General features: G+C 36.7%; 3 protein-coding genes and 1 pseudogene across 3 annotated transcripts; 1 reads left to right on the top strand and 3 right to left on the bottom strand.

The window, feature by feature from the left end:
• Positions 1–22,855: 22,855 nt before the first annotated feature.
• LOC110701769 lies at positions 22,856–23,506 on the top strand. The gene is made up of 2 exons (XM_021879398.1): positions 22,856–23,143; positions 23,213–23,506. The coding sequence occupies exons 1-2, from the start codon at positions 22,856–22,858 to the stop codon at positions 23,504–23,506; spliced, it is 582 nt and encodes a 193-aa protein (XP_021735090.1).
• A 21,845-nt stretch (positions 23,507–45,351) lies between these two features.
• Positions 45,352–47,792, bottom strand: LOC110701770 (anthranilate N-benzoyltransferase protein 3-like). The gene is made up of 3 exons (XM_021879399.1): positions 47,760–47,792; positions 47,111–47,528; positions 45,352–46,222 (listed from the first exon to the last, which is right to left on the bottom strand). Exons 1-3 carry the CDS (start codon positions 47,790–47,792, stop codon positions 45,918–45,920), a joined length of 756 nt encoding a protein of 251 aa, XP_021735091.1. The 3' UTR covers positions 45,352–45,917.
• A 1,966-nt stretch (positions 47,793–49,758) lies between these two features.
• On the bottom strand, positions 49,759–51,985 carry LOC110701773 (oil body-associated protein 2A-like). Its single transcript, XM_021879400.1, has 3 exons — positions 51,258–51,985; positions 50,928–51,042; positions 49,759–50,308 (listed from the first exon to the last, which is right to left on the bottom strand). Exons 1-3 carry the CDS (start codon positions 51,597–51,599, stop codon positions 50,052–50,054), a joined length of 714 nt encoding a protein of 237 aa, XP_021735092.1. The 5' UTR covers positions 51,600–51,985; the 3' UTR covers positions 49,759–50,051.
• A 10,051-nt stretch (positions 51,986–62,036) lies between these two features.
• On the bottom strand, positions 62,037–72,050 carry LOC110701775 (annotated as a pseudogene).
• Positions 72,051–72,089: the final 39 nt, after the last annotated feature.

Genomic DNA, 72,089 nt, shown 5'->3' on the forward strand with positions numbered 1-72,089 from the left:
TCCCCCCTAACCTGCCCCAATATAGGGGTACTAACATAGGAGCTAACCGTGCAAGTATAAAAGAACCACTCGTAAATGGCGAATAATAAGGAATGTACAGCGTCCTGTACTCCCATTAGAAGTTATGGTTAAATATAAAACCCCATAACTCCCCCCATATGTTCATACTCAAGTATATACATTCCAAGAGTTTTGGTACGTAACCTCTTTCACTTTACGTTGTTTATAATTTTTTAGACTTGATGATGACTCTCAAACCATAACACAATCCATTATTATAAATCATTCAAGCAATCAAACATACCAATTTAATTCTTGAATAATTAGTGACCACATAAATTTAATGTTGAATCCTTTTTAAACTACCTCGATATTAGATAACACCTTAAACGCATAATGCGCCACAAATCCTATCCCTCGGTGTTTAAAACACCTTAAGTGCATTTAGGCACCAAAATATAATTTAATTCTCGTGTACATAGACACTTAAATAGCTCATTTCCCATGCTTATAACATCAATAAAAATAATATGAACCATAATAAATTCCCTTTTAATATTCCAAACTCAATTCAACATTTAGTTTAATTAAACATGCTCTCAATTATGCTAATAATAAAAGTGTGGTTCATATACAATATGCCAACATAATTAATTTCAATCATAATTCTCCACAAATAATCCATGCTTTGCAAATCAATCATCAACATCAATCCAATCAACAATTTCAACCAATACCTATCATGATACTACCTTGGAATTAATTAAACAAAGTCTAGCATGCTTCTATACACTTAATTAATTACCGAGTACGCGAACGTACCTCGAACATGATCTCAAAATCGTCACGACTAAATAAAGTCACTCACTTAATTGGAAGTCTCCTATGACCCAAAATTACAAAGAGACATTAATACCTATACAATATAAATTTCCAGCAATATATACACTCTTTAAATCAGTTATAAACCCTCTAAAATAAGCTGAAAATTAATTTAAAACCCCTACTTTTATTCCTAATTAATGGGTAATTAAAAATCCTTTCAAGAAACATAATTCTAACCTTTATATAAAAATTCCAGCTTTATAAAAACATGTAAAATTGCTGTAATTATGTTTAAAAACACCTATTTCAATAATTTCAACAATTAATTTTCATCAATATACATTAATTTAGAAACCAAGGATTTTCAATTTGGGCCTTATTAATTCAAAAACTAAATCTTAAAATTATATACATAATAATCACAATCATAATCAATCATCATGAAAATCATCACAAAACTAAAAAATAATAATTGATTCAAGGCAGAATAAAAATTAAAACAAGAAGAATTTTTTTTTAAAACACACACAACCGCACGACGGGAAGGGGCGGCTGCCGCCCTCCACGCCGGCGGCTGTTGCTGCTGGCAGTTGCTGGTGGCGGTGGCAAGCCGTTGGGAAGTGGTGGTGGTGGCCGGCCACCTTGTGTGTGCGTGTGGTGTGGAAAATAGAAGGGGAGGGGGAAGAATTAACGGAGAGAAAATAAGAGGAGAGAGAGAGTTTACCTTTGGGTATTCTCCACCGTGGGCAAGATGTAACTTGCTCATATGATGGGTATTAATACCCTTTCTCAAAACCCTTTTAGTGTAAATTTCCTCTTCTACCCTTAATGATTCCTTCTCCTAATCAAACTAGGCATTTGACTTTCTTTAAATACCATTGACTTAAAATTTCCTTTTATAAAATAATATGCCCCACAGTTATAATAAAAAGGAAAATTGAAAAGAATAATCCCACCTTTATCACTTCTGCTCAAAATAATCCCACCTTTGAATAATTTGGAAATAATCCCACCATTACCCCCCATCTGCTCAAAACAGTCCTTTGACCGGTTAGTTAACTTAGTTACCTGTTTTAGAAGGTGACTTACCACGTGTCACGTTCTGATTGGCCCTTTTTTAATTAATAAAAAATTTAAATCAAAAATAATTAAAAATAATAATTATAGATTAAAAAAAAAAAGTTCTCTTTCCCTTTCCTTCTTCCCCGGACCTGAACCAGCTCCCTCCCTCTACCGGAGCCTGTCCCACCCCTCTTCCGATCCCCACGACCCTCTTCATCCCCGCCCTCACGGCCCACTAACAACATAAATCAGCTCCTATTCCCACATTGTACCTTCAATCCGCTACCCCTTCGCACCTCACCTCACCGTAAAAACTAGGAGCCGCCAAATCACCACTAATATCGCTCTCCCAGCTCCAGCCGCATAGAACATCGCACTACATCTCCATCCTCTCACGACCAACAGCCCATAGAGTTGCTCCCGCATCGCCAAATTTGTACACCTGTTCGCCAGCCATCAATCATAGCCACCTCATCTCCACCGCACACCAACAGACTATAGAAATTATAATTTTTATTGATGATATTCACAAGGCAAGAAGCCATATATATAATATACAAACAGCAGCATAGAAGGAAACTATAGCAAATACTAAGCCTAAGATTATGCCTAGAATAAAGGAGCTAACTTAGGAGAATATTGCCTGGGAAAATAAAAAACAGAAAACAAAGATAAATAAGGAAAAGATAATCACAAGATTATCTCTTAATATGCCCCCTCAAGATGGACGACCGTGAGACAAGGCCAATCTTGGAATACAAAGTACAGAATCGTGCTAGAGCAAGAGGCTTTGTAGGAGCATTAGCAAGCTATTCATTTCCACTTATGCGCTGGATACTAAGGGTACCGAGCTGAACTTGTTCACGGACAAAGTGAAAGGCAAGGGCTAAGTGCTTCATTCTTGAGTGGAAAACAAGATTTCTAGAGTAGCTTACAGCACTCAAGTTATCACAGTAAATGACTGGTGGAGTATGAAGGTTAACTCGCAATTCAAAGAGCAAGGACATTAGCCAGAGCACTTCTGCCGTAGTAGATGCAACAGCATGAAATTTAGCTTCGGTAGAAGAGTAGACAATACCTTGTTGCTTCTTTGAGCTCCAGGAAAGAGGATTTTCGCTCAAGTATACAATGTACCCAGTAGTTGACATGAATATATCTCTATCTCCATCCCAATCTACATTAGTGAAGGCATGAAGAATGAGAGGAGAGTCACGGTGAAGAGTCAAGCTGTGATCAATAGTGCCATTGAGGTAGCAAAAAAGACGTTTAAGAGCAGCCCAATGTTGATCGGTTGGACAGTGCATGAATTGAGACAGACGGTTCACAACAAATGCAACGTCTATTTGAGTTAGGGACAGATACTGAAGAGCCCCAACCAAGGCACGATACTCAGAAGCTGTTGATAGAGGAGACCTAGCATCTACAGATAAAGGGAGTGAGCTACCATTGGAGTAGAGACTGGCTTTGCATGGGACATATTGGCACGTGCAAGAATATCCCTAATGTATTTCTGTTGACTTAAAAATAGGCCATGTACATGTGGAATAACTTCAACACCAAGAAAATAGGACAAGGGTCCAAATCCTTTAGAGAGAACCGTGAGGTTAGTGTGTTGATTAACTGTTGAAGAGCATTTGGAGATGGGCCTATAACAATAATGTCGTCAACATAGACAAGATAATAAATAATTTTATTGCTATAGTATAGAAACAGTGAAGAATCTGCAATAGAATTGTTGAACCCAACCGAGAGAAGATATGTACGAAGATCAGTATACCAAGCACGAGGTGCTTGCTTAAGTCCGTAAATTTCTTTGCGAAGCTTGCACGCATGATCAGGTTTGTCCTTATCAAGGAAACCTGGAGGTTGATCCATGTAGACATCCTCATGGAGAGAGCCTTGAAGGAAGGTATTATTAATGTCAAGTTGCCGAATAGACCATCCACTTGAAATAGCTAATGAAAGCAACAACCTCACTGTTGTGGGTTTAATCACAGGATTAAGGTCTCGGAAAAATCAATCCCAGGACGTTGAAGAAATCCCTTGGCAACTAGGCAAGCTTTGTAACGCTCAACCTCTCCACTAGGCTTGTATGATGGTACACCCATTTACAACCCACTAAATTGGGTGTATCATGAGGAGGAACGAGCTCCCATGTATTATTGTGTTTGAGGGCGTCAAATTCACCGTGCATTGTTGCCCTCGGGTATTTGAGAGCTTGGGTGATGTTTGTAGGTTCAGCATGGTGGATGGTTGTGGTTGTGGGATGAGCATATTTTTTGTTGGGCTTGACAATGTTATTTTGAAGGCGTGTAACAATGATACGTTGAGGAGGAGGATGAGTAGTGGGTTCAGTTAAATGAGAAGAGAAGGTTTGGGATGTTAAGCTTGGAGTGGGGAGGAGTCCAAGGTATCCGAAGGGATGAATGTGGGAGAGGTAAGAGCAGTAGATTGTAGAACTGGGGCAGGTTGCAGTGGGTTTGGAGGATTTGCGTTTGGGTTGGGATGAGGAGTTGTTGCTGGTACTGCTGAATGTGGAGGCAGAGAGGTAGAATAGTGGAAGATTTATGTCTACCCATTCCTCAATAGTAGCCGTGGAAGCACAAGAAGGTCACCTGCAAAGGTTAGGATAAGGAAATACTTCTTCAACAAATTTCACATGTCTTGATGTGTAAATTCGATTAGATGGAGGATGAAAATAATAATAAGCACTTTGAGTGTGGGAGTAACCGAAGAAGACACAAGGCAAAGATTTTGGGTCTAGTTTGTGGGATGTATACGGTTTGAGCCATGGATAACAAAGGCAACTGAAGGCGCGAACTTTATGATAGTTAGGTAGGTCACCAAAAAGTTTGTGGTCGGGAGAGATGTTATCTAGCGTTTTTGTGGGTAACCTATTAATAAGATAGGTAGCCAAACTCAAAGAATTTGGCCAGAAAGTGATGAGTAAAGAGGCATGAGTGAGAAGAGCTAAACCAGTTTCGACAATATGTCGGTGCCGGTGTTCGGCATAGCCGTTATGCTCTGGAGTGTGTGAGGGGGGGGGGGGAAGTGAGGTGAGAAATCCCATTGGAAGATAGATATGGTATAAGTTTTTCAAATTCAACACCATTATCGGAAGAAAATTGTATTATCTTACGTTTGAAGAAGTTTTCAACTAATGCTCTAAAACGTAAGAAAACATTATATGTGTCCGATTTCTTTGTCAGTGACCAAATGTATTTTGTGAAATGATCAACAAAGATAACATAGTATTTGAAATTATCATGTGATAACATAGGAGAGGTCCAAAGATTCGAAAAAATTAAGTCCAAAGGTGCATGAGATGTAAGAGTAGATGAATGAAAAGGAAGTTTGTGGCTTTTATTAATATTGCAAGCATTACAACCATCAACAGAAAAATCAAGAATTGGTAAACTAAAATTAGATTTTAATAGTCGAAGAACATAATGAGATGGATGCCATAGACGATGATGCCGGAGTGCTTAGGAAAGATGGTTGATGCAAAAAAACGAGGAACAATAGGAAGCCACTTATAGACACTGGCTTTCGTTGGACCTTGGATTAGGGTTTTCCCTCTCTAAATCTCCTTCACACGAAAAAAAGAAGGTAAGAATTTAATAGAAGTGTTGTTTTCTCTACAAAACTGTGAAATGGAAATAATATTACGGGATATAGAAGGAACATGTAAGACATTTGAAAAATGAAAAATAGTAGAAGTAGGGATAGAAAATGAACTAGTGTTTTGAATAGGAAGAGTAGAGCCATCACCAATGACTAATTTTTCCGTAATGTCATACTGTGCATGAAGGGAAAGATTGGCCAAATCATTTGTGACATGGTGAGAGGCACCGCTATCAAGGAGCCAATCATTGGAGGAGGGTGAGGCAGCAGTTGCAACGTGAGCCTGAGGTGCCTAAAATGGAGGAATATAACCCTTTTGAATGGCACGGGCATGAGTAGGGGTAAGAACAGTGATGGAGGGATACAATCTTTTGAATGTGGGACAGTAAGTGAGGGAGTGTCCCTGAACTCGGCACCACTAACATTTGCCGAGAAAGGGACGGTGAGGTGGAGGAGGGGTGGTGGTGGAAGAGGCAGTGGTGTGAGACTCATTAGGGGTAGATGGTGGAGTGGGCGTACAAGGAAAGTTTGGTGATGTAGGGTAGGTATACTTGCGGTGGTGCATAGCATTCACTGTTGCAGGGAAAGAAGGTGGAGATGAGACTACGGTAGTGGTGAGCTCTTTTGTGATCAATTTTCATGAAGTTCCTCAAAGGTATGTAATGGGTGTATCGCGGGCATTTACCGCATCAATCACAGACCGAAATTGCTCATAATCAAGACCGTTGAGAACCTTGTCGATGATATCCTCGTGATCCATGGGTCTCCCCATGGCAGCCAACCTATCGGAGCACTACTTGATAGATTGCATTTACTCCGTGAGAGACTAAGTAGTGTGTGTAATTTTAGTAAGGTGGGCTTTAATTTGCTTGAAATGCCCACGAGACGGATTTGCATAGGTAGAGGCTAGAATCTTCCAAGCTTCATCAGCAGAAGCAGACTGAGTAATCAAAGGGACTAAACCTTGAGAGAAGGTTCCGACAATAGCACTGAAAACCAACCGGTCTTGGCGATACTAGGCTGAGGCAGCAGGGTTAGGCGCGGAAGAACCGTTAATGGTGATTGTTTGAGGAGGAGAAGGAAAGCTACCATCAACAAATTTCCATGCATCATACCCAAGAAGGATGGCCTGAAGATGAGTTTTCCAGGAAACATAGTTCGGGGGGGTGAGCTTGATGCAGTGTTGGACATTGATGATGGTGAATGGTTTGTTCGGGTCATCGCAATTGGAAATGGCAGCTTTGGTCATCATGGTGAGAATAGCGTAGAGGCAGAAGCAGTGTTTTGTGAATTAGGATCAAAACAAATCTAATACCATATAGAAATTATAATTTGTATTGATGATATTCACAAGGCAAGAAGCCATATATATAATATACAAACAGCAATATAGAATGAAACCGAGCAAATACTAAGCCTAAGATTAAGCCTAGAATAAAGGAGCTAACTTAGGAGAATATTGATTGGGAAAATAAAAAATAGAAAACAAAGATAAATAAGGAAAAGATAATCACCAGATTATCTCTTAATATAGACTTCCGCCGCTCAACCGCCTCTTGCACTCACAATACGCAACATCAGAGTAAATTGCAGCCTCAAGTTACACTTAAAATCCCCAAAATTAGATTAATTACGTAGTGGGCGCTTTGTATAATCAATTTTTTTTTTTATTTTTCTTTTAAATTTGATTTTTGTTCATTTTTTATGAAATTATTTTGCTCGATGATGATTCATTCAATGCTTAATCACACCGAAGGAATGAAGGGTAGTATTTGTTTGGTGATTTCTGATCTTGAAATTTTGACTTATAAAATATGCTTGATTTTCCGAGTGGGGTGGAGTATTTGGGCTAGTTGGGGAGTTTGAAGTGGTTGGCCGGATAGGTTGGAGTGTTCGTGGTAGCTTGTCGGACTGGCTGGGGTCAAGTGAGGGGATCATGGTGGGGTATCTAGGTTAGGTGAGAGACGGTGGGGGGATCGTGGTGGTGGTTATGGAGGAGCGATGGTGGTGAATATAGTGGTTATGAAAGCTTGAAAGGGGTATGAAAAAAAAAAATTGCTAAACAAGTTGAAGGTTAAAAGGACCATTTTGAGCAGATAAGAGGTAAAGGTGGGATTATTTCCAGATTACTCAAAGGTAGGATTGTTTTGAGCAGAAGTGACAAAGGTGGGACTATTCTTTTCAATTTTTCCTAATAATAAAATAAAATATTTCCAAAATAATTAAATAAATAAAAATAGACCTTTAATTAAAATAAACCATTATATAATTCATTTCGAATTATTTAAATACTTTATGAAATAATGATTTAAATTAAAATACGTATAAAAATACGGGTATCACAGTCTACCCCCCTTAAAAGAAGTTTTGTCCCGAAACTTGGGTAATGAAAATCCAACTTTTTCCTCACTTTGTATAATATTGTTGTGCTCTTTTGACATACTTTTACCTTTAATGTCTCCTTGAAATCAAAAGTACTCAAAATAATTGTTAAAAATGTGCAAAAAGCACAAAAATAACTGAAAATATAGACAAAAAGCGCGAAATTCTACCGCATTCTACCCCCCTTAAAGAAAACGAGTTACATCCTCGTAACTCAACATACCTTAAACAACTCAAGGTTTTTCTTTTTCATCTCATCCTCAGCTTCCCAAGTTGCTTCTTCATACACTTGGTTAGACCATAGCACTTTAACAATCTTAACTTTCTTGTTATGTGTACTACGCACTTTACTGTCAAGGATCTTGATAGGTCTCTCCTCATAAGTTAAGCTTTGATCTAACTCAATTGTTTCAAGTTGGAGCACATGTGACTTATCAGATGTATACATTCTTAACTGAGGCACATGAAATACATCTTGCACTTTACTTAGCTTTATAAGTAAGGCCAACCTATAAGCTACTTTGCCTATTCTCTGTAATATTTCATATGGGCCAATGTACTGTGGCTAAGCTTTCCTTTCTTCCCAAATCTCATGACAATTTTCATTGGTGACACTTTTAACAACACTTTTTCACTAACTTCAAACTCTTCCTCCCTACGCTTCAAATCTACATAACTCTTTTGACGATCTTGAGCTACTTGAATCTTAGCTTGAATCTCTTTTACCTACTTAACTGTATCCTCAATCATTTGAGTCCCTAAGATCATTGTTTCACTTATGTCGTTCCAACAGACAAGGCTGCGACACTTCCTTCCATATAATGCCTCAAATGGAGCCATGCCGATGTTTGCATGGTAAATATTGTTATAAGAAAATTCAATTAAGTCTAAGCTATCTTCCCATCCCCCTTGAAATCCTATTACACAAGCTCTCAACATATCTTCCAAGGTTTGAATGGTCCTCTCAATTTTCCCATCCATGGCAGGGTGAAATGTTGTACTCATCTTTAGTGTTGTACTAAAGTTTTCCTGGTTATGTTCAAGGCTTAGTGATAGTTGCGGTTATTGTATGGCTTTGTTGATTGCTGGTGGTGGGTTGGTGGCTTGTTGTTGTGAGAGGAAGGAGGTTGCGTAGTGATGGGCGGCTACTAGAAGTGGTGGTCGATGTGGGGCTGCTGGTTGTGGTCAAGGCTCGGTGGTTGTGCAGCTTTGTTGATTGCTGGTGATGGGTCGGTCGGTGGGAAAGGGGGTAGCTATGGGGGTGGTGGGGGCTGAATCAGGAGGAAGGAGCTGGTTTTATTTTTAAGTTTTTTTTTTTTTTTTTTTTGAAATTATTCAAAATAATTACTGATTAGAAGGTGACACGTGGCAAGTCACCTTCTAAAACCGGTTAACAAATTATAAAATCCGTTAAAGGCTTGTTTTGAGAAAATAGGGGGCAAAAGTTGGTCTGTTTCCATAATACACAAAGGTTGGCTTGTTTTGAGCAGGTCGAGCAAAGATGGGATTATTTTTTTCAATTTTTCCTTTTAATTTTTCAAATTTTGGATATTGATCCAATAGAGAAACTTTAGAGTTAGGAGAGGCACCATTCAATTTCAATAGCGCCAATTCCACACTCAATAAAATATTATCATGTTTTAATCTTTTAACATTTTCTTTATTTTAGATTTAAGGTTTTTCTTTTTGAATCATTATTTTAGATTTAAGTTGTCATAAAACAAATCAAAGAATTTGGTTTTAATCAGTTTTCATGTTGTCTACCCGTTCACTATGTTCCTTGTGTATTTTAAGAGCTTTATCTATTTGAGTTTTCGCAACATGTAAAACCATTAATTCACCTTGAATCTCTATCACAGTATCAATCAAGTTTTCTATAGTGAAATAATGTCTCAGTTGTTCATAACGAAACCATACCTCAGCTTCTAGTTTCTTCAACTTAGCCTTTTCATCAGTCTTGGCCATCAAACACAAGTTGGTTGTTTCTTCTAAAGGCTGCTCTTCCTCATCTTCAGTCTCTAAGTATCCCAAGACAGCTATCATTGCTTTCTTTACATCCGTCTTTGAGAAAGATGGTTTGTAAGTCTTGTTTTCTCTTCCTTGATCCTTTCCTTTGAATCTTGATCTATCATTTTTCTTAAGAGGACAATCTCTTATAAAGTGTTCTTTTGATCCACATTTGAAGCACGTTGTCTCTTTGGAGCTTGACATTTTTTTGTTCGAGTTGAACTTCCTATTTCCAAACATTTTCTTGAATCTCCTCACCAGCATAGTAATCTCATCTTCATCAACTGCTAAATCATTCGAATCTTGGGCTTTTAGCGCTAAGCTTTTGTTTTTGGAACTTTCAACATTAGTTCCTTAATGAAGCTCATGAGTCATTAGATCTAGCTAGTTGTTCCATGTTGAACTTGATAAAGTCCTTGGTTTCTTAAAGTGCAGTCACCTTGGATCTCCACCGTTCATCTTAAGGAAGGCTTCTCAACACTTTTCTAGCCTATATTCTTCTATAGGAATATGTCTACCAAGAGAACCTAACTCATTGATTATATCATTATATGTAGTAAACATTTCTTCAATGGTTTCCTTGGGTAACATTTCAAACCTTCATATTTAGACATTAGTAAATAAATTTTTGAACGTTTAACTTCGTTTGTAACTTCATGAGTAACTTCAAGTAACACTCAGCTTCGCACTAGAAGCTTACACGGCCTCACACTCGAAGCTCACTCACTTTGTAATCAATATAATCACTCACTCAAATCCCAAAATAACAAAAACAGTTAAACTCTAATATGTGATTGGAAAGCTACACATGAAACCCAAAACTAATATGATAAAGCTCTAAACTTTGGCAAACTTACACTTAAGTGCTAGAGGTTTTCACGTATAAAACTCACACTTTACTCATAATATGAACTCTTCTATTAATCAGAAGCGTTCATAAACTAAGTAGGGTTTTTTTATGAAAAGATAAACATTAAAGCTGCAGTAGCACTAACCTAATCAAAATTGAATCATTTTATGAAATCCTTTATCAAAATCGAATAAAGATTATGTTTAGCAAAAGATAAATATTTTGTAAAACAAATTTTATAAGATACAATCATTAGAAGATTTTTTTCAGAAACATTAAGCTATCTTTTATAAAACTTCCGGTTTTATTAGCTTGCCAAGCTTTATCACGTTTCTAATAAGTTTCATGCATATTAATCTATCACTTATTTACAACAATCCTATTAAAAATAAACTTATCATAAAACTCAATGAAAGTTTTCAAGTTTATCATAAGATTGTATCATCGAACTCTGTGTTGATTATAAGAACTTGGGTTCTTTGCAGACCAGGATTGGAATCCTGCTGTCTTCTCTTCTTTAGCACCTTGCTGGAACTCGCAGTCCAAATTCCTCTGGAACTTGTTGTCTTCAACGTAGGTCAAGCTTAATCACTTAGCTTGATGTCCTGCTCCTGTTAGGAAGCTTATCTCTATATTCTTGTTAGGGATCACTGGTCTAGTTTCAATGTGGAACTCTTCTTCTATTCTTTCTATCTTTCATTCTCTTATTTCTCTTTGTACTCTTCCTAGCCAGATTACTCTTCCACTCCCCGAGTCTACTTCACCTGCAATAGTTCAACAGTTAGAGAAAACTCATTAGTTGAAGTTTGCTTATCCCGTCATCATCAACACACTTTTAGGGTCAACAAAGATTGAATTGGAGAATAGAGAAAGAGAACATTAGCATGTGAAATAATTTTGTTTATAATCATGTCTAACTTTGAGAGCCAAAGACATTCTTTTGGGGTCTCCTCAGCTGGGCGTACCATAGTTGATTTCTTCACTTTGATGCTGCTCATCATTTATCATAGTTTTGATGATTTTTTTTTTTTTTTTTTTTTTTTTGACTCAAACAAAGTAGGGGGGAAAAAAGAACTAACGAGACTATATTTTTTATGGCTTCACAAGGTGCGGCGAATCTTGGAGGGTACACAAAGGCACCAGTCTCTTAGATCAATTTAAATTTAAAAATGCATTGGCAAGTAAGAGCATCTCCTATGGTATACAAAAAGGACCTACTTGCAAGTGGTATACACATCATTGTATAAGTGGGATGAAAGAACTCATACTTTAGTCTGCAAAAATTGATAATGTACTCCATGTATTAATTCGGTTTTTTTTTTTTTTTTTTCTTCTGTTAGAGCCTAACATCGCACCCCCTATCTTTCAATTCCTGGATTTGCTACTTCATGTACGACCAAGTTGATCATCATTTACTTTATACTTCCTCCATGTATTTTTATTAACCCCTTACGTTAAGAATATTTGTTACATACAAGTACTTTTGAAATGGAGGGATTTATTGCAAAATTTGGAATTTCAAATTTACTAATTTACAACTTATATTACAGCCTAGCTATCTTTATGGTTTCATAAGGTGTGGTTTTTATAAGAATACAGCCTAGCTTATCAGTTACTTCCTCGTCAACTTGTATATATACGTTGTGGTTCTTATGCGATATAGTGACTTCTGACGACAACTTCTCATTATGTTATTAACATTGTCAATGGTCCAAGCAATTCTAGCTGTAATCTGCTGAACATCCATTTAATGTGTTGATAGTGTCTTTAAATTTCATGGCATGGGTTTTTTTTATCATACAATGGGCGTGCGTTACATAAATCTTTATTTCATATAATGGGCGTACGCATGTATCTACTCTACTTAAAGACCTACTCTTTCTAATACTATAGTTCCGGAGTTAAGCCAACAAAGAGAAGACTTATTATTGGTCGATCCATTCATATAATAGCTTTTAATTGAAAATAGGATAGTACATTTGGGTGCACCATGCTCGAAAGGCATAAAGGACATACTGTTGTTTGATAAAGAACATATCGTGTTTGACAAAGAACATACGACCTATATATGTTTGATAATATGTGCTTTTATAACTATGTTCTTTAACATATATATTACATGTTTTTTGGGTTCAATTATACAAAGTATAATCTTTGAATTAGGGTCGTATGTTCTTTGAGGTAATGAGTTAAATTCTATATTTATTTATTTTATTATCATATATCATATTTTATTTTATTTTTATTATCGTATGTTCATTGAGTTTGCTTAGTGTGTTCTTTGAGTATAAATTATATGTTCTTTACATTATAACTTATGTTCTTTCAATATATGTTATTTTGTTCCCACAAAAAAAAAAAAAAAAAAAAAAAAAAAAAAAAAAGAACATTTTGTTATGAAATATCTAAATGTGGATGACTATTATCCCATGTACAATCTAGAACATTCTAGAGTTGGGTAATTGATCTTATTCGATGATGGAACCCCAGATAATATACATGTATATATATTCCGTATTAGATGGAATAATATACAGAACGTAACAAAATTTCTCTCATATCTCTCTTTATTTCTCTTCCATATTTAACACGTTATCAACACCATAGCTCTACCCAATTGAATCAAGTTATCCTACTCTAAAACCAGGTACGTTTAATATAATTATTATACAATTACCACAAATTTTCGTATTAGTCGTGGCCGAAATATTATGTTGTATCTCGTATTCTGCTTTGCACATAATCCTTCATATGATTCTGTTTTTGAACTGTTCATTAATTATTTTCTTTCTTAATTACCACCAAACAAGTATGTGCGGCTATCCCTTATAATTTATTTAATAATATCTATTATGGTTATGGATTTAATTTGGCATCAGGATTGAAAACTATTAAGATGAAAATTGTCATGTAAAGGTTATTGTAAAATCTTTTTGTATTGTTTGATTACATAGTAATTGGCTTTTATTTTATTTGTTGGCACTTATCTTATGATAAATTTTGGATTGTTAGACGATGACATTGGCTTGCAAAATATATAATCCCATAGCTTCGTTGACTTGTGTGCACTGCTAATTATATTATTCAGCGTATGATTATTGTAGTTAATCGTATTCTATTAATAAGTTTTAAAACTTATAATTGCATCATTAAGGGGTATGCGATTAAGCGTTTTCTCCGTTTTATTTTATACGGAATACTGATCTACTGTGATAAAACATGGCTGACAACTTTAATTATGGTACTCAGATTAGGTTTTTTTTCAGCGGGCTGCAAATACTTATTGACTATAGTTTGACATATTATAATTAAATCTATGATGAGTAACCTATTATACCTTGAATTATCATGAATATTGTTTGACACAATATTAATATGGAGTAAGTTTGGTATTAGTGTCAGTGTCAAAGACTTTAACAATAGCTAAAGTTAGGCAAAGTATAATTAGTGCCGAATTTTAGTGTCGAATTCCAGAGTCATAGTTTAGCAATACTTTCCATGTTTTGTTATGATAAGTTAGGCAATTAAATATTACGTATAAATTTATTTATTAAGGTTTATGTTTTGTTATGATAATTGATTAGTAGACATAATTGTGGTCTCATGAACAATAACCTTCTCAAGGTTCAATACACAAATCTTGTTATAATTAATTACTTGAAATTAGTTGTCTCATTTGAAACTTTGAATATATATATATATATACATATTATACCATCTTAGTTCCTAATTAATAATATTGTTTTATATATCAGTGAATCATGTCAAACCTTGCAAAACTCAAATTTGTTGCTCTTGATATTACTGGAAACAACTATCTATCTTGGGTTTTAGATGCTGAAATACAGTTAGATGCAAAGGGACTTGTTAATACTATTAAAAAAACAACACTGCAACAAGCCAAGATAAGGCTAAGGCTATGATATTCCTTCGCCATCACCTTCATGATGGCCTTAAGACTGAGTAATTGATTGTTAAAGACCCACAAGTCCTTTGGAGAAATCTAAAGGAAAGGTATGACCACCAGAAAAATGTGATATTACCAAAAGCTCGTTATGACTGGTTACATTTAAGATTACAAGACTTTAAGTCTGTGAGTGAATACAACTCAGCAATGTTTAGAATTACATCACAATTGAAATTATGTGGAGAGAAAATCACGGATGTAGAAATGTTAGAAAAAACATACTCTACTTTTCATGCAAACAATGTTGTCTTGCAGACACAATACCGTGAAAAGGCCAGGGTTTTATAAAATATTCTGATTTGATATCTTGTCTCCTTGTGGCTGAGCAAAATAATGAACTATTAATGAAAAATCATGAGTCACGCCCAACTGGCTCTACTCCATTCCCTGAAGCGAATGCGACATCCCATAGTGGGAAAGAGCAAAAGGCTAGAGTCACGCCAGCAGTCGTGGTCGAGGCCGTGGTCGAGGTCGTGGTCACGGACGTGGACATAATCGTGGTCGATGTGGTCATTTTAGGAACTCATACTCTCACCAGAAGTGGGACAATAAAGATGGAAATAAGAATGAGAAGGATAAATATGAAAATATATGCTTTCGTTGTGGAGGAAAAGGCCATTGATCTCATGTGTGTCGTACACCAAAATATCTAGTAGACCTTTATCAACAATCAATCAAACAGATAGGAAAGACAATGGAAACAAATTTGGTGTACGGGGATGGCGAAGGTAATTTTGATTATGGTGATACAACTCACCTAGAAGCGGTTGATTTCTTTCCTAATCCTGAAGAAAATAATTGAATAAATTATGTCCCATTGGCAATTAACTCTATTAGTTAGCTTGCATTCATCATAGAATTTTATCGTAGTACTATGACTTTATGCTTTGTGGGACATTTGTTTTTGGACAATTTTATGTTTTTGGACATTTTTATGTTCGCATATTTCATTGTTATCATTATCAGTCATCTATTAATTTAAGTTATTTGGTTTAGTGAATCTTATTTTAGTTCCTTTAATTCTATTAGAATATGAATCCCTTTGGAGCTCAATCATCAACCAATGGTGAATATTTATGTCTAGTTGATAGTGCTACCACTCACACCATACTTAAAAATAAAAAATAATTTTCGCAATTGGTGATGAAAGAAATTAGTATGAATACTATATCAGGCTGTACAAAAACTATAGAAGGCTCTGGAAGAGCAAATGTATTATTGCCAAAGGAAACAAAATTGAAATTATTGATGCATTATACTCCCCTAAATCTCACAGAACTTTACTAAGTTTTAAAGATATTCGACAAATTGGATATCATATTGAGACAATTAGTGAAGGAAATAATGAATTCCTTCAAATCACGAGTATAACTCAAGGCAATAAACTTATTATGGAGAAATTACCTACATTCTCCATTGGTTTGTACTATACAAAAATCAATACAATTGAAGCACATGCTATAGTAAACCAGAAGTTTACTAGTGACTTCAAAGTTTAGCATGACCAATTAGGCCATCTCGGTTCAATAATGATGCGAAAAATAATCGAAAATTCATGTGGACATTCATTGAAGAGCCAACAGATTCTTCATAATAATTTATTATGTGCTGCTTGCTCAATAGGCAAGTTAATACTCCGGCCATCACCAACTAAAATAAATTCTAAATCAATTACTTTTCTAGAACGTATACAAGGGGATATATGTAGACCAATTCATCCCCCGTGTGGGCCATCTAGATATTTCATGGTTTTAATAGATGCATCAACTAGATGGTCACACGTATCATTGTTATCAACTCGTAACCTGGCGTTTGCGAGACTACTTGCCCAGTTGATCAGATTACGAGTACATTTTCTAGACTTTCCTATTAAAGATATTCGTCTTGATAATGCTGGTGAATTCACATCCCAGGCCTTTGATGAATATTGCATGTCAATTGGGATTAGTGTTGAACATCATGTAGCACATGTTCACACACAAAATGGTCTTGCGGAATCGTTAATTAAACATTTACAATTGATTGCTAGACCATTAATTATGAAATCTAAGCTCCCAATTTCTACTTGGGGGCATGCTATATTACATGCAGCAGCACTAATTCGCATGAGGCCGACAAGTCATCATAAGTTCTCCCCATCACAATTGGTTTTTGGTCAGGAACCAAATGTATCCCATTTGAGAATATTTAGATGTACAGTATATGTTCCAATTGCTCCACCACAATGCACTAAAATGGGCCTTCAAAGAAGACTAGGGATATATGTTGGATATGAATCTCCATCGATAATTAAGTACCTAGAGCCAACTACAGGAGATTTATTTACGGCTCATTTTGCATATTGCCATTTTGATGAATCAGTTTTTCCAACATTAGGGGGAGAAAACAAACAGCTGCAAAAGGAAATTAGTTGGAATGAATTATCATTATCTCACCTTGATCCTTGTACTAAACAATGTGAATTGAGTCCAAAAGATAATTCATTTACAAAGCTTAGCAAATCAATTGCCATACTCATTACTGACCTAAAGAAAGTGATAAAGTCACATATACCAGCTGAAAATGCTCCGATTAAAATTGATGTCCCAGAAGGACAAGCCCAAGTTGCAAATGATTCTAAAGCACGCCTGAAGCGTAGTAGAGCCATCGGTTCCAAAGATAAAAACCCTCGGAAGAGAAAAGGAGCAACTATTGACAATGGCCAGACCAAGGAAGCTATAAATTTGTAAGGATCTCCAAAAGAGACCTTAGACATGATGGAAAAAGATATTCAGGTACCTGACAATGAAGAAATTTCAACAAATTTTATCATGTCTGGAATTACATGGAATCAAAACCAAATCGACGTCGGTGATGTTTTTGCATGCAATGTAGCATTAAATGTCATGAATGATGATGTGGCGCCAGGTCCGGCAGCCACGTCCACCGGCCTGGCGTCTGGGCAGGACGCCCAGCCACGGTGAGTGGCGTTTGGGATCATGAGCCAAAATCCATTGATGAATGTAGACAAAGAATTGATTGGCCAAAATGGAAAGAAGCAATTGAAACTGAATAGAAATCTCTCGAAAAAAGAGTAGTATTCGTACCTGTAGTCCGTACACCTGAAGGTGTAATACCAGTGGGATATAAATGGGTCTTTGTACGAAAAAGAAATGAAAATGGTGATATTGTAAGATACAAGGCCCGATTAGTTGCACAAGGGTTCTCACAAAGACCCGGTATTGATTATGAGGAGACATACTCTCTCGTGGTGGATGCAACTACTTTTAGATTTCTAATCAATCTGGCAATAAGAGAAGGACTTTATTTACGCTTGATGGATGTAGTCACGGCTTACTTATATGGCCCACTAGATAATGACATATACATGAAACTCCCAGAAGGATTTAACCTGCTAGAAGCAGCAAATGCAAGTTCTTGAGAACAGTACTCAATAAAATTGAATAGATCTCTATATGGATTGAAACAATCAGGGCACATATGGTACAATTGACTAAGTGAGTACTTGTTGAAAGAAGGGTATAAGAATGACCTTATATGCCCATGCATTTTTATAATGAGATTTGTATTAGGATATGTCATAATTGCAGTATATGTTGATGATTTAAATAATATTGGAACTCCTGAAGAGATTTCAATAAAATTGGAGTGCTAAAGGAAGAATTTGAAATGAAAGATCTTGGAAAAACTAAATTTTGCTTAGGGATACAAATTGAACACCTAAAGAATGGAATCATTGTGCACCATTAAACATACATAGAAAAGGTTCTTAAAAGATTTTCTATGGATACAACACATCCACTAAGTAGCCCTATGGTTGTTAGAGCACTTGATGTAGAAAAAGATCCCTTTCAACCTCGGGAGAATGACGAAGAAATTCTTGGTCCTAAAGTACCATATTTAAGTGCAATAGGGGCATTAATGTATCTTGCTAGTCATACACGACCCGATATATCATTTTTAGTAAATTTGTTAGCAAGATTTAGCTCATGCCCCACCCGAAGGCATTGGAATGGGGTTAAGCATGTACTTCGTTACCTTCAAGGTAAGAAAGATATGGGTTTGTTTTCTCTAACCTATCCAAAGAAGGTTTGATTGGTTTTGCAGATGCAAGGTATATGTCTGATCCTCATAATGCTAGATCACAAACTGGATATGTGTTTATGTGTGGAGGTACTTCTATTTCTTGGAATTCTATGAAACAAGCAATTGCAGCTACTTCTTCTAACCATGTAAAAATTTTGGCAATCCATGAGGCTAGTCGTGAATGTGTATGGTTAAGGTCTGTAATTCAACATATACAGACAGATTGTGGCATCAACTCCGAGAAAGAAGTTCCAACAACTTTATATGAGGATAATGCATCATGCATCGCCCAGCTTAAGGAAGGGTATATCAAAGGTGATCGAACAAAGCACATTTTACCAAAATTCTTCTACACTCATGATCTCCAGAAGAATGGTGATATAAAAGTCCTTAAGATTCGCTCGAGTGAAAACTTGGCAGATTTGTTTACTAAGGCGCTCCCAACCGCCACATTCAAAAAGTTAGCTTACGGCATTGGATTGCATCGTCTTAAAGATCTCAAGTGATGTAGTCACCAAGGGGAGTTAATGCGCGCTGCACTCTTTTTTCCTTAACCATGATTTTTCCCACTAGGTTTTCCTAGTAAGGTTATTAACGAGACAGCATCTTATGCGCATTATAAATTATTTTGTACGGGTTTTCCTAGTAAATTTTAGTTATTGTTTAATATATAGTCATCCAAGGGGGAGTGTTATGAAATATCTAAATGTGGATGACTATTATCCCATGTACAATCTAGAACATTCTAGAGTTGGGTATTTGATCTAATTGATGAAGGACCCCCAGATAATATACATGTATATATATTCCGTATTAGATGGAATAATATACAGAACATAACAAAATTTCTCTCATATCTCTCTTTATTTCTCTTCCATATTTAACACATATGTTATTTTAAATTTTGAAATTTGAAATTTAATTTGAAAATGAAATCTATCAAATGCCATTAATGACTAACGGTCGTTAACTCCATTAGTCATTAAGATTAAATCATGACACGTGTCATGATATGATTGGTTCATTTTAATCATTTATTTTAATTTATAAAAAAAAAATTTCTCTCGATTTTTGTGACGAAAATTTTTCGGGTAAAGTTTTGGGGGTCATTTTGACCCTTTTATGGCTACAAATTAAGCTCGCAATGGCAAAAAAATAGTGTAAATACCCCGTTTTGTGTGTTAAAAAAATATCTCGATCATCGTGCTGTTATTTTTTAACCATGAAAATGGATCGGGTAAGGTTTTGGGGATCATTTTGGTCCTTCATGGGTACAAATTAAGCTCGAAATTGGCAGAAAAAAAAAAGAGGTAAATGCTCCATTTTATGTGTCGAAAAAATTTCGATTAGCCTATCGTTATTTTTTAACCATGAAAATTGATTGGGGGTAAGGTTTAGGGGGTCATTTAGACTTTTTATGGGTTAAAATTAAGCTCGGAATTGACAAAAAAAATAACGTATATGCCCCGTTTTGTATGTTGAGATCGTAATTTTTTTGCCAGAAAAATTGCAAAACGGATCATATACGTTTTTTTTTTTTTTTCAATTCTGAGCTTACTTTGAACTCATAAAGGATCAAAATGACCCCCAAACCTTACTCAATCAATTTCCATGGTTAAAAAATAACGACACGCTAATCGAAATATTTTTCGACACACAAAACGGAGCATTAACGTTATTTTTTTGCTAATTTTGAGCTTAATTTGAATCCATAAAGGATCAAAATGCCCCCAAAACTTTACCGAGCAATTTTCGTCACAAAAATTGAGAAAAAAATATTTTTTTATTCATTAAAATAAATGATTATTGTGTATTAATTTTAAAAAGTAATAGCATTTGGTGAAATAATTTTCCAAAGTAATGGCATTTGGTGAAATAAGAATTGCATTAACAGAGAACTAACGTCCATATGCAATTAATGGCACGAGGTGTCATTGTACTGTTTGTCAGTGGCATTTGGTGAATTTTGAAAACCTTGATGGCATTTGGTGAATTTATCAAGTAATCAGTGGCATTTGATAAAATAGCCGAAGTTTTTATCAGTTCTTTTTGTAATGCCTTTATGTTTTTTAGTAATGCATGTTCTTTGTTAAATACAAACATGTTCTTTTTCAAACACATGAATGTTCTTTCTACTTTCTTTTTGTTTAACTGGGTGTACCATGCGCATAGTACACTCGGGTGTACTGATCAGGCATTAGCCGCTTTTAATTACTTAAGTTACTCGTAGTTCATTTTCATCAAGAAAGCAAGACGGGGATTATAAACAAACAAATAAATATTAGGAATAGAATGAATTGACATTTTAAATGGGATAATTCAACGACAAAATTGGATGATGTCAAATAATTGTTGGTTTTTACATGAAAAAATGATGTATTTCCACTTTAATTGTTTTTCTAGGCCGTTGCGTTATTGTAGGCTTGTAGCAATGTCATATCCTTCCAATTTATGACTTTTACACAAAATGCTTTTTCCATTTTCAATTATTCTTCTTTATTTTAATGTAAAATATACTAAAACACCCAAAAAGTAATAGAAGGAGACAATGCAATGAAAAAGGGAGAGTATAATACTCATAAAATTATTTATGTTACATACGAAGTGTTTGGGTCCAATTCAGTCAATCTAATTGGGCCTAGTCTAAATAACTCAACTCAAGCCCAAAGCAAGGTTCAACTCTCCAAAGACATGCTAAGGTCAACAAAAGTCCAGTCAACGTGGTCAGCCCACTTGGTTTCAAGGGCCCAATTCTCCCTAATTGAATCAAGGTATAAAAGCCATCAATTACATCATTTTACATTCATGCAAACAAATCCTCACGCACAAAAACTCTTGCATAGCATTCTCTCTCCATTGAACTGACTTTAGCATCGGAGGGGCCTTCCTCAGCAACCACCCCCGATGCTAGTTTACGTGTTCTTTGCTGTGCAGAAAATCCTCGGCTCCAACATTCTTTGGACCGAGACTCGACTTCCCCATCTAAATTGGGCCTACCGAAGGTCCCATTGTTTTCGTACCGAAATAATTTGGCGCCGTCTGTGGGGAATGATACAGAAAATCACGCCAAGCAAAATCCATCACTCCTAGAAAAAACATGACTAAGAGTGGAAAGATCATCAAGAATGCCAAAAAGAGGGACGGCCCAGCCCCCTCAAGGAGGAGCAGGGACATGATCACGGTGAGAGAACATTAACCGATTTTCCCTTCACCGGAACCATCCTCTCCTTCCTCCGAGGCTCCCATATCTCAGGAAAGGGAGGCCTCAAGAGCTCCCATTCCTCAAGAAAGGGAAGCTTCCAGGAACTCGCCTTCGCACCATACTCGGCAGCCGGCAGCTTCGCCGAGGCCGAGTGGGTCCAATGCAAGGAACTCTCCGCCGCGCAATAGTGTGCACTCTATGTCACAGCCGAGAGAGACCCCTCCTTCGGGGCCCTCTACGGAGAAAGTGGCGAGGGTCGTGGCAGTCTGCTTGGAGTTCCTCAAAGCCCAAGGGGCTCCATTCCAGCTCACGCCCACCGAGTCTCCGTCTCTTCAGCCGAGAACCCTGAAAAGGAGGATCGGTCAAGAGACGAGTAGACAAGTTCCACCCAATCAAAGGCTCGGACCAAAGTGGCAGGAGGACACTTGGAACTCCAGTAAGGAGAGGAAGAGGAACCCTCAGTTCTTCGATCAGTCCGGGGCTCAGAATTCCATGAGTTTTCGGAGCAGCAACACTACCTCCGAATTCACGAAGTCCGCTCGCCGAAGCGTTCACGAACGCGTAGGCTCAAGGGAGGTGGACGTACGCAGTCGTCTCACCTTCCCAGGGGAGACACCGGCGCACCCTGAACTGTCTCGACTGGGGACAAGAACCACATCCACCTCTATGAGAGGGAGAAGCGAGGTCCCCTCAGCCAAAGACAAAGGGAAGGTCGTCATGGTCCCTACGAGCTCGCCCTTCCAAAGTTGGATATTGGAAGAGCATGTGCCCACGGTGAAAATATCAGCGCACATTACTTACGACCGGTACCTCGGACCCAAAGGATCACATTGCCTCATACGAAGGGCACATGTATCTGAATCCCAAGTCTGAGGCTACCTGGTGTAAGTATTTTCTAACGACCCTCAAAGGTGTTGCACAAACGTGGATCACCAAAGGGGTAAAAGAAGGCTCAATTTCTAGTTGGCAGGATCTCTCCAACAAGTTTAAGAGCAAGTTTTCTACAGCTAATTGCCGAGAGAAGACAACTGCAGAGCTGATGAGCCTGCATCAAGTTGAGGATGAAAGCCTCCGTGACTATCTGACTCGCTTCAGCAACGAGTCATCCAGAATTACAAATCTAGACCAGGGCCTTGCCGTATTTGCACTACGGAACGGTCTACAAGCTGGAAAGTTCCTTGACTTCATGGTCATGCATCCCCCGCAGACCTTGGAGGAAGCTTTGGACGGCTCGGATAAGTTCATCCGAGCCGAAGAATGGAATAAAGCGAAATCTCAGTCTCATTCTGGGGCTGGGAAATCGAGAGGGCAACTGCCCGAGGGCCCGGCACCGAGGAAAGGGAAGGCCAAGGCCTCAGAACCGTCTTCGGCTGCCGAGCCGAAGAAAGAGAAGTTTGACCCTTATGCAGGGAGATACGACTCATACACTCCCGTTGCTCTTCCCCGCACTAAGATCTTTAGCACGACTAAGGACGAGGGGAGGTTCAAGAAGCCTCGGTAGCTACCTCCATGGAATCAACAAAAGGGCAAGGACCGATGGTGCGAATTCCATGAATCTCCTGGACATCGCACCGAGGACTGCCTTCAGCTGAAGGATCAGATCGAAGATCTGGTTCGAAAAGACTTCTTGAAAAATACCTCGCGGACCGTCGCGAGGAAAAGAAAGCCGAGAGAAATTCTCGGCAGGATCTGGACTTTCTCCGGAAAAAAGACAAACAACAAGACAAGGACACCCTTGACATCCTTGTTATTTCCGGAGGAACCTCCCGAAGCGCAGCCAAACGTCACTTAAGGGGTTTAACCCATCAAGTAAATCATGCTGAGCTCCGGCTACCTCAATCTCCGGTGCCGAACATCCTGTTAACAGCCGCAGACTGCGAGGGGGTGGTGTATCCCCATGATGACCCATTAGTAATAGTGATGGGCATCGTTAACCGCAACGTCTGGCGAACCCTCGTCGACGACGGCAGCGGGGCGAATATCCTCTTTCGGGGAGCATTTGACCAGCTGAAGATGGAAGCCAAACACCTGACTCTGGTACCTTACCCGGTATCCGGGTTCAACGGCTCTTCATCATATCAAGATGGGAAGATCCTTCTTCCTGTCACCATCAGCAAGGGCCGAGCAGTGCGGAGAATCATGGCTGAATTCCTAGTCATGGATACCTGATAAGTTGTGTTTTATGCATATTTATTAGCTTATTTTTGGTTGGTTTTATTAGCTTAGTCGAGTGTTTTAGTCCATTTTGGTGTAATTTGGTTTAGTTTCGATGATTCGATGCTTTTATGGGTAGTTTCGTTGTATTTGATGTATTTCAGGATTAACGGAGTAATTGAGTGGAAATGAAGCAAAACGTTGATGAAATACTTGACAAATATGACACCTGTTCACTATTATGCTCATAAATTTTGATATACAAATGATAATGGAGTGATTCAAATTGCATTGGAAAGTAGACTTGAAGACCTTACCAACGATATATTACACGCCTCAACGAGCTCCGGATATGAAGTTATAACTGATTTAAGATGAGTGATACGCGCAGCAGAGCAGGCACGTCCGTGCCCAGCAGTCAGGCACGTCCGTGCCTGGAAGACAGACTCTGCAGCGTTTTTTATATCTAGAGAGGCACGTCCGTGCCTCCTGGGATTCTTGTGCGCCAAGGCTTGGCCGATTTTCTTATCTTTTTGGGCTTGTATATATATCTTTTTAGCCTTGTTTTTCTTTTTTATCTTTTATTCATTAAGTTTATTTTATTTTTCAATTCCTATTATTAAGAACTAGTTCTCTATTTTTATTTCCCTTACTTTTGTAATTCAAGATTCAAGCTTTCTACCTTCAATTCAATTCAAGATTCGATATTTTCTTTTAATCTCTTTATTTATTCATGTTTTCTTTATTATTTATTGTTCTTGTTTTTTTTTTTTGTTAATATGTTAGAGTAGATTGTTGTTCTAGATTTAGGTTGAACCCTAATATGGTTAATACTTGATTTATTCTTTTAAATTCTCAATTAATTATTTATATTGTTCATGCTTAATTGATTGCGCTTATGCCAATACTAGATTAGAGATAATTAGTATTGTTATTATTCCATTGTTTTAATCGCAGCGAGAGTTGGGTTTTAACGGATTTGAATAGATCAATTAAGGGTTTGATATTCATCACGAGAGTAGTTGAATGGATAATTAGGAAGTTAGAGTAATGTGATTAATGTCTCTAATTTGCATGATTCCATGAGAATAGGCTTGATTGTGGGTTAGAGAAGCCATTGATACTCGAGAGAGGTCCTTGGTATTATTTAGGGATTACTTTTCCCTTGAGCATATAATTAATTGATTGGGGTAGGAATTTATCTTGTATTGATTTTATTAGCGGTAATACTTAATTCTAGAGTCTTTATTATTATTAGATTTATTTTGTTAGTTCATAGTATATATTATTCAACTCATTATTTTATCTTGATTCGGCTATTGTAATTCATAGAAACCATTGTTTAGTCTAACCTTCTCTGTGGGATCGACCATGACTTACCCTACTACATATTAGGAGGTTTAGTTAGGTTTTTGTTATTTTTGTTAGGTGTGTGACCGCCTACCAATACCCCCTCTGCATATAACGTGATCATGGGGAGACCCCTCATTCACGGCATCCAAGGAGTTATCTCGACGTACCATCAAACGATGATATATGTTTCGGACGAGGGACGCTCCGAGAAAATAAAGGGCAGCCAAAAGGAGGCCCGAAAATGTAATCACCTCAAACCATCCAAAGGTCGTCGCAGCGACAATGATGATGAGGAAGAAAAAGAACAGGACCGCAGCGCGAAAAAGCCTAAAGGCTTAAGTGCTTCGGCCCAAGGCACCCCATTCGAAGAAAAACCTCCAGGGGGTGAAAAGGCTAGTTCTTCAGCTGAGCCGAAAGACTTAGAAAATCAGCCAAATTCTGGAAAGCCTGTTGATATTGACAGCAGGCCGGAATCAGAAGAATCTAGTGCCAAAGCCATGGAACTGGATAATCAGAATGAATCAATAGAGTTGGCCGAGGGAAATTCAGAAAGATGTGTCAGCATCGAACTAGGGCTTGAGCCGAACGTCCGTGCTGAACTTATCCAACTCCTCCGAGCCAACAGTGATGTGTTCGCATTCTCGGCAGAAGAAATGTCCGAGATTAATCCGAACCTCATCTCTCTCAAGATTAACGTCAACCCAGCATGTCGACCCATTAAGCAAAAGAAGCAGAATTATTCCGCACAAAAGAACCAAGACATTGCAGAAGAAGTCAGAAAGCTCTTAGATGCTGGGTTCATTGAACCTTGTCAATATCCTGAGTGGCTGGCCAATGTGGTTATGGTTCAGAAGGCAAACAGTAGTTGGAGAATGTGCGTTGACTTTACGGATCTGAATAAGGCGTGTCCGAAAGACTCCTATCCTCTGCCGAGGATAGATCAGTTAGTAGACTCTACAAGTGGTCATGCCTTGCTCAGCTTCATGGACGCATTTTTTGGATATCATCAGATCTTCATGCACCCCGATGACCTAGCCAAAACGGCATTCATCATAAGTTCTGGGGTGTACAATTACAAGATGATGCCCTTCGGATTGAAAAATGCGGGGGCAACATACCAAAGGCTGGTTGATCAGGTGTTCGCCGAGCAAAGAGGCCGTAACATGGAAGTTTATGTGGACGATTCTATCGTCAAAAGCAAAGAAAATGAAAACCATGTTACGGACTTGGCAGAGACCTTCGCCGCCCTTCATAAACACCAAATGAAGCTGAATCCGAAGAAGTGTGTCTTCAGCGTGAAATCAGGCAAGTTCCTCGGCTTCATGGTTATCAAGAGAGGGATTGATGCCAATCCCGCCAAAGTACAAGCATCTCTTGACCTCCCCGATCCGAAAACAAGAAGGGATGTTTAGCGCCTAACTGGCAGCATGGCTGCCCTGTCCAGGTTTATCTCAAAAGCCTCGGACAAAGGACTGCCTTTCTTCAAAGCGCTCAAAATACCAAAGTCAAAAGAGCTCAGCTGGGGAGACGAGCAAAAGCAAGCCTTTCAGCAACTCCACGAGCACTTAGCTCAACTCCCTACGCTGGCAAGGCCAGCCGAGGGAGAAATATTGTACTTATATGTGGCGGTCAGTCCAGCCACAGTAAGCGCGGTGATGCTAAAGGAAAATGAAAAAACTCAGCAGCCGATCTATTTTGTCAGCCACACTCTAACAGATGCCGAGTTACGCTACCCCCTACTTGAAAAAGTTGCATACGCAGTAGTGGTAGCTGCTCGGAAGTTAAGACCCTATTTCGAATCCCATCAAATAGTGGTCCTAACTGATCAGCCGCTGGAGAAAGTCCTCGGCAAGGTAGAAAAATCAGGCAGACTAACGAAGTGGGCCTTCGAGCTCACCGAGTTCAGTGTCAGCTACCAGCCGAGGACAGCTATCAAGGCGTAAGCCTTGGCAGACGTCTTAGCCGAGTGTTCTTATCAAGAGACACTTGACGAGGGAAAAAGAGTTTGGACCGTATTCACGGATGGATCCTCCACCGTGAATGGTTCGGGGGCATGGGTCGTCATAGCCTCTCCTGAAGGAAAATCCTTCGAATATGCACTTAAATTTTCATTCAAGGCCTCAAACAACGAAGCTGAATATGAAGCGGCAATTGCCGGCTTAGAATTGTGCATGGCGTTGGAAGCCGAACATGTATGTCTGAAGATAGACTCTCAACTTGTCGCAAATCAGATCAGAGGGGAATATGAAGCCAAAGAACCTTCAATGGTGGCTTACCTCAAAAAGATCAAAGTTGTCATTGCGAATCTGAGATCTTTTGAAATAGAGCTGATCCCAAGGGGTCAAAATGCTCAAGACGACGCACTCTCCAAGCTTACGAGTTCAACTTTAACTAAGTTGAACCGGTCTGTATATGTGGAGGTGCGCCGAGAAAAAAGCATAGCCGAATCTATGAATGTATGTTGTGCTGCACCTGAACCTAGCTGGATGGACCCCATCTTAGCTTATAAACTTAGGGATGAGCTTCCCGAAGACCGAAAGTTAGCCTCCAAGATAAAAAGAATCAGCTCAAGATTCGTTGTCTTCAGGGGCGAACTTCTTAAAAAATCCTTTTCTTCCCCATTACTGAAATGTGTAAGACCAACAGATGCAGACTATGTCCTTCGGGAAATTCACCTCGGCATCTGAGGGAATCACATAGGGGGGAAAACCTTAGCCCATAAAGCACTAAGGGCTAGGTACTTTTGGCCAACCATGATCGCTGAAGCAAAAGATCTGGCCAGAAAATGTGAAAAATGCCAAAAATTTGCACCAGTTATTCATCGGCCATCCCGAGATCTTCAGCCAATCCTGAATCCTCATCCATTCTCTCAATGGGGGTTGGATATATTGGGACCATTTCCCGAGGCTCCTTATCAGAAGAAATGGCTGATAGTTGGCTTTAACTACTTCAGCAAATGGATCGAAGACGAGGCTGCTTCGAACATTACAGAGCAAACCGTCAGGAAATTCATATGGCAGAACATTATAACCCGTTTCGGGATTCCGAGGGTTTTTGTCTTTGATCATGGGAGGCAATTCGATAATCTTCCGCTGAAGCAGTACACAGACCAGTTCGGCACCAAACTGGCATATTCTGCAGTCTGCCATCCGCAGAGCAACGGTCAAGTCAAAGCTGCAAATAAACAAATCCTCAACGCTCTCAAGAAGAAAGTTGAAGATCAAAAATCCAAGTAGTTAGAGAAACTTTCTAGAACCCTTTAGTCACTTCGGACAACAGAAAAAGAAGCGACAGGACATTCACCTTTTGAGTTGGTGTATGGATCTGAAGCTGTACTTCCAGTGGAAATTGGCTCAGAGAGTCTACGAGTAAATCTCTTCTCAGCCAAGGAAAATGAGCAGCTCATGAAAGAGACCCTTGATTTCCTGGATGAGATCAGAGATTCGGCTCGGGACAAAATGGCTGCATATGAGCAGAGAATCAGCAAATTTTACAACCGAAGAGTCCATCAAAGGCTTCTTAAAGTTGGAGACCTGGTTCTTCGGAATGCTGCTGCTGTGCAAAAAGGCCGCATTCATTGTAAACTCTCAGCAACTTGGGAGGGACCCTATGAAATATATGATGAGCTTCAGCCAGGCACATACCGACTTCGGCAGTTGGATGGCATTGAGCTGAAAAACCACTGGAACGCTGATGTACTTAAAAGATACCATGTGTAAGTCCCTACGGGGGCGAATAATCTATGTAAGTGTGTTATCTCTTATCAATAAAAGGCCTTCGAGCCACCATTCATTAAAATTCAGACGCATTTCTATTTTCTCTCTATCTTCTATGGTTTTTGCAAAAATTCAAGGTTTTCATTCGGCGTTGTCCGAGGTATTGCATAGTGATGCATTATACCTCTGCAAACCATAAAACCTGCCAAAAGGAGGATAAAAGATAAAAGCCCGTAGTATTGCATAGTGATGCCTTGTACTTCGGATGAATCTGTTCCTCTGGGAAAAAAGGTCATAGGCGCATCCAAAACATAGCCTAAAAAATAGGGAATGATAAAGCCTCGAAGTATTGCATAGTGATGCATTGTACTTCGGATGAATCAGTTCCGGGTGGTGGTTGCATGTCTGAAGTATTGCATAGTGATGCCTTGTACTTCAGATAGACCATTGCCCCGGCATCGTGTTTCGGATAGCCGTTCCCTTGGATGAATTCAAAGTGTCATAAGAGTACTGCTCTCAGAGTCTGGGACTCTTGAGCAGGAAATCAGAGCTTTTGAAAACAAAATAGAAGAGAAAGAAGGAAATGAGCAGAAATGTTGTAAAATTTTTATCAAGGCTTGATACTCGGCTGCGCCGAGGAAATAAGGAGTCATTCCAGAATTTGGAAGAAAACATCTTCAGATTTCTTGAGGGGGGGGGGAGAGCACTAGCTTGTCAAAAGAAAATCCTTGGACGAAGTTTGGTACTTGGGAAAAATTCTCACAAGTTGAAATATTCAAGTTAAAACAAATAAGGCAAAAGCAGGAAAAGCAAAGGCAGTGCGCCCTTAGTTAAAAGGAATTCTCAGTTCAGCATGTTTCTAAGCCGAAATTCTATACTTAGCAAAATTTCGAAGAAAATTTAGAAAAACAGCTAAAGTGCAAAGAATAATAAGGCAAGCAATGAGGCAAGCAAACTGGAAATTCATAAATGGTAAAAGCTGAGAGTTATAGTAATTGAAATCAGAAAAGTCATAAAAATCGGCAGCCGCCCACAAGCGGAAAACACAGCTGCCGTGGGAAATGTACTTAAACAAACAAGAAGTTGTACAAGCAAGGCTAGCTGAAGCAAAAGATAGGCAAAAGAAAAATGCAGTTGTGGCGTTGGTCCAATTAAGAGCATGTTGACCCGCAAGATTTTGCAGACAACTGCCCGAGTCCCTATGCTTCGGCGTTCGCTGGACCTGAGGTTGGAGCCTTGAAAGTCTCAGCTTCATCTTCCTCGGCATCAGCTTCAAGACGAGCCAAGTACGCATCCTCAGCTGGATGGGCAACTCTGATATTCGGATGGTTTGGGACGGCTGCCCACTCCTCAACCTGATCCCAGTTGATTTCCGGGCAGGTATGGAAGGCCAGCCGCCGAGCAATGTTGAAATCGTTGTCGAAACCCTCCTCATACTGAGCCCGAGTATAGATGCGGACTTGGAGCAGGTCATTGGCAGCTGAGAGCTCTGCCTTAGCTTTCTCAGCCTCTGCCTTGGCCTTAGTAGTCTCCTCAAGCTGCGCAACCAGCTGGCTCTTCAACTCTTGCAGCTCAAACCTCAAAGCAGTCAAGTCTGAGTCCTTTGTGTCCAGATGGCTGACGAGCAGCTAAGCCTCAGCCTCATGATGAGCTTTCTCAGCTTCCAATTCCTCAGCCATAGATTGTCGGGCCTCCGCCTCTTGCTTCAGCTTTCCCTCAATCCGAGCCCTAAATCTCGGAATATTAACGACATCATATTCCTCGATCAGGGCATGGCCCTCCTCGATCCATGGGAATACATCTCGGTAAAGACCAAGGAGCTGGGCCTCCATCTCCCTCATCCGAGAGATGCTGACAGAAGACTCGTCTTCTGCGCTTTTGCATTTCAACTCATATAACCGAGCTCGGGCCTCAGCTTCCTCGGCTTTATGCCTCAATTCCTCATTAAGGCCAGCCGCTAATACATTGTTGTGCACAGCCTGGCAAATATCATAAACGCATGTGTCAGCCGAGGAAAAGAGGTTGCATAAAAAAAAAATAAAAAAAAATAAGAGAGAAGAAACAGAGATGCAAGGGTTACCTGCATGAACAACTTCTTGTTCTCAACAATGGGGTCAGGCACCCTCACAAGAGGCTCGGACACCCCGACAGCAGCGCGGATGGACCATCTCTCAGCTCTCTCCAGCTCATAAATGCTAGAGAAGTCGCCAAAGAAGTCAAGTGCTGGACCTCTATGGAGCTGCAGACCCTCCCTGACAGCTTCAGGGACAATGATAAGGGGGGCATTCTCAAACCCCAATTCCCCACACTGGAAGGTTTTGAAGGAATGCCCAGCAAACGATGGCATATTAGAAGCTCTGGGTCCATCCATTGCCTCATCAACCTCCTTCAAATGGTCAGGTCTCCCCAACAGAATTTGCAGATCGTCGTCCTCAGATTGCTACTATATGAGGGCATCAGCTTCTCTTTGAACAACTTTTGTAAAATCCTCGGCTTCATGTCGAGGAGACCTTGTTAGGACTAGAGGAGTCCTTTGTTGCACTTCCTCCTCCTGATGCTCAGGGGGAGAGAAAGTCTTCTCTTTGATTTCCTCGGCTGGAGGAAGTCTTTTATTTTCTGGCTCGGACACCGGGAACTCACCCGGGCCGACAATAGCCCTCCTCAATCTCCTTCTCGGAGCCATCTCCTTCTCAGAAGATTCGTCTGAAGAGGAAGAAGATTTCTCGGCACTCTTATTCTCTTCTTCGTCGTCTGACTACAACAGAAGAGAAAAAAGGGGGGCATGGAGGATATCAGCAAATAAATAAAATAAAAAAAATAAAACAACAACAACAGCAAGAATATCAAACAGAAATAAGGGAAACCCTCGTATAGCCGAGGTTCGACACTTAGAAAATTTCGGAACTACTTCACAAGATGAAGGATCAGATGAAATACTCTAAGTATGAACAGAAAAACGCAAGAGTGTTCAGAAAAGCTTACCAAGCCTCCTACCAGCCCCTCGTCTGAAGCCGTGAGCAAGTTCGGCCTAGCAACAGGCGTTGATGGCTCGGTATTGGGCTCGGAGTTACCAACACTAACCCCAGCTCTGGCAGCGGCTGCAACTGCAATCACGTGTTCCTGGGACCCAACAGAAAAAAGGGATCCCTCTTGAGGTACCACGGTTTTTGGGCTGAGTACTCAGCCGGCGTCACAATTTCCAACTAAGAAGGGCGCAGCACAGGGGCCCTAGCAGCTGGAGAGATGATGATAGGATCACGCCTCGTAACTTGCCGAGCTGCGTTAATCCCCAATCGGTTGTACTCCAAGCCGCAATTTCCTTCGTGCAGCACTAAAAAACCAAAAAGACAAGGTTATTCTGCATGAACTGGAAAAGCATTAACAAAAGAAAAAACAGGCTAAATAAAGTCTTTGGCCCCAGCCGAGGTTCTCACCATCTTAAAACTTTCGGCTGAGGCCGACAGTAGCTAATATCTTCTCTTTGAAGATATTATGATAACAGGGGAGCCAGGTCTCAGGCATTCCATTCGTTCGGCTGGCCCCCCTTGTTGTAGAGTCCCTCTTAAAAAGCCTCAGCAGCTCCCTCTCCTCGGCAGAGAAATCATCGGGGCCGAGGATACTCATTTTGGGGTCAGGCCTTCTCAGATGCCTTGGCCCCCCATAATAATTCAGGTGATCCTCCTCAGCAGGAGCCCTCACCCAGATCCACTGGCCTCTCCACTCCTTGTCAGAAGTGTCATTCGGCCAAGTGGTCAAGTACCCCCTTTGGGTCTCAATCCTTTACCACCTAGGTCCATGGTGCTCGTTAGACTGTTGGTTCGGCACTAGCTTGTGCACCTTTCTAAAAACTTGAAGGCTCGGCAAGTACCCATAAAAAAGGCACACCCACAAATAAGTCATAACCCTTCGGATGCTGACTGGGGTTAGCTGGCACAAGGAAACATTGTATCCATTCAGCACCTGGACAATGAATGGGTGGAGGGGAAATCTCTGACCAAATTGCAGCTGCCTGGTATAAACACCCAGATAGCCAAGGGGAGGCCTATGAATCCTATCTTCGGCTACTGGCATCTAGCACCAGTACCCATCTTCTTCCATAATTCCGTAGAAGATCTCAATTTGCTCGGCAAAATGGTGAAGGGCATCCCCTTTGACCCACCAGTCGTAGGGGGCAGCAGTCATTAATCCTACATTCTCAGCGGGATTTCGCCATTCCTCGGCGCCCTCAGGCAATCGCCGAGGCCCATGCCTTGCGCCGGTGGACGAGGTTGTAGCCTCTTCCCAGCCCCTGAACGACCTTGAGTTCAGGGGGACCGCAGCAACAGGAGGTTCAAGGGAGGACATTGGGTCCTCTCTCCTCGGAATCGAAGAGGCATGGATGTGACAAAGGGGGGGCATTCGCTGCAAGGGCTGGCCGCGCCGAGTCCCTAGGATGGTCATTTGAAGGTTCTCTTCTTCATTTGGGGAACTCTCTCTCTCAGTTTTACCTCTAACCATTTTTTCGAAAATGTGTACTAAGAAAGAAAAAGGGTACGCTGCTCAAAACAAGAGAAATCCAGGGAAATTCTGAGAAAAATTAACTTCGTAAGATTCGGAATTCGCCGATCTTCAGAGTTGCAGCAGACAATTCAAGCTTCGGAAATGGGATTGCAGAGATTAAGGGCAAAGAAAAGTTAGGGTTCGCAAATGAGTTCAGGAAACTTTGGGGAAATTCGCGTGTTTGTGAGAAAATGATTAAGGAAAGTGGAGAGGGCGCTTTTTATATGAGGATTTCAGAAATCAAGAATTTCAAGAGCCTTAAACCGCCAAAAACCCCACGAATTCCAAATTAATCACGTATTAGCACACGCCCCAAGTTAACTACCCATTAAACCCTTAATCTTCCCTAATTAATCTCCTTAAATGGCAGTTAACATCATTAACTACCTAGATTCCTTCAAAGCATAAGTTGTCGTTATTTGTCTTTCCAAATTCGCAATTCAAACTCAACCCGTCTTTCAGCCGAATCGGGTTTGGGGGGCAAGTTGTTTGGGTCCAATTCAGTCAACCTAATTGGGCCTAGTCCAAATAACTCAACTCAAGCTTAAAGCAAGGTTCAACTCTCCAAAGGCATGCTAAGGTCAACAAAAGCCCAGTCAACGTGGTCAATCCACTTGGCTTCAAGGGCCCAATTCTCCCTAATTGAATCAAGGTATAAAAGCCATCAATTACATCATTTTACATTCATGCAAACAAAGCCTCACGCACAAAAACTCTTGCATAGCATTCTCTCTTCATTGAACTGATTTTAGCATCGGAGGGGTTTTCCTCGGCAACCACCCCCGAGGCTAGTTTACGTGTTCTTTGCCGTGCAGGAAATCCTCGGCTCCAACATTCTTTGGACCAAGACTCGACTTTCCCATCTAAATTGGGTCTGCCGAAGGTCCCATTATTTTCGTACCGAAACACGAAGTATTTATTTGATAATGAAAGATACATAAATCCAAAGTTTCAATCGTATGAATATACTATAAGAGAAAAAACAAGGAAAAAATCATAGTTAAAATACGAAGTAATGTACTACAAAATACTTCGTACATAACAAAGTTTATCAGATCGAAGCTGACTAAAAGAAGAAGAAGAAGCAGACGGAATGAGTTGTTTATTACGAAGAATTATGTTAGATAGCCTAATGCCACAAATGAATTACTCAAAACCATTTGTAATCCATCCTTCTGATTTCACCAATGCCTGGCATTCTCACAAAAATTTACCATAACATATACATCAAAAAATAGCTATTAATCTTATCATACATAGATTGAACTTTGTTGAGTCCCTTAGGTTTTGATTCATAGTTTTGAATGATGACAAACAGCTAAGGGAAACAGGTCTTTGAAAGTGTTCAATACAGTTGGGGGAACCAGCTAACATAGAACACTGTTTCCCCAGACAAGTTATTACTTACATGAGTTTTCTTATTGAACTAACTTGTCTTTATACAGGGAACAGTTATATGATAAAAGTGTTATGTACTGGTAGGGAACCAGTATGTACTGTTTCCATGGTTGCTACGTGGTACAGCAGTCACTTACTTTATGTTGTGCATTAACCATGTTACATGTGCAGTAGTTGAGTTGATTCCAAGACTTGGAGCATAGAAGCCTTTCGAAGATATTTCGAAGAAAGATTGTTTGCTCATAATAGAAGTATTCAAGGAAGATTCAAGTCTTGAAGATTACATGAAGAAAAGACGATTTATGCTTTAATATGTTATCTAGGTTTTCATGTAATATGCTCCGTAGTATGCTTGCATGTTTGGGTTATATAAGTGCTTAAAAGTATATTGAAGTATGATATGAAATCTGGTACAAAGTTGGAACAGGTTTCATAACATGTTTCAATTCAGGGAACCAGGTCGGGGAACCAGGTTCACTGTACGAGATATTCGAGCTGCCGTTTTGGAAAAAGATTTTACAAAAAGATTTTTTCGAAAAGATTATCTTGAAAATATTTTGTGCAGCTGGAAATAAGATGAAATATTCTTGGTTACCTAAAAACTAGGAGTATTTATCTTAATTGATTCTATCTTTGTGATTAAATCAAATAAGATAAATACTTTCCTAAAATTACAATATATCTTATTCTTTAAGATTGTGTGATTTAAGGAAACTAGGTTTTAGGAATCTAAGCTTATATAAACTCATCTTATTTCACATATTTCGTGTGCCTCTCCAGAAATTAAAAGAGCAATTATTTGAGAGCATATACTTAAGCACTAATCCCATTCATCAAGTCATATACAAGAGCATTCTAGTACTTAAACTTTTTCTCTTAATTAGCTTCGTAGAAGTGAGATCAAAGGGGAGTTCTGGATTCTTGTATTGAGTCTTTAACAAAGGGGTTAAAGGCTGGGTGAGTGTTTGTGAGTTCAAACACATTGGGCTTACGAGTGTAAGTCGAGAGCACACTCGGAGTAGAGTGTGGGGTTTGCTGGTTCCCGGAGTAGGGAACAGCAGAGTGTTCTTTGTCTTTGTTTTTCGGAGTAGATTAATAAAGAACTTAGGATAGGAGGACGTAGGCCTGAGTTGGCTGAACCTCGTTAAATTTGTTGTGTTCTTTATTGCTTTGTTTTATTTCGTTAAATTTGTTGTCTTCTTTATTGCTTATTTATATTCCGCTGCGTACGGGAACCAGCACAACTGGTTCCTCACACATAATCCGAAAAGAAGCAAAATTAGCCAACGATTACTTAACACTCAATTCACCCCCCCTCTTGAGTGCCCATTGAACCTTCAATTGGTATCAGAGCCTAAGCTTCTCGAAAGAGTAACATCTAGAGGAGTTAAGAATGAGTACTCAAGAATTAAGTGCAATCGGTTATGACAACAAGTCACCCAAGTTTAATGGAAATAATTATGCTTGGTGGAAGAACAGGATCCAGAATGTTATCATGGGTATTGATTATGAATGCTGGCTCGTAGTTAAAAATGGTCCTAATATCATTCTCAAGACAGATGTTGAGGGGAACCAGGTTCCCAAGAAAGATAGCGAATTGGTCACTGCTGATTACAAGTTGCTGGAGAAGAATGCTAAGGCAATGTCAATACTACAACAAGCAATAGGTGAGACCGAAACAAATCGTATATCTGGCTGCAGTAGTGCTAAGGAGATATGGGACACCCTTGAACTTGCGTTTGAGGGAACCAGTGAGGTAAAACGGTCTAAAATTGATTTAATCATGTCTAAATATGAATTGTTTGCCATGAATAAAAATGAAAAAATCAATGATTGCTTTCGTAGGTTTATGACTATTGTAAATGATCTTAGATCTCTTGGTAAAAATTTATCTGACGAGGATCTTGTGAGAAAATTATTGCGTAGTTTAACAGATGCATGGACAGCCAAGGTAACAGCAGTATACGAAGCAAAGGATCTGTCTACCTTGTCTCTGGAACAGCTGATTGGTTCCCTTATGACTCATGAGATGCTGATTGACTCTAAGTCTGAGAAGGAACCAGCAAGAGGCATGGCGCTTAAGGGAACAGTAGAAGATGATGAAGATGAAATTAGCATGATTGCAAAAAGATTTGAGAGATCTCTTCGAGATCAAAGAAAGAATTTCAAAGGTAAGCATTTTAAAAACTATAAAAAATCTAACTCTAATTCTTCTTCTACAGGATGTTTCAAGTGTGGAGAAAAAGGACATCTTATTCGAGATTGTCCTAAGTGGAATGACAAACAGTCTAAATCCGGAGATAAACAAGCATACAAGAATGCCATGATAGCTTCCATGTGGGGAGACTCTGACTCAGGGTCAGATGAAGAAGAAGGATCACCCAACTCAGATGTTTGCCTAACTGCCTTTACAAACATCAAGGAAAACAGCACTGGTCCAGGAACCAGAGGGGGAACCAGTACATTCAACAAATGCTTTATGGCAAAGAAGGATGTACTACATGAACGCAAGGTAAGCTTAGAGCAAATTAGAGAAGATATGCATGAATATGATAGAGAAAATATGCTTGCTTGTATTGATTCCTTACTAGATGAATGCTATAAACTAAGTGAAACATACATAACTTGCAAAAGAGAATTAAAAGAAAAACGTGGTGAATGTAATATTGCTATTGCTAGTTGTGATCATCTAGAAGGAGTCTGTTATGAACTAAAAAATCAAGTAGCAGAACTAGAGGTTGAATTGGACAAGTGTAAAGTGGAACTAGAAAAGGAAAGATCGTTTGAACCAATTGATGGTGAAGAGGATCTGACCTCCTGGTTCCCTAGAGACTTATCAACCACTAGTGATACTCTTGATTTTTCAGTAGCTATAAGTAAAGCAAATTCGTGTACTAGAACTTCCTTGTTGAAGGCCTTTGAAACATTGGCTTACAACCTGGAAAACTCTCACAAGGAAATTGCTTCACTTAAAGCTGCACAGTTCACTGTTTCCCCTACAGGTACCAGTGTAGATGTCAGTAATACGATTGATAAGTATGAAAGTAATATTTGTGATCTGCATGCGGAAATCAATCAACTGAAAAAGGACAAGCAACCAGTGGTTGTTGACATGTCTATTGACTCTATGGTTTCAAAGCTTAATCTACAATTCGAAGCTTTAAAAAGTAACTTTGATTTTCTTAAAGAGAAAAACGAATTGTTAACTAAAACACTTGAAACTAGAGAAAAAGAACTTAATGATAGTCATAGACATGTGGACAAATTATTGAATGCTCAAGAATCCTTAAATTACCTGACTTCATCAAGAGGAAACAGAGGAAAAGTTGGTCTTGGTTATACTAGACAGAGAACCAGGACTAACTGGTCTCCCAGAGAAACCACCTGGATCAAAGAATATCAACGAGGCAAGTATGTCATGACTAAAGAGATGCATGTGTGTTTTCATTGTGGTAAAAATGGACATAAGATACATGAATGTCCAGCTAAGAAAATTAGTGCTAATAAGAACAGCAAGGGTGTAAAATATGTGTGGAGAAGAAAGGATCAACAAGATGTTAATGTTGTTGAAAAGGGACCCAAGTATGTTTGGGTTCCTAAAACTAATGTTTGATTTGCTCTTGCAGGCTAGAGTGAAGGGAGACACCTATTGGTATTTGGACAGTGGTTGCTCAAGACACATGTCCGGGGATAAAGATCAATTCCTTTCACTAGTGGCCTTTGATGGAGGAAGTGTCACCTTTGGGGATAACAGCAAGGGAACCATCACTGGTTTAGGTAAGGTTGGTAAGACACTTTCTAACGCAATAGATGATGTTTATTATGTTGAAGGCTTGCAACATAATCTCTTGAGTATTTCTCAATTATGTGACAAAGGTAATATAGTTGAGTTTCAAGCCAACCTATGTCACATAGTTAACTCACAAACAGGAGAACTTGTATGTGAGGGAACCAGGAAGCATGATGTTTACATCACCTTCTTAGATAAAATCCCTCAAGACAAGTCCATCTGTTTGAGAGCTGTTTCTGACAATAATCAATGGATTTGGCATAAGAGGTTTGGACATGCTAGCCTAACACTTCTAAACAAACTTAAAACACGTGACTTAGTTGTAGGCCTTCCTAACATTAAGTATGAAGCTGATAAAGTTTGTTCTGAATGTGTAAGGGGGAAACAGGTCAAAAATTCTTTTAAGTCTAAAACTGTTTTGAGTACCAGCAGACCCTTCGAACTTGTACACATTGATTTGTGTGGTCCCATGAGAGTACAAAGTCGAAGAGGTCATAGATATGTCTGTGTTATGGTTGATGATTATTCCAGGTACACTTGGGTAATGATGTTACACACAAAGGATGAAACGTTTGAAGAATGGGTAACATTGGTGAAACAAGTGGAGAACCAGCTCACCCACAAGCTGGTCTCGGTAAGATCAGACCATGGTACTGAATTTGAAAATGCTAACTTTATTGATTATTGTAGGGAACATGGAGTTAATCACAACTTCTCAGCCCCTAGAACACCTCAACAAAATGGTGTTGTAGAAAGGAAGAATAGAACTCTTGAGGAGATGGCGAGGACGATGCTCATTGAGAGTGGTCTCCCAAAGAGTTTTTGGGGAGAAGCTGTTGACACTGCTTGCTATATATTGAATAGAGGTCTCATTAGACCAAAGTTAAATAAGACTCCCTATGAACTGCTTAAAGGTCGAAAGCCCAACATTACATATTTTCGCATTTTTGGATGTAAATGTTATGTGCATAATAATGGGAAGGACCAGCTTGATAAATTTGATCCTAGAAGTGATGAGGGAATCTTCCTTGGATACTCTTCTCACAGCAAAGCATATAGAGTCTTTAATAAAAGGACTCTTCGTGTTGAGGAGAGTGTCCATGTCATTTTTGATGAATTTAACATGTCTTCTGAGATTGCGCAGGTACAACCTGATGAAGTGATTGGATTGATGGATTTCACGGGGAACCAGTATACTGGTCCCACGGATGAAGTGCAAGCAGATCTAGGCCTACCAAATACTCCACCAGATGATAATGATGAAGTGCCTAGAGAAGAAAATGAAGATAATGAGGACTCTGAAGGGGAACCAAGTCCTGATGGTTCCTCAAATGATAGACAGGTAATGAGTTCAGGGGGAACAGAAGAAGGTACCACCCCTGAACCTGAGGTAAGTAATGATAGAGGAAACAGCATGAATGTGAATCCTCCTGGCTCCTCAGAAGAAGGAGAGATCCATGAACATGCTGGTTCCCAACTTAATGAGAAAGCACAAAACAGTCTTAATTTTAAAAGTTATAGATATCAATCTTCTCATCCCACTGATCAAATAATTAGTGATATAAATAAGGGGATTCAAACGAGAACAAATGTTTTTCAAAACTTTTGTGCTTTCTATTCTTTCCTGTCTAATGTAGAGCCTACTGACTATAAAATGGCATTGACTGATCCTGATTGGGTACTAGCTATGCAAGATGAGTTAAATCAGTTTCAGAGGAACCAGGTTTGGCACCTGGTTCCCCGTCCCAAGGAAAGATCAGTCATTGGCACTAGATGGGTCTTTAGAAACAAGTTAGATGACCTTGGTACTATAGTCAGAAACAAAGCAAGGCTAGTGGTGCAAGGGTACAATCAACAAGAAGGAATTGACTATGATGAGACGTTTGCACCAGTAGCTAGGCTAGAGGCTATTAGGATTTTAATTGCTTATGCTGCTCACATGAATTTTAAGCTGTTTCAGATGGATGTAAAGACTGCCTTCCTCAATGGATATTTAAAGGAAGAAGTATATGTGGAGCAGCCACCTGGTTTTGAAGATGCACTGTTCCCCCAACATGTGTACAAGTTGGACAAAGCATTATATGGATTGAAACAAGCTCCGAGGGCTTGGTATGAAAGATTGTCCAATTTCTTGATGGCAAATGATTACAAGAGGGGAACAGTAGACAAGACCTTGTTCATAAGAACCAGGGGGAAACACTTGATTGTAGTACAAATTTATGTTGACGATATTTTATTTGGTGCTACTAATCAGGTTTTATGTGATGAATTTGCTAATCTTATGCAGAGTGAATTTGAAATGAGCATGATGGGAGAACTAGGATTCTTCCTAGGGCTGCAGATTAAGCAAATGGATGATGGAATAATGATCCATCAACAAAAGTACTTAAAAGAGTTGCTGAAAAAATTCGGCATGGAGAACAGCAAAGCTTATGATACACCTGTTCCCCCATCTACAAAATTAGATGCTGATCTTAAGGGAAAAGATGTTGAAGCTTCTCTTTATAGAGGAATGATAGGTTCTCTACTTTACCTAACAGCTAGTAGACCTGACATTGTGTTTTCTGTTGGTTTGTGTGCTAGGTTTCAAAGCAATCCAAAGGAATCTCACTTGAAGGCTGTTAGAAGGATACTTAGGTATCTTGTAGGAACAGCAAATCTGGGATTGTGGTACCCCAAAGGCAGTACCATTGATCTTATTGGATACACAGATGCAGATTATGCTGGTTTCTTAGTTGATAGAAAGAGCACATCAGGTATGGCACACTTTCTTGGCTCTTGTCTAATTTCATGGGGTTCTAAAAAGCAAAATTCAGTGGCCCTATCCACAGCAGAGTCTGAATATATAGCTGCAGCTTCATGCTGTTCCCAGCTACTGTGGATAAGGAACCAGCTGAAAGATTTTGGTGTTATTTATAAAAGTGTTCCTATTTTTTGTGATAATACTAGTGAAATCAATATTTCAAAGAATCCTGTGCAACACTCCAAGACAAAACACATTGAAATAAGACACCATTTTTTAAGAGACAATGTGGAAAAAGGATTGGTGGAGATGTTGTTTTGTAAAAGTGAAGATCAAATTGCTGATATCTTCACAAAGCCTTTGTGTAGAGAGTCTTTTTGTAGGTTAAGAGTCCTTTTAGGTCTAGTTAGATTTTAGGTATTGGCTTCAATTACTTCCTTCAATGATTGGTTAGAATGGTATTCTCTTGTATAGTGTGTGTACATACTTATGTTGATATCTTTCAAGTGTTGTGTAGATGGTTCAAAATCTCAAAAAGATTGAGAATCATTGTTGTAAGAAACAGGTGAAATCAGGCTGAATTGCCAGAAACAGCGTGACATGGTTCTATACAGGTACCAGCAAAGGGAAACAGCAGACCAGCTCTGATATGTCATCCGATAATATCTTTTATTTTCGGAAGATTACTATAAGATATTTCCTTTTGGAAGGAATTTATCTTATTTCAGTTATTTAATCCCATATAAAAGGCAAACATATCATATGCCTTATTTATAGTTGGTTGAGATAATTATGGTAAAAGATAAATTACCAAATTTTTGATTTCAATTTAAAAATATCCTTTACAGTTGCTTTTTATTGGCTCAACTAACTCTTTTCTTTCCTTCTTCTCTCTTTGTGCTTCATTGTTAAAATATACACTAACCCTTTGTGCAGATCATCAATCATCATCACTCGAAATTCTCTTTCTCTCTCTCGTATGCTTTAAATTCATCATTGTTCATTCGGTTACTGTTCACTCAAGGAACCAGCTCAGTCTCAGGGGGAACATCAGAAGGAAGCATAAATGTCCTTAAGCCCGAAGTTGGAGGAAATTCAGAAAAGTCAGAGTGAAAAGGATGAAATAGAGGTTGTTGGTTATTATGAGGAGACACCCACTGCTAAGACCATGGTACGAAGTAGAGTAACTCAATTAAAGAAGTTCACTGAGAAGGTGCAGGAGGAACAGTCCATTGACGCTGTTCCAGGAACCAAGAGAAAAAGGGTACCAGCAAGAACCTCTTTGCTTGATTGATGTGATGCTAGTTTTGCACTCGTTATGCAACAAGGAGAACAGTTTTGCACTCGTTATGCAACAAGGAGAACATTCTGAATCAGTACATCTCTCTCATGATTTATAAAAAAAAAAAAAAAAAAAAAAAAAAAAAAAAAATAGAGGAACCAGCAGGTCAGGAAGTGGTTCTGAAACAGATTGGAGAACCATGAGAATATGCTTAGTAAGATAATGAGATTGGTTCAAGTAGAGCATGATGACAAGGTTGAGTGGGATGAAGAGGAACCAGATGATAATACAGAAGATGTTGCAAAGTTCGAGGAGGAGGAAGGGAACGAGAATGATGATGAGGAGTGATGATGTTTCTGTTCTTGTTTCCTCACCCTCATGTTTATTCTAAAATAACTGATTTTGTTGGTCTGTCTACTTCTCTCCATTCCATGAACTTTCTTTTTGGATGGATTTGGGCTTCTTTGGTTGAACTTTGTTGGCTTGTATGAACTACTAACTCTGCTATGGTATGAACTGTTTGACTAATCTCTTTTTGCAGCATAATGCTTGAATGGTGGTTGATGCCATTGTATGGATAAGCACATTAACTTGTGCACATTGCTTTTACTTGTGGATACTTTTTAATGATGCCAAAAGGGGGAAGTAGTCTGAAGTTGAAGCCTAAGGTTTAGCTAGTTTAGATTGAGTCTCAGTTTGAGTCTTTTTATTTCGTATTTTCTATTTTCTGTTTAGGGAACCAGTTGGCCTAACTGACTTGTTCCAAAGAGTCTTGAGTCCTTGAAGTTTTTGACGGTTTTCTTTTTGAGCATGTCCACAGGTTCAGGAACTTCAAAAGTTTGTCATCATCAAAAAGGGGGAATTTGTTGAGTCCCTTAGGTTTTGATTGATAGTTTTGAATGATGACAAACAGCTAAGGGAAACAGGTCTTTGAAAGTGTTCAATACAGTTGGGGGAACCAGCTAACATAGAACACTGTTTCCCCAGACAAGTTATTACTTACATGAGTTTTCTTATTGAACTAACTTGTCTTTATACAGGGAACAGTTATATGATAAAAGTGTTATGTACTGGTAGGGAACCAGTATGTACTGTTTCCATGGTTGCTACGTGGTACAGCAGTCACTTACTTTATGTTGTGCATTAACCATGTTACATGTGCAGTAGTTGAGTTGATTCCAAGACTTGGAGCATAGAAGCCTTTCGAAGATATTTCGAAGAAAGATTGTTTGCTCATAATAGAAGTATTCAAGGAAGATTCAAGTCTTGAAGATTACATGAAGAAAAGACGATTTATGCTTTAATATGTTATCTAGGTTTTCATGTAATATGCTCCGTAGTATGCTTGCATGTTTGGGTTATATAAGTGCTTAAAAGTATATTGAAGTATGATATGAAATCTGGTACAAAGTTGGAACAGGTTTCATAACATGTTTCAATTCAGGGAACCAGGTCGGGGAACCAGGTTCACTGTACGAGATATTCGAGCTGCCGTTTTGGAAAAAGATTTTACAAAAAGATTTTTTCGAAAAGATTATCTTGAAAATATTTTGTGCAGCTGGAAATAAGATGAAATATTCTTGGTTACCTAAAAACTAGGAGTATTTATCTTAATTGATTCTATCTTTGTGATTAAATCAAATAAGATAAATACTTTCCTAAAATTACAATATATCTTATTCTTTAAGATTGTGTGATTTAAGGAAACTAGGTTTTAGGAATCTAAGCTTATATAAACTCATCTTATTTCACATATTTCGTGTGCCTCTCCAGAAATTAAAAGAGCAATTATTTGAGAGCATATACTTAAGCACTAATCCCATTCATCAAGTCATATACAAGAGCATTCTAGTACTTAAACTTTTTCTCTTAATTAGCTTCGTAGAAGTGAGATCAAAGGGGAGTTCTTGATTCTTGTATTGAGTCTTTAACAAAGGGGTTAAAGGCTGGGTGAGTGTTTGTGAGTTCAAACACATTGGGCTTACGAGTGTAAGTCGAGAGCACACTCGGAGTAGAGTGTGGGGTTTGCTGGTTCCCGGAGTAGGGAACAGCAGAGTGTTCTTTGTCTTTGTTTTTCGGAGTAGATTAATAAAGAACTTAGGATAGGAGGACGTAGGCCTGAGTTGGCTGAACCTCGTTAAATTTGTTGTGTTCTTTATTGCTTTGTTTTATTTCGTTAAATTTGTTGTCTTCTTTATTGCTTATTTATATTCCGCTGCGTACGGGAACCAGCACAACTGGTTCCTCACACATAATCCGAAAAGAAGCAAAATTAGCCAACGATTACTTAACACTCAATTCACCCCCCCCCCCTCTTGAGTGCCCATTGAACCTTCAAACTTGAATACCAATAAGATACATTATTGTGACAAGGCAAGTAGGCAACTATAAGAGGAGTGAGGAGTGGAGGGATGGTTAGTCCCTCCATCTCCCCCAGGTGCGACCTTGGTTCGACTCCTCACACATCCCCTCCTGTGAGAGGAGGGGGATCCCTTCTTATCTTATTGTATAAAAAAAAAAGTAGGCAACTAGAATAACGAGCACACTAAGTTGACAGGGTGAGTAATTTAGAAGTTATAGAGTTACTCTTTGAAAAGTGTCATATGAGAATTAAAAAGCTTAATGGCCACTAAAAAACTACCATCCCCATTTGAGCTTGGTGTAATACTGTAATGTAAGTTTGCCCCTCAAATTTGATTCTATTAATGCCTGTAAATATAGGGCCACCCCATCCAAAATCAGCTTCATAACAAGACAACCTAGCCCAAGAATATATTGTGAGGTTTGGACAAGTACACGTAAGTGGTCCACGAACAATAGCCGTTAGATCTGGATGCGATTCCACGTAATCAACGGCTGATTTCATATACTCGAGTCTCGATATCACCTAATTTTTTAATTGCCTCATGAATCTTACTCGCAGCATACCACAGCGGTCTACGCGTTACATCTTGCCTTTTCTTCACAAGTTGCGTAAAACAGGATGTTACCACAATAACCTTGTGGCAGTTTCATATCCTTCAATCTTGACCGTACATCGACAGGTATGTAAAGTTTGACGGTTTGATCATTAGTTAATCCACGTGCGATGCATGCAGTGCGCCACACGTGCCCAGCTTGCACCTCATATGTACTTAGCTTGTAATCTAATACCACCTCTTGTGATGTTGCTTGTAGTTTTATGGTGTGAATTTGGTCTTTAGTAAGAGTTAAGATACATTCCGTTGTTGGCTCCGTCTCGCCTGATAGAAGATGTTATGCAAAGAAAAGAAAAGCGAAGTGCAAACTATCAGTAAAAGAATGATTTATGTGTACAATAATTTCACTAAATAAAATAACGTACAAATTTAGGGTACTTTAATTTCAATCGATTTTGTAGCTCAATGTTAACTTTTAGGAAGTATCAATTATCATCGAACGTTAGAAAGTGATTTTTAAGAGATAATCTTTTTAAGGCTTGTATGGTTTACCTTTATACATACGTTATCAATATTTTTTAAGAGTTGGGTATAAGCAATGATATAGATGGAATATGAAGGGTTAAAGTTATATACTATCTCCGATCCGGTTTTTATTAGTTGCAATCATTGCAACTAATAAAAACCGGAGGTAGTAGTTGAGTTTGGTACCCCGGACTAACAATGTAGATGATATGATTTTGATTGACAATATTTTCTCGCCAACGTATGAATATCAATACTAATGCGGATTACAATATGTATCAAATTTATCAATAATTATTTTAGATTGTATAAATTAATTGATTTAATGAAAATTTAGAATTACGTATTGTTTGATTGATTGTATAGACATAAAATAAACAATGTAATTTATTTATAATTGGACTTAATCTGAGTAATGGATTTTTATTTTATTTAATTTTTTGCTGATTAATTAATTATTTTCGTTATTGATTGATTAATTATTCTTTTATTATTTGCTGATTGATTGACTTTAGGGTTTTTTTTTTTTTTAAATTATCTTTATTTCAACTTTAAAGGAAGAGGGATTTGTGGTCTTTTAAGGCAGACACCACAGCCTCCCCCTTTACTTATATAACACTAAAAAAATGTGTATATGTGTGTGCGCGCATGTAATTAAAAGGGGTAACAAATACTTCATATAATCACCTGACAAACTCTTTGGGATTAAGGATGACAAGGTCGGCTCATACACCAAGTGTCGAAACTTAACTTGGGTGGGGTTACAAGGCGCAAGGTAGGTAGTCCCATCATGAACAGGATAAACACTAAGATCAAGGCCCTTGGCTAGTCTTGCCCATGAGTTGTTGAAGTGTAAATGGGAAGCTCCATCGGCTACATGGTTATGTTGTGCAAAGCCAAGGCATAGACTCCCGCATTTGAAACGGGTGAGTTGCACTAATAGTAGAGGGAACGATGAGAGCCCTCCCGAGTAGTCGCACGTAGGGAACACCAGCTTCCTAAGTTGAGAATCTGGCCTCAAGTAGTCCCCATAATCGGCAAGAGCTTTAGTTGATTCTGCCTCGATAAACAAGGCCCCCTTCGCAGTTCGCAATCGATCTCGTACCTTTTATTTTCATCGTTATACTTTAACCTCCCTGCCATTGGATAGAATGGAACCAAGGCTTTACTAAGAGCCTCCTCCAAATTATTGGTATCAAAAAATTTAGAAGATGTATTATTATTAGGAGAACAGAGGTAGAGAACATTAGTATGTGAGAACGGTGCGCGTACACTCATGTCTAATTTTGATAGCCAAAGACTACCTTTTATTTGGGGTCTCCTCAGCTGGACGTACCATTGTTGATTTCTTCACTTTGATGCTACTCATTTTATGAGTAATTATTTTGATGAATATTTTTGTGGTTCAAAGAAGAAAAATCAATACTACTCGTAATGTTATTTATTTTTTTTATTTTTTTTTATTTTTTTTTTTTTTATGGCTTCATAAGATGTTGCTATTACTATATTATTTATATAGACATACGACCTGGACGTCACAATTCTAATTGTATTCTAGTGGTCCTCGATTTTAATGTGTTGTTATGGCCAAAAAAAATTGTCAATAATATCCTTAGATTCAAAGTTGTGTTAGATTAGGGTAAAATTTTAATTGAGATTTTACGGCTCAAGTTTGTGTTATACTACGTATTGTGGACATAGTACACGACTTGAATTGACATCTAACCTTCTAAGTTACTTTGTACATTAGTTCGTACTAACGTATTATTGTTATTAACTTATTATTGTTGTGCAAGGTTCAATTCTAACTGTATTCTAAATTTCTAATGGTCCTCGATATTAATGTGTTGTTATGGCCAAAAAAATTGTCAACAACATCTTTAGATGCTAAGTTAGGTATGATTAGGGTAATTTTTAATTTAGATTTTATGGCTCAAGTTTGTTACATACTGTATTATGGTTGTAGTACTCAACTTGAATCGATACCTTAACTTTCTAAGTTACTTCATACAATAGTTCGTATTAGGGTTGTTCACTTTTGGATATCCGATCTGATCTGATCTGAAAAATTCAGATATCAAAAATTTTCAGATCGGAGAAATTGCGATCCGAATCCGATTCGAAATTTTCAAATATTCCAATTTTAGGATCGGATTTTCGCATCGGGTAGTTAAAATTTTCGGACATAATTCGATCTATATCTGATCCGAAACCCGAATTTTTTTTCAGATATCCAATCCGAAATATCCGAAACCTTAAAATCAGATCAAATATCCGAAATTTCGGATCATCGAATTTCCGAATCGGATATTTTTGAACACTAAAGTTCTACAACTTTTTATTATAACTTTTTAATAATTTTTATTAACATTACTTATGTAAAAAATAAATTAAAAAAATTAGAAAACTAGTACATCAATATGTATTTCAAAATTTAACTGTATCAGCTATTCTGAAATAGATTGAGGCCTTATTCACTTCACCTTAAAAAACAATATTCAGTAAAAATAATTTCAGTTCAGTAAAAATAATTTCAGTTCGGCAAAAATAAGTTTAGTTTAGTAAAAATAAGTTCAGATTAGTAAAAAAAATTTCAGTTCAGTAAAAATCAATAATTTTAAAGAAGAAATATAACGAAAATCAATAAAAAAAATAATTTCAATTCAACAAAAATAATTTCAGTTCAGTAAAAATAATTTCAGTTCAGCAAAAATAAGATGAAGTGAATGGAGCCTAGAGAGTAATATTTAGGAAAATTTACCAATTACAGCCATTTAAAATTTGTATTTAAAAAAATTCTTATAAATTGCAACCCAATCAACTTTTTCATCGGATTGCGTGTCGAAAAATATTCGATTAAGGTTTTAGGGGCCATTTTAGCCCTTAAGGAACCGAATTGAGCTCGGAAATAATAAAAAAATAACTTAAGTGCCTCGTCTTGCGTGACAAAAATGTATCGATTTGTGTGCAACTTATTTTTGCTTTAAAAATGAGGCACTTACGTTAATTTTTTGCCAATTCCAAACTCAATTTGGTTCCTTAAAGCCTAAAATGACCGCTAATACCTTAACCAAACATTTTTCAACAAACAAACCAATAAAAAAATTAAATTGGATTGCAATTTACAATTTGTAACAACTATCAGGCTGCAATTTGCAATTTATTTTTTAAATGGCTACAATTACAAAATACAAAATTTAAATGGCTGCAATTCACAAATTTTCCTAATATTTACAAAAGTACTTCCTTTATAAAGGTCACAAATTTAACCAAATTTAATATAAATTTAAGAACTATATATAGAGTTCTTAACATAGATATTTATAAAAACAAAATTCAAAAAACATAATTCAAAATAGCAAAACTAACCCTACTTACATTATATTTGTGATCAACAAAAACACATACATGCGTAACCTTATAACCATGTGTAACATTATTACAACGCCATCTTTCTTTATGGATCATATGTATAACGCATAACCTAACCTGACCTTACATAGTACTAGTGCAACCTTAAAAAGCCATCTTTATGTATGGATCGGATGGTACGGCCATTTTCCTTTATTGATTATACATAGCAAGTACTGCAGTACATCATGTACGTACTTTATCTAATTTCGCACTACTATGGCAATGGGGTGATTTTCTTCATCTCAGCAGTGACGATATCGATAGCAAATCCCTTTCCATGCTTAATCCAGTAGTCTGCATTAGGGTTTATAAGAGCAGGGCCAGTAATATCCACCCTTGAATCACTTATTTTGGTGCTTGATATGCCGTATTTTTCGTCCCTTTGCTGTAAAAGAGGCGCCTTCACATTCCCAGCAACCTCTCCTAGAGGAGAGGTCATTAGAGATGGTTCCCCAATCGGTAGGAGATCACCTATACATTAACAATAATCACCTTTCAATTGTCGCAATGATTTTTTGCACTATTAATTGGTCCACCAAACCCATGCAATACACATCACCATATGCATGAATGTAATGAGAATACACCATAGACATGCATGTTATGAAAAATGCGTAATTAAATCTTGAACGCACTTTAAAAGTTCTTTTATAAGGGTAATGATATATGTAGCCCTTAAGGCTATATATAAGCATTAAATATATACTTCCTAAAATGAAATTAAGTTTGGAATTCCTAAAATGAAATTAAGTTTGAAATTCCTAACAAAATTAGGTGCAGATTGGTATAATAATTAATCTTACTTTATTTTCAATATTTTCTTTTTTAACATCTTATACATATGTTTATCATTTTCCTTTTTATAAAAACAAGTATTTAATTTTGATCTATTCTAAATTTCTAATCTAGATAGTCTTGATCTAATTGGAACAATAGTGAGCAATAACTTTATAAATACATATGCATGCATAGTGCATTGAATAGATATATACAAAGTTAAACCCTATAAAATTATCATACATATGCATGCATAGTGTATTGAATTAAAACAAAGATTTTAAATGAGTTATTTGACATTAATGATTGTTACCTCGATCGGTTTGCCACGTACACCAAAACTTCCCATATGTCTTAGCCAACTTGTCTAGTTCCGGCTTAGCCACTGCTTCCGGAACCCGAGGATTCACCCAAAGCCCCGATTTAATCTGCCACAGATACATAAACTAGTTTTGTCACTTCAGTCTTTAGTTCTCCAACTAAATCTCATATTAGTAACACCACTTTAAAAAAAATAATAAATAAATAATTTCGACCATATTTTAGTCAAATATACATTGACAACCGTAAAAGTCAAACAGTTACAAAAAAAGACAAAACTCATGCACGTAAAATCCAAAGGTAAAAGAGATGAGTACAAAACCTCAAAGAAATGAGAGTGCCAAAGCTTCTGCTCCTCTAAAGGAAGCGCCTCGAAAATCCGATCGGAGATAATATACTCGACACCGATAAGCCGGCCATCGCGATTATCGGTGTCATACACCGCACACTGACAAAAATCCTCGTTGAGGCGGTGTACGAAGTGGTGAGTCTCGATTTGACGATTCATATCTTGGCTATAAAGAGCAAAGGTACAAACATGTTGACTAAATTGCTTGATAGGTTTCATGGATTGCATCATTTCAGCCCCTTTTTCAATTACATGCTCTTTCATTGTCATCCCTTCACCAGCTGTTTTGCCTTCTCTACCCACTGTTGAAGCCATTTCTTAAGCTTTTTTGGATTTTTAGCGGATTTGTTTTAGCGTTTTTTGATCTTGAGCGTTTTGTTGAAGAGGTGAAGGAGTTTTAGAAAGGTGAATTTGGTTTTTAGTTTATTAATTAAGTGGGAAGATTGTTAAGGTTGCGTACACGTGTGTTAGTGCATGTAGAAGAAGATGGTGTGAGGAGTGTGATGGTATTGTTTAGGTGGCTTCAAGGATTAAGGCCATTTTGCACTCTTATTTGGGACACTTGGAGTTAGTTCGTGTTATTAGCTTATTTATTTGTAATTGTTGTGTCTATCTTCTTATGTACTTAGTATATTATATTGCATGCAACGATCGTGGGCATCGTCTAGGATAATAACTTTAAGTTGTTTTATTTAATTTTGTGATAATCTAAATCAACATTTATGAAATTATGTTAATTTATTATCTAAGCAAGTTTATATGTCACGTGGAGCTGATTAGCTTTGAATCCATAACCTCAAGGTTTAGTAGAGACTTGATGATTGAGTCATATGATATTACATACATATTTAAAAAAAAAAAAAGGTTAATACAAGAAAATAATATAAATTAATAAAAGTGATACTCAATCATGATCTTTACATATAAGACTTGTATAATAATATTGAGTATTATTCATATGATAATTCAAGACACTGTCCAAACTCAAAAAATAGTTAAATAATTAATAAATGCAAGTAAAATATAATATAAAAGTCAGGTCTTATTTGGCAAATGGTTGTTAGTTGTTGGCGATTAGCTGGTGCACTTGGCTTATTTGACTAGCTGTTTATAATGGCTTTTAAAATTGGCTGTTTAAGCTAGCTGCTTAAAAAAGTGTGTGGTAACTTTAGTTAGTGGTTGGTTGTTTATTAGATAATTTATGGGCCAACAAGCCAAAAGTCAATAAAAAAAAACTACTCATAGCAACTTTTTCATTTTGGTATAAAAGCCATTTTTTTTGCTAAATAAAAAGTCAATTACCAAACACTTTTTTTGGCTGTTTGACCACATAAAAAGTCAAAAGCCAAAAAATAATCAAAAAGCCGCTAAAAAGTTATTTACCAAACATGGCCTTTTACTCCCAATGAAAGTAATGTGTTTTTTTCAAAATTAAACATAATTTAATGAATTATTTATGAATTGAAATTATTTGAACGAGCATACCTATGCTACATGATTTAATTGGAAAAAGTGGAAAATGGGTTGTAATGGCCCTAATGGGTGAGTGGTGACATCGACCTAGGGGCTTGCTTAGTTTACCTTATTTTTTACTTATTTGAATTTATATGATCTGGTCAGATCTGATCTGATCTGATTATTTGATTTGACTAAACTTTGACTTTAAGTGTACGATAATTTTTAATGAAAAAATATATCAAGTGGGGTCTTATTAGATTCGTAATAATGTATATTTTATTAATATGTAATTTTCATAATTTTTTGATTATGAAATTAAAGATATGTAGCGATAAAAAATTGCACATAAAACGATAATCTTATCTAAACTTATTTTTTCTAATCTGATCTAATCTTATTTTTTTGAAATAAGTAAAAATAAGTTGAACTAAACAAGGCCTTATAGTCCTAAGTGTCATGTGATGCGGGTAACACATGATGTGTGACTAGGGGTGGGACTTCGGTTTGGCGGTTCGATTTGACCTCGGTGTGAGTCGGTTTTGGTTTGGAGCGGTTCGGGTTGAAACGATTTGATTTAGCTGACGGGTCGGTTCAGTTCGGTTTCGGTTAGTCACGGGTCGGTTCGGTTTCGGTTTATTTCTTTACGGTTTAAATTCGGTTTGGGTCATAAGCGGGTCGGTTTATAAACAATTCGGATCACCCCGGTTCAGTTTGAAACGGATCGGTTTAGGGGGCGGGTTTACCCAGGTTGATGACGGTTCGGTTTACAAACAGTTTGGATCATGCCGGTTTGGTTTGAAACGGGTCGTTTAGGGGCGGGTTTACCCTGGTCACTGTTGGTTCGGTTTATAAACGGTACGGATCATGTCGGTTCGGTTTGAAATGGGCCGGTTTAGGGGCGGGTTTACCCAGTCCAATGTCGGTTCGGTTTATAAACGGTTCGGATCATGCCGGTTCGGTTTATAAGTGGTTTGGGTCATGAATTCATGAATCATGATTGTTTTAAAGATCGCGTCATGACCATGATTTAATGAGTTGATACTTAGAATACAATAAATCGATAATTAAGGAAGTACAAGTACTCAATTAGATCGATCAACAAATGTTTTAAATTTTTAAGTTTTAACATATATGTTTATCGATTATACGTACATAGTTACATAGTTACATACTTAATTACTTACATACCAATGATTCAATGAGGCAATGAGCCAATGATACTATGATACCAATCGTACATTCATACAATACTACCATATGATATACATAATACATATACATTAACAATATCGTATTGAATCAATTTCAATTTCCAAACATTTGCATATCTTATAATTTATAAGTTACACACTTACACGAGATTAAATGGATTATTTATTTAGTTTGGTACTTTATTTAGATTACTAACTCAAACAACTTGATAAGTTAAATGGACGAAATGACATAATGACTAAAGTGGTGATGAAATCATTATGCAATACTAATGTACAATTAGTCAAATAATCAACGGTTAGATTGAATGCCCATGAAAAACAACAGTTAGATTTCATTACTTTATTAGTTACTACTCATTACTTTATTAGTTATTACTTATTACTTTATTAGACTTATTCTTATACTCTTATTACTTATTAAGTTATTAGTTTATTACATTTAAAGTCACAGACTCACAGATATATTCATATATATAGTTATACATAGAGATGTTAGATATTGATGTACATTAAGTCATTAGCTATGTCATATTGAATTCATTCAATTTTGTTTCATTTGTGTTTCTTACAATTTATAAGTATATACATAATACATATACATTAACAATATGTCAATATCGTATTGTATCAATTTCAATTTCCAAACATTTGCATTTCTTATAATTTATAAGTTACACACTTACACGAGATTAAATGAATTATTTATTTAGTTTGGTACTTTGTTTAGATTACTAATTCAAACAACTTGATAAGTTAAATGGACGAAATGACGAAATCACTAAAGTGGTGATGAAATCATTATGCAAGAGCAATACTAATGTACAGATAGTCGAATAGTCAAATGGTCAAATATACAACGGTTAGATTGAATGCCCATGAAAAACAACAGTTAGATTTCATTACTTTATTAGTTACTACTTATTACTTATTAGTTATTACTTATTACTTTATTAGTCTTATACTCTTATTAGTTATTAGTTTATTACTTATTAAGTTATTATTTTATTATATTTAAAGTCACAGACTCACTGATATATTCATATATATAGTTATACACTTATACATAGAGATGTTAGATATTGATGTACATTAACGTCATTAAGTCATTAATTATGTCATATTGAATTAATTTCAATTTTGTTTCATTTGTGTTTCTTACAATTTATAAGTAATATTGTAATATTATTAATAATAATAATAATAATAATAATAATAATAATGATAATAATATTAATAATAATAATAATACTTATAATAAGAATATTAACATAAAATTATACTAACATTCTAACAATAATAATAATAACAATAATAATACTATTAATAATAATAATAATAATAATAATAATAATAACCTCAAAATAATAATAATAATAATAATAATAATAATAATTATAGTAACCTCAAAATAATAAAATAATTAATAATAGTTTTCAAAAAAAAAATAATAATAATAATATATTAATATATTTTAATAAAAAGGAAAAAGTCTCGAAAAAAATTTAAGACCATTGATAAAGCTGGCATGTTGCATGAACATTCTGGAACCAGACCTTTATTACTTTATTACTACCAAAAAAAAAATGAACAGTGAGATGCTGAGATTAAAAATGGACGGTTATATTAGGAGAAGAAGTAAAACCTAAAACTAAACCTAGAGAAAACTCACTAGCACACAGGCCTCATTTGTCATTTCCTCATCTCTCTGATATTCTCAAACATCTCTCTCTCTCTCTCCTAACCTCCTAACCCTAGCTATCTCCCTCTTCATCTGAATCTCACAAGCTTTCTCAAATTCTCAGTTCTCACGCCTATGAAACTCTCATTTCCTCATCTGATATTTTCATTTAGTCTTAAAATTTCAGATTTTTTTTTTGGAAGGTCTAATTCTTTTGTTCATTTATTCCGAATTGATTAATTTCTGTTTTTTTTTTAGATCTGTCATATACTCATATTCTACTCACGGCAATATAAGGTATTTGTATTTTTCATTCTCATTCTAAGTTCCGATTTTTTTTTTTTTGTTGAAAACTTCTAATTTCCTATTTTTTGTTCTAAGTTCTGTTTTTTTCTGGTTTATTGTAGATCTTTTTTCTGGATATTCTCAAACTTCGAATTTTTCTGGTATTTTTCTGGTTTTTTATAAGTTCTATTTATTCTGGTTTATGAGTTTATCTGCCTTTTTTTTTTAATTTTAATTTTTTTTTTCTTTTTTTTTGTAGATCTTTCATATTCTCTACTCACGGACGATATAAGGTATTTGTATTTTTCATTCTCATTCTAAGTTCCTATTATTTTTTCTAAGTTCTGTTTTTTCATTTATTATTTTGTAAATTATAATTTCTGATTTTTTTTTTGAAAGTTCTAGTTCTTTTGTTCATTTTTTGTTTTGCAATGTATATTTTGTGATTTTTTTTTTTTTGATACGTAATTTTTTTTATTTTTTTTTTTTGTAGATTTGGTATTTGTATTATGGTTGTGTTATGTTGGTTGTTTTGCAATGTATAGTCGCTAGATCTTGATTTTCACAGGGAGGGGAATTGAATTATGGTTGTGTTGTGTTGTGTTGTGTTGGTTGATTTGGTTGCAATTTTTATGCGATTAACGGGTTACGGTTTTGTCTGTGTGAACATAATTCATGTGATAAATTGGTTTGAAGGGAGAAGGATTACTCTGGTTCACCTCAAATGAGTAGACACGTTTGTTTCACTTAGCTAGTGCAGCTTTCTAGTCTTTTAGAGAATTCTTATCGAAATATATTGACATTTCTGTTGAATAAGGAATTAGGAGGGTGGTAGAAGGACGAGGAGTATTTTGGCAGCTGTGAGCAGGATGCTAATGAAGAGTGGCCATAGTAATCAGTAAATGTTGTGATGTGTTGTTGAATGAGAATTAGTTTTGGCATTTACATTGATGCTAGCTGTTTTGAGAGTGGATTAATTTTATTTTATTTTTTGTTGTTGGTGTTGTTGTTGTTGAAGGAACAACTTCTGTTTTCTTAATTTGGTTCATTTTACTTATTGTAGCACTACAGATGTGCATTTGCATTGAGTTAACTTATTTTCTCTAATTAACTACAATATTTGTTTTCTCTTAGGTACTTAATTGTATTATCTAGAAGCTACACAATTTCTTCAATAAGTCCCCATTCTGCTAATCTTATTCTGCTTAAAGTTAGTACTTAAAGTTAGTATACTTTTATGTACTTAAAATGTATACTTGTATGATTGGCTTAAAGTTGGCTTAAAGTTGGCTTAAAGTTAGTACTTAAAATGTACACATATGTCAGTCACATGAGACAATGCATGCTTAATTGCTCACTATTAGTAGAATCTGTCACTTAATTTGGTACTTATAAATGCTGTTTTTTTTTTGTTTCAATCATGTCTTGCGAGTATGATGAATTTGACTATGAGAGGCAATCAAATTTTGATACTGTTAGCTCTCAAGCTGCCTCTGTCCCACTCCCGGTTGATGATGCTAGTAATACCGGCACTATCAATCCTTCTGTTAATAAACGTCAAAGAACCGCGGGTATATGGAAGCATTACACTTTTTTTTGTAAAGACGATAGGTAATGAAAAGGTAGATTATGCTCGTTGTAATTTGTGTGGCAAAGAATATAAAGCACCTGGTAAAGCGGGTACTTCAACTTGTAGAGCTCATATTAATGCATGTTTGGAAAAGCATGGTCTCCAGTCCGGTAACGAATCACAATTTGATCAAAAAACTTATTTACAAAAGTTTGCTAAAGCTATTATCTGCCATGCATATCCTTTAAATATTGTAGAGCATGAATATCTTAGGGAACTTCATGCATATTTGAATCCTAAGGTGCAGCATGTTTGTAGAAAAACTATGTTAAAGTATGTTATTGCTGAGCATGATAAATATAAATCCTTGTTGCATGAGTCTTTGGCTAATGTTTCTGGTAGAGTTAGCTTTACATGTGACTTGTGGACTGCATGTACTAACCGAGGCTATCTCACTTTGACTGCTCATTATGTTGATAACAGTTGGTCTCTTAGGTCTAAAATTTTAAATTTTAGATATTGTGGCCCTCCCCATACTGGTGTTGAGGTTGGAAAGTTTGTGTTTAAACTGTTTAAAGAGTGGAACCTTCAAGGTAAGGCTTTTTCAATGACCGTTGATAATGCTCGTTCTATGGATGTTATGGTTGAATATTTGAAAAAAGAATTAATGCAATGCTCTCCTCTTCCTTGTAATGGGAAATTCTTTTATGTTCGATGTTCAGCTCATGTTTTAAATCTTATTGTTCAAAGAGGTTTAAAAGAAGTTCATGAAAGTGTTGAAAAATTGCGTGAGGTTGTTAAATATATTGATGCTTCTGATTCTAGATTAAATCAATTTGAGAATGCTTTGTCTGAGTTAGACTCTGCTTTTAATGGTAAGTTATGTCTCGATGTTGTGACTCGTTGGAATGCCACTTATACAATGCTCCGAAAAGCCTTAGAAGCTAAGGATGCCTTGATTCTATATACTAGTAGGTTTTTGGGTATTTCTTATAGACTTGATGCTGATGAATGGGATACCATTCAAAAAATTTGTGATTTCCTTCAGCCATTTAATTATATAACTGTGTTATTTTCTGGTACCGAATATCCCACTTCTAATTTGTATTTTGTTAGTGTTTTAAAAATTGAGTACGCTATTACTCAAGCCTTTAAAGACCCTAAACTTGCACCCATGGCAGCAGTTATGCTTGAGAAGTTTGAGAGTTATTGGGAGGATTATAGTTTGATACTTTCAGTTGCTTTTGCTCTTGATCCTCGTTATAAGTTGTTTCGAGTGAGACATATGTTGAACTCATTGTATAATGATGAGGCATGCGACGAAAAGATTATGATGATTAAGGAAGCTTTTTATGACCTTTATAAATTTTATTCTACTGCATCTAATACAAGCTGCAGAAATCCTGCCTCTTCAAACACAGCTCAATCTGAAAATTCTAATCGCACGTTGAGATCTCAAAATATGTTCACGGTATTTATGTTATACAATATACTCAATATCAATGGTAGTCTTCTATTTTTATTTGTAATGTCATAATTTAACTTTTATAATAAAAAATCTGTTTCAGTTGCGTGAGGTTGATGACGAATGTGATGATTCAACTAGATGCCCTCTGGCTGATCTTGAGGCATATTTGAATGGACCTCGTTCGCGATTAATTCAAGGGGAACATTTTGACGTTCTCAAGTATTGGGAATCTCAAGCTTCTTCTCTTCCTATTTTAGCTAATATGGCAAGGGATGTTTTGGCCATTCCTATTACATCGGTGGCCTCTGAATCTTCTTTTAGTTTGGGTGGTCGTATTTTGAACAAATATAGGGGTAAACTTTTGCCAAAGAATGTTGAGGCATTGGTTACCACCAAAAATTGGTGCCGTGGTTATCAAGCGGATGTTGAGGAAGACGTCCTCCTTATTGGTAAAGAGATTGAAGCCGAAAGTGCTTCATCTGCATAACTGGTATTTGTGTCTCATTGTGGTTTATTTTATCTTGAAAAATCATTGCTCTTGTCATTTATTTTCATACTTGCTGGCAGCATTTTTCAAGACTTTTAAAATCGTTGCCCTTGTCATTTATTTTCAGACTTGCTGGCAGCATTTTTCAAGACTTTTAAAATCGTTGCCCTTGTCATTTATGTTGAGACTTAAATAGTTAAATGTATTTTGGTACTTGTTGGCAGCATTTCTCAAGTTTTTATTAAAACAACCATTGCTCAGTGATGTAAATCTGAGAGCAATTTTAAAAAAACAAAAGCTATAATTTTGAAGTTGCTTGAACTTGTTATGAGCTGCTGCCTGCTGGTAGTGCTTTTGCCTTTTGGTTGTTGTCTCTGCTGAGTTGTTGCTGCTGTTGTTTTGTTGCTGCTGTTTCTTATGCTTGCTGTTGTTTTGTTGCTGCTGTTTCTTATGCTTGCTGTTTTAATTTTTCTTGAATCATCGTTGCCCTTGTCATTTATGTTGAGACTTCAATGTATATGTACTTGCTGGCAGCATTTTTCAAGTTTTAAGTTAAAACAGCCATTGCTCAGTGATGATACGATAAACGTAAATCTGAGAGCAATTTTGAAAAACAAAAATAAGTTCCTGCTGAGTCCCTTCTGCTTATATTATTCCTTGCTTCTGATAAGTTGCTGATCTGTTATTGCGTGTGCTGGTTCCTGCTTGTTGCTGCTATTTCCTCTGCTCTTGGGTGCTGTGCTGCTGCTTCAAGATTCTGCTTCAAGATTTTGCTCCCAAATCACTCACATTCTCACTCCTCCCTTCATCTTATCATGTATCATTTTTTGCAACCCTAAACTTGATGATATTTCAGTTGATAAATCTGAAATCTAATCTGGGTAGTAGTGATAGTAGTTTCATTATGTATTGGTATATGTATTGTGAATTTTAATCAATGAAAATGGTGACTTTTTTTAATTGCTTGTTGATATTACTCGAATTTTAATGCTATTTATCTGCTGGATTTGTGGTAATGTTATGAAATAATTGTGGCTACAGATTTGGGATGCCTCCGTATTTATTAAAATTCTTTTACTTAATATCTGGTTTAATTTAAGAAAAGCTAAAAAAAATGTGTTTTATAAACATTTTAGTCCTCCCCTTTACAAAATACTTGTATAAGAAAGTTTTATAAAGTGATAATGTGAATGATTGTACGCCTTATTGACTAGTACAGTAATATTCTAATGCTTATGCCACTTGTGTAACGCAATCTCATACATCTCCAATCTTATGTTACCTTTGAGGCTTTGAGTGTTATTGGATGATCATGAATATCAAGGAACAATGAAGATAATTTGGGTGGACTAGCATTATTACTGGAATGAAAATGATACAAATGATATATCTTGTAATTAAAATAAATAAGTAATCTAAAACGATATTAATAATGTCGTTGGCCTAGATCTAGGTAATATAAACCTTTGTATAAACCTAAGCCGTTTGATTAGATCTACATTTATTAACATTAATTGTATTTACTATTTAGCCATTTAGGTTATAAATAATTCAGTTTGAATTAAGCAGTTTGTAATCGGATCAGTTTCAACAGGTTAGCGGATTATAACGGTACGGTTTATACGTGCGGTTTAAACGGTTTCGGTTCATAAACAGGTCGGTTTAAACGGTTAGCGGGTTACAAATGGTTCGGTTTAAACGGTTTTTTTTTTCGGTTTAAACGGTTTCGGTTTATAAACGGTTCGGGTCATTAACGGGTTTATATACCATTCGGTTCGGTTTCGTTTCGGTTCGGATTTGCGCAGTTTGGTTTGTTATCGGTTTACGGTCCGTAACGGGATGACATTGAGCGGTTCAATTCGGTTTCGGTTTGATATTGAACGGTTCAGTTCGGTTTTCGGTTTATATTTATCGGTTTATAAACGGATCGGTCCGTGATGGTTCGGTTCGGTAACGGGCGGTTTCACGGTTCGGTTTGAAAAGTCCCACCCCTATGTGTGACTAGATCCTACAAAGTAGTCACTAGTCAGAAACGTGACATTAGGCCCACTTACCTTTGGGCTTACACTGTCCTATTGCATTAGCTAGACTTTACTATAATAAATAAAAAAATTCTTGACTCAAGATCAATCAAATGATCTAATATGCTCGGGAGTTTAGTTCCTAACTCTCATTATGTAGCCAAATTATGATTCAGTTTATGTTAGTTGGCTTTATTTTCTCATTTATAGCCTCATCCTGATGCCACTGAAGTACTCCAATTTAATGAGTTTAGAAATCTGGGATGGTTAATTGATGGATTGAAGAGAAACTTGAGGCCCAATGACAGATAGGATGTTCCTTGACCCCAGCCGAGACTACGTATAGTTAGAATCATGTACACAAAATTTGAACTCATATCTTACATACCAGCTCGAATGGCTAAATAAAGTTCACGCGTCATGCCCACTAAATCTATAGCTAAAATGACTACCACATTCATCTGTTTCACCAAGAGTGAAATCAACAACATTGCAGGCCTCATCAACATTTTAGTTCTTTACTTTTGTGAGCCTGAAATCAATGTAAAATCAATCAAGAACACACCCCATTTACCCGAATTGCTAAACGTTTCAACATTCAGTGGAAACCTATACATTATTTGCAGCACCAACAGGCACTTAACAACCAAGTCCTCTTTTTTTCAAGGAATACCCTGAACCAAAAGAAAAGAGGCTCTAGAGTAGTAACATCACTACTTCTAATTTGTAAACCCTAAAAAAACAAAAGAAATACAAAAAAAGCTTTGACAATTGAGAACACAACACTTATTACATGAATATACAATCAATCAGATCCAGTTGACTAAGACTACAAAAAATGATGGAGCTTCAATTTGACTAAGAAATAAACAACCAACACCACAAATGATCAATAATTCAAAAGGGAATATTTGGCCCTCAAAACAATTTTCCCTTTATCCACGCCAAGCTTGGCACCGGTTACTAACCAGTGACCAGGTAAATCTTGTGGCCCTTTTAACATCTCTGTCGAGTCTACTAGTTTTGCAAGCTTTGCTGCAGCACCGCCGCTGTCTAATCTCTTATCTTCGGGAGTTTGTTCATTAGATAAAGTACCATCTGCTTTATGCAAAGCAGTAAAATTTGAAGGGGTATGGTCCCATACAGATCGTCTTATGGTGCAACCCGGTACCTTTGAAAACAGGAGTTTGAGATACAGCACACTTTTAACACCAAAATCCCAAACTCCAAGTTGGGCTCCTGTTACAATATGTACACCAGAAAGATCGACAATGCAAGTCTCTTTATATTCTATAGGAGCAGTGCTTACATGAGAGAAGTGCTTCCATTTAATAGGTTCAAACCAACGGCTATCTTGTTCCTCAGGTCCTTGCCATTTTTGTGCACCAATAGCCATGTGGGAATCCCAGTGGGGTTGTAGGATTTTCGGGAGTGAAACTAGGTGCTGGAGATGGATGGCAAGGCGGTTTTGCTTGGCACCTTCAAGGCTAAGCCTCAGACCAGTTACTGGTTTACGCCCAACTGTCACCTGTTGAATTTTATCATGGATTGTTTGTCAGAGTAAATTTTGAAATAAAAAGAGCAATCTTATTCTTATATTGCAATAGTTTAAAGGGTAAACTATTTGGAAATGTCCATAATAGAAGGATGTGAATGTCAGTGGTCACCATATCTGGTTCGCCAAAAGACCTTACCATATGATCTCATACATTACATGTATGTTTTAAAATATTCATGCCATTATTCCCTGGAAGACTGGATATTTTGGGAGTCATTTTCTACGCAGTTATTATAATGCTAGACATTTGCAGGTATTGCAACTCTACGCTATTTATTTAACAGAATAAATATCAGACATAGTTATCATACTATGAATCACACGCTCATACATCAGATTTCTTTCTTTGAGTTATAGATCAAGTCTCTTCCTAATCATCAATAACAAAATTTTAAAAAAAATAAATAAAAAATAAATAAAAAATGTTAATAAGAAAACACATTTTTTATACAAGAAAGGACTGCTATCAAAAGATTCAAAGAACATATCGATATATCATTATATCATGAGAATCTCAGAATAGACAAGTTACCTGCTCAGGGCTGATATAAAGTTTGGGACCCATCAAGCTGAAATGAAGTGATTGACAAACAGGCTCTTTTCTTTGCAGATTGCTTTGTTCAGGTGCCCAGACTCGAGGTATTTGAAATTCTAAAAAGTACTGTAGATCTTCAAGAGGTGGCTTGTCTAACAAAATCAAAAATATAATTCAATAATGTAAAATGCAGAATAACTTTTCCTCTCCCATAGTAGCTCGGATACACATCTAAACATCTACTCTACAAAGAATATGATACAACAAAGAATGCACATAAGGACGATAATTGCTATATGATTGGCCACTTTTCTGAGATAAAAAACTTGCATACGTCAAAGTGAACTTTATTTTACATTTTTTTTAACAGTTACGGTAAATATTGAGGGTTATCCCATTATCTAAATTCTCTTCTACCGGAATGTGAAATTAGATGCTCTAGAGCTACAAGGTAGCACAGGAAATTAGTTTACATTATGCAGCTAAGTACAGATTATTGGAATCTCAGATACAAAAAGTTGGGAGTTAAAAGTTAATCATGTATGTTACTCCCTCCGCCCCAAAATTATATTCCATATTGACTAAAAAAAGCTAAATAATCAGGATAAGAAATTTTATGCTGGAAATATTGTTCTAGCAAAAGTAACCTTGTGTAGCAAATAAAATATCTAATGAAATTATTGATGAATGATACATACAAATATCTAAGAACATTAGCTGTGACATCTCAAATTAGAAAGGACAAATATTAGTACGGGACAGAGGCAGTGATTATTTCAGATGGGATCCTATTTTTCTCCAAACAGACTTGGTTGCAGGTCATAGGAACATGAAAATAAGCATTCTCTAATCTCTATACGAAATACCCAGCTAATTCTTTGTTGTTACAGTATGGAATCATGGTGCTGGTAAAAACATACAAGTCTCTATAGTATGCTGAGTTACTGATGATTGTTACATATGACAACAATTTATCGTAATGAAGAATGCTTTAAGCAAAGTGTGGTAGTCCTATAAAACTTAAAGAACGAAAAACTACATAAAACTAGAAGGAATGAAATACAGAATTTAAATGGAAAATTAAGTAGATGTGACTTGTGAAGAGAACCTTACACTCCAAATAGAGCTCAATAGCATGGGCTAAATGTTTAAGACCAGGTACTCCTTCAAGAAGAGAGACTATAGGTTCAAAAGTCATGTCAATTACATCCGGTGATAAGTAGACAGTCTCTGCCCACTTGATGGAACTCTGCTCAAGATCGTCGCCTCCTCTTCTTCTAAAAATAACAGTAACATCCTGCAAGATTATATTTATTTATCACATTCTGATACTCTGCCCACTTTAGTTTAGTAAGTTACTTAGAGGCACAAGGAGGAAAATAAGAACTCCTTCCTCCTCTCTTCCATTGAAAATTAAGAAAGAGGGAGAGAGAGAGAGACACTCCTCACAAGAAACACACCCAGAATAAAAACTGCACCTACTATATCTCTTTTTTTTTTTTTTTTTTTTTTTTGAGGGGAACTGATCAAGAAAAATAAATAAATAAAAATTATTTTGTTTGAGCAAAGCAGGTAAGCAGCAATACTAGCCTTGTCCTTGTATTTCAGAGGGGAAGCATTAGGCTGGCCTCTCAAGTCTGTAAATCTCTGATCCCCAATGTCTTTCATATAATTCTCAATATCCGATGCTGACAAAAGTGATGATTGGTCTTGTCGGACATAAACTACATCCCGCCCACCAATGGTTGCAGATTTAACAACATGGGTACCAAAATTTTCAATAAAACTGAAAAAGAAGAAAAAGAAAACTCAAATGAGCTATCAATCGGAAACCTCATCCCCAAGTTTCTAGCAAAAAAACAAGGGATATCAGCAGAATATAAATGTTTGCCATATCATTTCAATACCAAACATTTTTAACATAAAGTAAATCACACAAACATGATTACAAGGGTGATTGTATGTGTGTGTGTGTGTGTGTTTCCATCTTTCTATAAGAGAACTGGTCCTGAAATAAGTTGCTAAAACACTAGATGGCAAGAGTATTACAAATGGTCATGCCTTTGGAACAAACAATAAATCTATCAGGCATCGTTATAGAAATTAATTTCTTATGAGAAGATTGAGAATCTAATAAGTTGTCACTTATTCCTGATGATACTCCATGAAAACATGCAGACTGATGATACTTCTTGTTACTTTAATACCATTCACTATCCTTGAGCATCAATGATTGCATTGGATTTAAGAACATGATGTTCTTTTCTGATTTTAAATTTATATGTTCTTTTCCCTCAATTTATGATGGACTTTTGGTCCCCCTACTTTGCATCTTTCTATTGATGTTCAGAGTATAGTCATAATTCAACCTCAACCGCAGATAAAAAAATAAAAAAAAGAAAACACCTTCGTTTCAAATTATTTGCCATGATTTTACATGAAGTGTGAGTAAAAAATGCCTAACCGTTACAAATAAATTGACAAGGTGTGGTAATACCCATCATTATTTTGTGATTTCAGCTGCACGGGAGACTAATCAACTTCCTAGGATAGGACATTGAAAAAATAACAGAATTATCCATTTCAAGTTTTTTTTTTTTAATATACATACAAAATCACTTATGAATTTATGACTGTAATTAGTTACTAGATTATTATTTGCAAAAACCATTAGTAAAGTGCACTACAATCAAGATTAGGTGAAAGTAAAATTATGCATATTGAGGAAAAATAACTTAATTTCTAGGGCATACACATAATTCAAGCATCAGTCATGCCCAACAATAATTCTGAACTTTTTCTGATAGGTGCTATAGTCAATCAGTGATAAAATTAGGATTAAGCAATCATCTGAAAATCTCAAAGGAACAAATATAAACTCAATATACCTTGTGATTGTTTTGAAAAGTTTTTAGGCATCTACCCTCTTCACCTGATTATTGCTGAACTAATATTATTTTTACTGAACTTATATTATTTTTGCTCAACTTTAATTATTTTTACAAATTAAACTTATTTTTATTGAATATTATTTTCAGTAAGATCTTACAAGGCCTTACTAGAAAAGAAAAGATTGTTATATACACTCGGGTGCACGGTACACCCGGAACATTTTGTTCACATTTTGATGATTGTTTTCATTTAATTATTAAATGAAGAGCAAAAACTAACTTTGAGTTAATTGGGTGCACGGTACACCTGAGTGTATATAAAATATTTCACTAGAAAGGGGGGAGGGAGGGAATGGCCATTCAATTAACCAATTTTTGCAAAAGATAACCAACCAGAATAGACACAACTTCTAAGTTAAATAAGGTAGGCAAAAGAGAAGTAACATACTAAAAGAAATAGCTTCCACAAGCACAAGCACAATCAATAATACAAGTGAGCTTTAATTAGTTAAGATCAAAGATTGTAAACCATGATTATAATTCATTTCCTTACAGATAAAAAAAAAAAAAAAAAAATAGTATGATGAATTGATGATTATAACATAATATCAACTCCTAGTAATTATTTTAAACACGTAACTTAGTACTAGAGTGGTGTGCATTGAAGACCATGAAAAATCAAGTGGAACAACTACTACCTCTACTAGTCTACTCAGGCTTGACAACATGTTGACTTTTGCACTATTTACAGGTCTCACATTGACCATAATTTTTTAAATAACATATTAAAACAATGCTAGTATATAAGATGGAATTAGACTTATCTTAATGTATAACATATTGTAATTCTTTCTAAAAGGTAGTTGAACATATTAATGGTTAAAGTCGTGCATTGGTAAGCATGTTAGTCAACCTATCACATCCAACTTAAGGCTTTGTTCTCTTCACCTGAATAAAGCGTTCAGAGAAGTCGTGCCGTGCATTGGTAAGCATGTTAGTTTGGTATGGTATGAATATTTCAAATCTAGTTTGATGTGATTGCCTTGGTAACTTTGACCTTAATTGTACGTCTATAAAAAAAACATATCAAGTGGAAAAATTGTATTAAACCACCCCTCAAATCACCTAATATTGATTTTACCACCTCTTTTTTCAATTTTAAATAACCTTAAAAAAAAATATATATATATATATATTAGAAATCGCCACCTCTTAACAAAAAGTTATCAATTTTCGTGCCAAAACTTAGTCTATTAAGGTTTTTGGGGGTCACTTTGTCCCTTAGAATCCGATTTGAGGTCAAAACACCCAAAAAAGTATCAAAAATGCCTCATTTTTGAAATTTTCACGCAAATCGAGGTAATTTTAAACATCCAAAACGAGTCATTTTCAATAAAAAAAAAATTCAATTCTGACCTCAAATATTAACCCAAAGGACAACAGTGACCCCAAAACATTAATAGACCAAGTTTTGGCATGAAAATCAATGTTATTTGAAAAAATGGAACTAAATATAAAGAGGTAGTGATTGCTAAATTTTTTTATTTTAAGGGGTGGTAATTTAAAATAAACAAAAAAAAGGGTAGTAAAATCAATTTTAGGTGCTTTGAAGGGTGGTTATTTACAATTTCTCCTTATAAGTGGAATCATGTTAGGTTCGTCTCAAAGTGTATTTTTCAAATATACAATCTTCATAACTTTTACAAAAACAAAATTAAAGATACATGGGTTAGGTTCGCCTCAACGTGTATTTTCAAATATACACTCTTCATAACTTTTACAAAAACGAAATTAAAGATACATGGCAATAAGCAAGCGGAATTAAGATTTGATCCGGTGAATATTCTGATGTAGTCATAGTTCTAACAAGAATAAGTAATAAGAATAAGGTGAAGAGAATAAAGCCTAAAACAAAGTGAGTAGCTTAGGAAGAGACAATAAAAAGGTACACATAATGCACAATCAAAGTAAATATCAGGTAGTGAATTTTGTCCATTACCAAGAAACTAAAATAGAGAAAGAAGAGCATGTACCACAAATAAATGATGATGAATCAAAATGGAAATCTAGAAAGCACGAAACGAAATTACAGAATATGATACCCAAAGATTTGAACACTTTTCACTAGGGACGACAATCTAGTCCGAACCTTGGTTCAATCTGATCCGAAGAAAAAGATCTGAGCCGGATCCGAGAAATAATAATTCAATTTCGACTTGGTATTACCGAATTCGACCCCGAGTCGGAAGAGGGTGGAATCGTATTCTTCCAACTTATCAGATCCGCATCCGACTATTAAATATACTTACATATTTTTTATTATTCAATTAATGGATTTATAGGTTTTTGACATTGATTAAATATTTGGTTGTTGATAATTAGGTCAAAATAAGTGGGAGAGTCGGAGTTAAAGTCTGTCAGATTGGTGTCAGAGTTGGAGGCGAATGCTGCGATTTATAGTCAGATCGGAGTCAAATGTGAAAGTCGGAGTCGGAGGCGGAGTATAAATCTGACAGCTTCTACGGTCGGAGTCAGATTTTGCATAATCCAATCCAAATCCAACCCTTTGTCATCCCTAATTTTCACTTTCATTTGTCTTTAGACAGATAGACACTTCATTTTTGGTATGGTCCTACCAAATACCAATTATCAATTATTAATTACCTTTCTTGTGGACCCACTATCTCCTTTTTAACACCTATGTTAAAATTAAAACAATCATACAAATTACCCCACTAAAGCACCAACTCCCATCACATATATTTTTCTATTAAAATAACAATAGATAATCAAACAACTTATCTCCTATAACTATGTGATACCACTGATATATGTTAAAAGTAATGTGGGACAGAAGGATTAACTAATGTTACTTGCCTTGCCAGAGCAGGAGGATCCCAGGTGTAAGGAACTGCAGCTTTAATTTCATCCTTCAAAGCTAATTGCGATTTCAATTGAAGTTTGTACAAGGGTATGAAATAGCCCAGCGTTGCAAGGGATTTAGTAGCTGCTGCATCAGCTTGCCAATTACCACTAAAATTAAACATGGCATTAAAGCTTCCAAGGGGTATACTTCCAGTCAATCCTGACTTCTTATTGAAATGCTCTGACATCTGAATGAAAACATGAAAACAGTTTTTATTACAAATTAATTAAATATTCAGCCATATATGAATATTCCGTATTACAAAATATGTCCAAATAGCACCATTGTCAAATAATAAAGTAGAAATTTTAAAAAATTTTCAGCTCCACTTAGGCCATGACAACTTAAAAGAAACAGAAACGTCTCAAGAAAAAAACTGATCAGCATAAGATTTTCAAAAGAGATTAGAAAATTGCTGAAACCAGAGGACTTGAAAACACCTTTTCCATAATGGATTCACATGGAATAATAGCTGATTTTAAAGCCAGGTAGTCTGCTGGTTAAATAAAAGAATATACAGAGAGTTTCAGGATTTTTACTAATCCTGCTTTGGTGGGAAGAATTAGGACACTTTCGGAGTGTTACGGATAGTAAGTTCGGTCTGTCACTGCAATTAAACCGGGGCTTGCTAGCTATAGGCCAATGCTACCAAGCCAGAAGTAGATGGAAATCTATGCAGATTTTGCCATTACGGAATCAAAGAAAACAGTATGATTCATCAACTCTGATAAGTAGCTCATATGGTTGATTTTGTTTTCTAAATGAAGAAATCTTGTGAGATGGTCAATCCAGACTTCTTTGCAGTTGTCTTGTCAGAACTCAAAACTGGGTTAAAGCTTGAAGAAGTCAATGTTACATTTCTACCTACGATATGACGAATCCTGCTGACAGGGTGATCCTTCTCAATAATACCAGAGCTCAGTTGCTTATGTGGCAAAATACTGATTCAGACTTCTCCAAGCAGCTATTGATCATAATGCTCTACTGGCACTAGAATCCATGAAGTTCTAAGACCACAATTGAATTGGCTTGAAGAAAGCTTATGATATCTTTGAATGGGTGTATTCAAAGCAAAGATTGCTAATTCTGGGCTCAAGTTCAGTTTACAGAAAGCAATTATGCTCAATGATGACTCTACATTGTCTTTTCAAGCACAATTGGGTTGAGATAGGATGATCCCTTTTCACCCTATATGTTTGTGCTTGGCAAAGAGTACCTTAGTAGAGTGATGGATACAGTTACTAAAGATCCTAAATTCAAAATCCATTTAATATGTGACAATCTTTGCAGACAGGGTGACCCCTTCTTATCATCTAAGAGCTCAGTTGCTGATGAGGCAAACTAGCCATTCTGAGCCCTTGAGGCCACTAATCTGGCATAGGTCCAAGGCAAGGCATAAAGCTGCAATAAGGCATTGACTGATGTGCATCAGTTACAGACTACGAAACACTGGTCCAAGTTTAACAGCGTTGGACAGAACAGAGAGAACTGTTTCAATTTCAATCGCTACAAACATAATTGTTTACTTTGACAGAATCTGGAACACAATGGTCCATTAGTGGCAGATAGATAATGATTTCTGCTTAAGAGATCTTTTCAAGGGCTATGTAATGTCCAAAAACCATCCATCTGTCAAAAGTACATTGAAAATTGATTTGTAACATGAAGACTAAAAAAAACATCTCTAGTCTATAATACTACACTTCCACTTGCTCATTTCACAGTTTGATGGGGTTTTGAAGTGAACCTTCCTTAGTCAACCACCCAAAAACCAAAACTCACAATATCTTATTAGTTATTACAGTCCATGAGCATGTGCAGATTCTATCTTTTACAAGTATTTTACTTGTTTCGGCGTAGAGAGAACCACAAGGACACTGATGTAGACAGGAATTGATACCAAGTCTCTAACACATATTTTATCTCCTCGGTAATTGGTTCAAGTGCTCAATAATAATTCTAAAACCATATTTCCCAATATCAAATGAGAAATTCAAACTAATTAAAGGAACCCTAAGCAATGACAAACATAAACAAAAACAAGCCAAAAAAAAAAAAAAAAACCAAAAACCTCAACATACATTATACACACAGCATCAATCAAAATTCTAAAAAATACCCAGATTAATAATTTCACCACAAAAGGTTATAATTAAAAAAAAAGTAAAAATTGTCACCTCATGAAAGTTACAAAACAGGAGTAGCTTCCCAAGCCTTTTTCCCAGGAGAATACTCAATATTCAACAGAAACATTAGGAAGAACAACATCATCAGAGATCAAAAATATCCCTTTTATGATCTTCATCAATATGAATTAATCGAGACCCAGGTGCCCCTTTACAGTATAACAATCGAATATCTGAAGTAACATCAAATCCTCTTCCAACTGCTTGGATTGCATTGCTTAATGTAGTGATTAATGCATCAGATTTTGCCATTTTTGAACAGGATTGAGCTCAGATAACTTGAAGAAAGCAGCAAGAACAAAGCTTTTTAATAGATTAAAAAAAAACCAAATAAAAAAATAATATTTGCAAGAAATCCAGGGTTTTCTAGGGATTAAAATTGAAAGAAGAGGTGGGGTAGGTTGGACTTTTGAATGTACAAAGTAATGGAATGAAGAGTTGATGTTGTTGTTGTTGTGAGGTTTTGACTGTAATAATAATGGGTTGGCTGGCGGGTTACTCAAACGCGTTTTTAGTGAATGTGAAGTG

Source organism: Chenopodium quinoa, unplaced genomic scaffold (genome assembly GCF_001683475.1).
Source record: "Chenopodium quinoa cultivar QQ74 unplaced genomic scaffold, ASM168347v1, whole genome shotgun sequence".
Lineage (NCBI taxonomy): Eukaryota > Viridiplantae > Streptophyta > Magnoliopsida > Caryophyllales > Amaranthaceae > Chenopodium > Chenopodium quinoa.

Bases quoted from the DNA above. Each gene is read 5' to 3' on its own strand.
- LOC110701773 (XM_021879400.1), bottom strand. From the start codon at position 51,599: ATGGCTTCAACAGTGGGTAGAGAAGGCAAAACAGCTGGTGAAGGGATG. The intron at 51,043-51,257 runs GTTTTGTACTCA...TATCTGTGGCAG, and splicing joins GGCACTCTCATTTCTTTGAG to ATTAAATCGGGGCTTTGGGT. The intron at 50,309-50,927 runs GTAACAATCATT...GTTAATGTATAG, and splicing joins TACGTGGCAAACCGATCGAG to GTGATCTCCTACCGATTGGG.
- LOC110701769 (XM_021879398.1), top strand. From the start codon at position 22,856: ATGTATCTGAATCCCAAGTCTGAGGCTACCTGGTGTAAGTATTTTCTA. The intron at 23,144-23,212 runs GTATTTGCACTA...CATCCCCCGCAG, and splicing joins ATCTAGACCAGGGCCTTGCC to ACCTTGGAGGAAGCTTTGGA.
- LOC110701770 (XM_021879399.1), bottom strand. From the start codon at position 47,792: ATGAGTAGCATCAAAGTGAAGAAATCAACAATG. The intron at 47,529-47,759 runs GTACGTCCAGCT...TGAAAATAAAAG, and splicing joins AAGTGAAGAAATCAACAATG to GTACGAGATCGATTGCGAAC. The intron at 46,223-47,110 runs GTGATTATATGA...ATCTTCTATCAG, and splicing joins AATCCCAAAGAGTTTGTCAG to GCGAGACGGAGCCAACAACG.